This window comes from Chiloscyllium punctatum, chromosome 31, assembly GCF_047496795.1.
Source record: "Chiloscyllium punctatum isolate Juve2018m chromosome 31, sChiPun1.3, whole genome shotgun sequence".
Lineage (NCBI taxonomy): Eukaryota > Metazoa > Chordata > Chondrichthyes > Orectolobiformes > Hemiscylliidae > Chiloscyllium > Chiloscyllium punctatum.
In genome coordinates this window covers 80,395,634-80,460,820 of record NC_092769.1, presented here as the reverse complement: position 1 = coordinate 80,460,820, position 65,187 = coordinate 80,395,634, and positions in this window count along the sequence as shown.

Sequence of the window (65,187 nt, the reverse complement as noted above, 5' to 3'; positions counted from 1 at the left end):
CCTCTGTTTCTCGCCCTCTGTTTCAGCCGCTCTGTTTCTCGCCCTCTGTTTCAGCCCCTCTGATTTAGCCCCTCTGTTTCAGCCCCTCTGTTTCAGCCCCTCTGTTTCTCGCCCTCTGTTTCAGCCCCACTGTTTCGCGCTCTCTGTTTCAGCCCCTCTGTTTCTCGCCCTCTGTTTCTCGCCCTCTGTTTCTGCCCCTCTGTTTCTCACCCGTTGTTTCAGCCCCTCTATTTCTCGCCCTGTGTTTCAGCCCCTCTGATTCAGCCCCTCTGCTTCAGCCCCTCTGAATCAGCCCCTCTGTTTCAGCCCCTCTGAATCAGCCCCTCTGATTCAGCCCCTCTGTTTCAGCCCCTCTGTTTCAGCCCCTCTGTTTCTCGCCCTCTGTTTCTTGCCCACTGTTTCAGCCCATCCGTTTCTTCCCCTCTGTTTCAGCCCCTCTGTTTCTCGCCCTCTGTTTCAGCCCCTCTGTTTCTCGCCCTCTGTTTCAGCCCCTCTGTTTCAGCCCCTCTGATTCAGCCCCTCTGATTCAGCCCCTCTGTTTCTCGCCCTCTGTTTCAGCCCCTCTGTTTCGCGCTCTCTGTTTCAGCCCCTCTGTTTCAGCCCCTCTGTTTCAGCCCCTCTGTTTCAGCCCCTCTGTTTCTCGCCCTCTGTTTCAGCCCCTCTGATTCAGCCCCTCTGTTTCTCGCCCTCTGTTTCAGCCCCTCTGTTTCTCGCCCTCTCTTTCAGCCCCTCTGATTCAGCCCCTCTGTTTCTCGCCCTCTGTTTCAGCCCCTCTGTTTCTCGCCCTCTATTTCAGCCCCTCTGTTTCTCGCCCTCTGTTTCAGCCCCTCTGATTTAGCCCCTCTGTTTCAGCCCCTCTGTTTCAGCCCCTCTGTTTCTCGCCCTCTGTTTCAGCCCCTCTGTTTTTCGCCCTCAGTTTCAGCCCCTCTGTTTCTCGCCCTCTGTTTCAGCCCTTCTGATTCAGCACCTCTGTTTCAGCCCCTCTGATTCAGCCCCTCTGTTTCAGCCCCTCTGTTTCAGTCCCTCTGTTTCTCGCCCTCAGTTTCTCGCCCTCTGTTTCAGCCCCTCTGTTTCTCGCCCTCTGTTTCAGCCCCTCTGTTTCTCGCCCTCTATTTCAGCCCCTCTGTTTCTCGCCCTCTGTTTCAGCCCCTCTGATTTAGCCCCTCTGTTTCAGCCCCTCTGTTTCAGCCCCTCTGTTTCTCGCCCTCTGTTTCAGCCCCTCTGTTTTTCGCCCTCAGTTTCAGCCCCTCTGTTTCTCGCCCTCTGTTTCAGCCCTTCTGATTCAGCACCTCTGTTTCAGCCCCTCTGATTCAGCCCCTCTGTTTCAGCCCCTCTGTTTCAGTCCCTCTGTTTCTCGCCCTCAGTTTCTCGCCCTCTGTTTCAGCCCCTGTGTTTCTCGCCCTCTGTTTCAGCCCCTCTGTTTTTCGCCCTCTGTTTCAGCCCCTCTGTTTCTCGCCCTCTGTTTCAGGCTCTCTGTTTCAGCCCGTCTGTTTCAGCCCCTCTGTTTCTGCCCCTCTGTTTCTCGCCCTCTGTTTCTCGCCCGCTGTTTCAGCCCCTTTGTTTCTCGCCCTCTGCTTCAGCCCCTCTGTTTCAGCCCCTCTGATTCAGCCCCTCTGATTCAGCCACTCAGTTTCTCGCCCTCTGTTTCACCCCCTCTGTTTCAGCCCCTCTGTTTCAGCCCCTCTGTTTCTCGCCCTCGGTTTCAGCCCCTCTGTTTCAGCCCCTCTGTTTCTCGCCCTCTGTTTCTCGCCCTCTGTTTCAGCCCCTGTGTTTCTAGCCCTCTGTTTCAGCCCCTCTGTTTTTCGCCCTCTGTTTCAGCCCCTCCGTTTCTCGCCCTCTGTTTCAGGCTCTCTGTTTCAGCCCCTCTGTTTCAGTCCCTCTGTTTCAGCCCCTCTGTTTCTCGCCATCTGTTTCTCGCCCGCTGTTTCAGCCGCTTTGTTTCTCGCCCTCTGTTTCTCGCCCTCTGTTTCAGCCCTTCAGATTCAGCCCCTCTGTTTCTCGCACTCTGTTTCAGCCTCTATGATTCAGCCCCTCTGTTTCTCGCCCTCTGTTTCAGCCCCTCTGTTTCTCGCCCTCTGTTTCAGCCCCTGTGTTTCTCGCCCTCTGCTTCAGCCCCTCTGTTTCAGCCGCTCTAATTCTCGCCCTCTGTTTCAGCCTCTATGATTCAGCCCCTCTGTTTCTCGCCCTCTGTTTCAGCCCCTCTGTTTCTCGCCCTCTGTTTCAGCCCCTCTGTTTCTCGCCCTCGGTTTCAGCCCCTCTGTTTCAGCCCCTCTGTTTCTCGCCCTCTGATTCAGCCCCTCTGTTTCTCGCCCTCTGTTTCAGCCCCTCTGTTTCAGCCGCTCTGATTCAGCCCCTCTGACCCAGCCCCACTGTTTCTCGACCTCTGTTTCAGTCCCTCTGTTTCAGCCCTTCTGTTTCAGCCCCTCTGTTTCAGTCCCTCTGTTTATCGCCCTCTGTTTCAGCCCCTCTGTTACTCGCCCTCTGTTTCAGCCCCTCTGTTTCTCGCCCTCTGTTTCAGCCCCTATGTTTCAGCCCCTCTGTTTCAGCGCCTCTGTTTCAGCCCCTCTGTTTCTCGCCCTCTATTTCAGCCCCTCTGTTTCTCGCCCTCTGTTTCAGCCCCTCTGATTTAGCCCCTCTGTTTCAGCCCCTCTGTTTCAGCCCCTCTGTTTCAGCCCCTCTGTTTCACGCTCTCTGTTTCAGCCCCTCTGTTTCTCGCCCTCTGTTTCATCCCCTCTGTTTTTCGCCCTCAGTTTCAGCTCCTCTGTTTCTCGCCCTCTGTTTCAGCCCCTCTGATTCAGCACCTCTGTTTCAGCCCCTCTGATTCAGCCCCTCTGTTTCAGCCCCTCTGTTTCAGTCCCTCTGTTTCTCGCCCTCAGTTTCTCACCCTCTGTTTCAACCCCTGTGTTTCTCGCCCTCTGTTTCAGCCCCTCTGTTTTTCGCCCTCTGTTTCAGCCCCTCCGTTTCTCGCCCTCTGTTTCAGGCTCTCTGTTTCAGCCCGTCTGTTTCAGCCCCTCTGTTTCAGCCCCTCGGTTTCTCGCCATCTGTTTCTCGCCCGCTGTTTCAGCCCCTTTGTTTCTCGCCCTCTGTTTCAGCCCCTCTGTTTCAGCCCCTCTGATTCAGCCCCTCTGATACAGCCCCTCTGTTTCTCGCCCTCTGTTTCAGCCCCTCTGTTTCAGCCCCTCTGTTTCAGCCCCTCTGTTTCAGCCCCTCTGTTTATCGCCCTCTGTTTCAGCCCCTCTGTTACTCGCCCTCTGTTTCAGCCCCTCTGTTTCTCGCCCTCTGTTTCAGCCCCTATGTTTCAGCCCCTCTGTTTCAACCCCTCTGTTTCAGCCCCTCTGTTTCTCGCCCTCTATTTCAGCCTCTCTGTTTCTCGCCGTCTGTTTCAGCCCCTCTGATTTAGCCCCTCTGTTTCCGCCCCTCTGTTTCAGCCCCTCTGTTTCAGCCCCTCTGTTTCGCGCTCTCTGTTTCAGCCCCTCTGTTTCTCGCCCTCTGTTTCATCCCCTCTGTTTTTCGCCCTCAGTTTCAGCCCCTCTGTTTCTAGCCCTCTGTTTCAGCCCCTCTGATTCAGCACCTCTGTTTCAGCCCCTCTGATTCAGCCCCTCTGTTTCAGCCCCTCTGTATCAGTCCCTCTGTTTCTCGCCCTCAGTTTCTCACCCTCTGTTTCAGGCCCTGTGTTTCTCGCCCTCTGTTTCAGCCCCTCTGTTTTTCGCCATCTGTTTCAGCCCCTCCGTTTCTCGCCCTCTGTTTCAAGCTCTCTGTTTCAGCCCGTCTGTTTCAGCCCCTCTGTTTCAGCCCCTCTGTTTCTCGCCATCTGTTTCTCGCCCACTGTTTCAGCCCCTTTGTTTCTCGCCCTCTGTTTCAGCCCCTCTGTTTCAGCCCCTCTGATTCAGCCCCTCTGATACAGACCCTCTGTTTCTTGCCCTCTGTTTCAGCGCCTCTGTTTCAGCCCCTCTGTTTCAGCCCCTCTGTTTCAGCCCCTCTGCTTCTCGCCCTCTGTTTCAGCCCCTCTATTTCTCAACCTCTGTTTCAGCCCCTCTGTTTCTCGCCCTCTGTTTCAGCCCCTCTGTTTCAGCACCTCTGTTTCAGCCCCTCTGTTTCAGCCCCTCTGTTTCTCGCCCTCTGTTTCAGCCCCTCTGTTTCTCGACCTCTGTTTCAGCCGCTCTGTTTCTCGCCCTCTGTTTCAGCCCCTCTGTTTCAGCCCCTCTGTTTCAGCCCCTCTGTTTCAGACCCTCTGTTTCTCGCCCTCTGTTTCAGCTCCTCTGTTTCTCGCCGTCTGTTGCAGCCACTCTGTTTCTCGCCCACTGTTTCAGCCCCTCTGTTTCAGCCCCTCTGTTTCAGCCCCTCTGTTTCTCGCCCTCTGTTTCAGCCCCTCTGTTTCTCGCCCTCTGTTTCAGCCCCTCTGTTTCAGCCCCTCTGTTTCCCGATCTCTGTTTCTGCCTCTCTGTTTCTCGCCCTCTGTTTCGGCCCCTCTGTTTCTCGCCCTCTGTTTCAGCCCCGCTGATTCAGCCCCTCTGTGCCAACCCCTCTGAATCAGCCCCTCTGATTCAGCCCTCTGTTTCAGCCCCTCTGTTTAAGACCGTCTGTTTCAGCCGCTCGGTTTCTCGACCACTGTTTCAGCCCCTCTGTTTCTCGCCCTCTGTTTCAGGCTCTCTGTTTCAGCCCGTCTGTTTCAGCCCCTCTGATACAGCCCCTCTGATTCGGTCCCTCTGTTTCAGCCCCTCTGTTTCAGCCCCTCTGTTTCAGCCCCGCTGTTTCAGCCCCTCTGTTTCTCGCCCTCAGTTTCAGCCCCTCTGTTTCGAGCCCTCTGTTTCAGCCCCTCTGTTTCAGCCCCTCTGATTCAGCCCCTCTGTTTCAGCCCCTCTGTTTCTCGCCCTCTGTTTGAGCCCCTCTGTTTGAGCCCCGCTGTTTCAGCCCCTCTGTTTCAGCCCCTCTGTTTCTCGCCCTCTGTTTCAGACCCTCTGTTTCTCGCCCTCTGTTTCAGCCCCTCTGTTTCAGCACCTCTGTTTCTCGCCCTCTGTTTCAGCCCCTCTGTTTCTCGCCCTCTGTTTCAGCTCCTCTGTTTCAGCCCCTCTGTTTAAGCCCCTCTGTTTCTCGCCCTCTGTTTCAGCCGCTCTGTTTCTCGCCCTCTGTTTCAGCCCCTCTGATTTAGCCCCTCTGTTTCAGCCCCTCTGTTTCAGCCCCTCTGTTTCTCGCCCTCTGTTTCAGCCCCACTGTTTCGCGCTCTCTGTTTCAGCCCCTCTGTTTCAGACCCTCTGTTTCTCGCCCTCTGTTTCTGCCCCTCTGTTTCTCACCCGTTGTTTCAGCCCCTCTATTTCTCGCCCTGTGTTTCAGCCCCTCTGATTCAGCCCCTCTGCTTCAGCCCCTCTGAATCAGCCCCTCTGTTTCAGCCCCTCTGAATCAGCCCCTCTGATTCAGCCCCTCTGTTTCAGCCCCTCTGTTTCAGCCCCTCTGTTTCTCGCCCTCTGTTTCTCGCTCACTGTTTCAGCCCCTCCGTTTCTTCCCCTCTGTTTCAGCCCCTCTGTTTCTCGCCCTCTGTTTCAGCCCCTCTGTTTCTCGCCCTCTGTTTCAGCCCCTCTGTTTCAGCCCCTCTGATTCATCCCCTCTGATTCAGCCCCTCTGTTTCTCGCCCTCTGTTTCAGCCCCTCTGTTTCGCGCTCTCTGTTTCAGCCCCTCTGTTTCTCGCCCTCTGTTTCAGCCCCTCTGTTTCAGCCCATCTGTTTCAGCCCCTCTGTTTCAGCCCCTCTGTTTCTCGCCCTCTGTTTCAGCCCCTCTGATTCAGCCCCTCTGTTTCTCGCCCTCTGTTTCAGCCCCTCTGTTTCTCGCCCTCTCTTTCAGCCCCTCTGATTCAGCCCCTCTGTTTCTCGCCCTCTGTTTCAGCCCCTCTGTTTCTCGCCCTCTATTTCAGCCCCTCTGTTTCTCGCCCTCTGTTTCAGCCCCTCTGATTTAGCCCCTCTGTTTCAGCCCCTCTGTTTCAGCCCCTCTGTTTCTCGCCCTCTGTTTCAGCCCCTCTGTTTTTCGCCCTCAGTTTCAGCCCCTCTGTTTCTCGCCCTCTGTTTCAGCCCCTCTGATTCAGCACCTCTGTTTCAGCCCCTCTGATTCAGCCCCTCTGTTTCAGCCCCTCTGTTTCAGTCCCTCTGTTTCTCGCCCTCAGTTTCTCGCCCTCTGTTTCAGCCCCTGTGTTTCTCGCCCTCTGTTTCAGCCCCTCTGTTTTTCGCCCTCTGTTTCAGCCCCTCTGTTTCGCGCTCTCTGTTTCAGGCTCTCTGTTTCAGCCCGTCTGTTTCAGCCCCTCTGTTTCTGCCCCTCTGTTTCTCGCCCTCTGTTTCTCGCCCGCTGTTTCAGCCCCTTTGTTTCTCGCACTCTGCTTCAGCCCCTCTGTTTCAGCCCCTCTGATTCAGCCCCTCTGATTCAGCCACTCAGTTTCTCGCCCTCTGTTTCAGCCCCTCTGTTTCAGCCCCTCTGTTTCAGCCCCTCTGTTTCAGCCCCTCTGTTTCTCGCCCTCGGTTTCAGCCCCTCTGTTTCAGCCCCTCTGTTTCTCGCCCTCTGTTTCTCGCCCTCTGTTTCAGCCCCTCCGTTTCTCGCCCTCTGTTTCAGGCTCTCTGTTTCAGCCCGTCTGTTTCAGTCCCTCTGTTTCAGCCCCTCTTTTTCTCGCCATCTGTTTCTCGCCCGCTGTTTCAGCCGCTTTGTTTCTCGCCCTCTGTTTCTCGCCCTCTGTTTCAGCCCCTCTGTTTCAGGCCCTCAGATTCAGCCCCTCTGTTTCTCGCACTCTGTTTCAGCCTCTATGATTCAGCCCCTCTGTTTCTCGCCCTCTGTTTCAGCCCCTCTGTTTCTCGCCCTCTGTTTCAGCCCCTCTGTTTCTCGCCCTCGGTTTCAGACCCTCTGTTTCAGCCCCTCTGTTTCTCGCCCTCTGTTTCAGCCCCTCGGTTTCTCGCCCTCTGTTTCTGCCCCTCTGTTTCTCGCCCTCTGTTTCAGCCCCTCTGTTTCTGCTGCTCTGATTCAGCCCCTCTGGTTCAGCCCCACTGTTTCTCGCCCTCTGTTTCAGTCCCTCTGTTTCAGCCCTTCTCTTTCAGCCCCTCTGTTTCTGTCCCTCTGTTTATCGCCCTCTGTTTCAGCCCCTCTGTTACTCGCCCTCTGTTTCAGCCCCTCTGTTTCTCACCCTCTGTTTCAGCCCCTCTGTTTCAGCCCCTCTGTTTCAGCCCCTCTGTTTCTCGCCCTCTATTTCAGACCCTCTGTTTCTCGCCCTCTGTTTCAGCCCCTCTGATTTAGCCCCTCTGTTTCAGCCCCTCTGTTTCAGCCCCTCTGTTTCAGCCCCTCTGTTTCGCGCTCTCTGTTTCAGCCCCTATGTTTCTCACCCTCTGTTTCAGCCCCTCTGTTTCAGCCCCTCTGTTTCTCGCCCTCTGTTTCAGCCCCACTGTTTCGCGCTCTCTGTTTCAGCCCCTCTGTTTCAGCCCCTCTGTTTCTCGCCCTCTGTTTCTGCCCCTCTGTTTCTCACCCTTTGTTTCAGCCCCTCTATTTCTCGCCCTGTGTTTCAGCCCCTCTGATTCAGCCCCTCTGTTTCAGCCCCTCTGAATCAGCCCCTCTGTTTCAGCCCCTCTGAATCAGCCCCTCTGATTTAGCCCCTATGTTTCAGCCCCTCTGTTTCAGCCCCTCTGTTTCTCGCCCTCTGTTTCTCGCCCTCTGTTTCAGCCCATCCGTTTCTTCCCCTCTGTTTCAGCCCCTCTGTTTCTCGCCCTCTGTTTCAGCCCCTCTGTTTCTCGCCCTCTGTTTCAGCCCCTCTGTTTCAGCCCCTCTGATTCAGCCCCTCTGATTCAGCCCCTCTGTTTCTCGCCCTCTGTTTCAGCCCCTCCGTTTCGCGCTCTCTGTTTCAGCCCCTCTGTTTCTCGCCCTCTGTTTCAGCCCCTCTGTTTCAGCCCCTCTGTTTCAGCCCCTCTGTTTCTCGCCCTCTGTTTCAGCCCCTCTGATTCAGCCCCTCTGTTTCTCGCCCTCTGTTTCAGCCCCTCTGTTTCTCACCCTCTGTTTCAGCCCCTCTTATTCAGCCCCTCTGTTTCTCCCCCTCTGTTTCAGCCCCTCTGTTTCTCGCCCTCTATTTCAGCCCCTCTGTTTCTCGCCCTCTGTTTCAGCCCCTCTGATTTAGCCCCTCTGTTTCAGCCCCTCTGTTTCAGCCCCTCAGATTCAGCCCCTCTGTTTCTCGCACTCTGTTTCAGCCCCTCTGTTTCAGCCCTTCTGTTTCAGCCCCTCTGTTTCAGGCCCTCTGTATCTCGCCCTCTGTTTCAGCCCCTCTGTTTCTCGCCCTCTGCTTCAGCCCCTCTGTTTCAGCCCCTCTGTTTCAGCCGCTCTAATTCTCGCCCTCTGTTTCAGCCTCTATGATTCAGCCCCTCTGTTTCTCGCCCTCTGTTTCAGCCCCTCTGTTTCTCGCCCTCTGTTTCAGCCCCTCTGTTTCTCGCCCTCGGTTTCAGACCCTCTGTTTCAGCCCCTCTGTTTCTCGCCCTCTGTTTCAGCCGCTCTGATTCAGCCCCTCTGGTTCAGCCCCACTGTTTCTCGCCCTCTGTTTCAGTCCCTCTGTTTCAGCCCTTCTCTTTCAGCCCCTCTGTTTCTGTCCCTCTGTTTTTCGCCCTCTGTTTCAGCCCCTCTGTTACTCGCCCTCTGTTTCAGCCTCTCTGTTTCTCGCCCTCTGTTTCAGCCCCTCTGTTTCAGCCCCTCTGTTTCAGCCCCTCTGTTTCTCGCCCTCTATTTCAGCCCCTCTGTTTCTCGCCCTCTGTTTCAGCCCCTCTGATTTAGCCCCTCTGTTTCAGCCCCTCTGTTTCAGCCCCTGTGTTTCGTGCTCTCTGTTTCAGCCCCTCTGTTTCTCGCCCTCTTTTTCAGCCCCTCTGTTTCAGCACCTCTGTTTCTCGCCCTCTGTTTCAGCCCCACTGTTTCGCGCTCTCTGTTTCAGCCCCTCTGTTTCAGCCCCTCTGATTCTCGCCCTCTGTTTCTGCCCCTCTGTTTCTCACCCTTTGTTTCAGCCCCTCTATTTCTCGCCCTGTGTTTCAGCCCCTCTGATTCAGCCCCTCTGGTTCAGCCCCTCTGAATCAGCCCCTCTGTTTCAGCCCCTCTGAATCAGCCCCTCTGATTCAGCCCCTCTGTTTCAGCCCCTCTGTTTCAGCCCCTCTGTTTCTCGCCCTCTGTTTCTCGCCCTCTGTTTCAGCCCATCCGTTTCTTCCCCTCTGTTTCAGCCCCTCTGTTTCTCGCCCTCTGTTTCAGCCCCTCTGTTTCTCGCCCTCTGTTTCAGCCCCTCTGTTTCAGCCCCTCTGATTCAGCCCCTCTGATTCAGCCCCTCTGTTTCTCGCCCTCTGTTTCAGCCCCTCTGTTTCAGCCCCTCTGTTTCAGCCCCTCTGTTTCTCGCCCTCTGTTTCAGCCCCTCTGTTTCGCGCTCTCTGTTTCAGCCCCTCTGTTTCTCGCCCTCTGTTTCAGCCCGTCTGTTTCAGCCCCTCTGTTTCAGCCCCTCTGTTTCTCGCCATCTGTTTCTCGCCCGCTGTTTCAGCCCCTTTGTTTCTCGCCCTCTGTTTCAGCCCCTCTGTTTCAGACCCTCTGATTCAGCCCCTCTGATACAGCCCCTCTGTTTCTCGCCCTCTGTTTCAGCCCCTCTGTTTCAGCCCCTCTGTTTCAGCCCCTCTGTTTCAGCCCCTCTGTTTCTCGCCCTCTGTTTCAGCCCCTCTGTTTCTCGCCCTCTGTTTCAGCCCCTCTGTTTCACGCCTTCTGTTTCAGCCCCTCTGTTTTTCGCCCTCTGTTTCAGCCCCTCTGTTTCTCGCCCTCTGTTTCAGCCCCTCTGATTCAGCCCCTCTGTTTCTCGCCCTCTGTTTCAGCCCCTCTGTTTCTCGCCCTCTATTTCAGCCCCTCTGTTTCTCGCCCTCTGTTTCAGCCCCTCTGATTTAGCCCCTCTGTTTCAGCCCCTCTGTTTCAGCCCCACTGTTTCTCGCCCTCTGTTTCAGCCCCTCTGTTTTTCGCCCTCAGTTTCAGCCCCTCTGTTTCTCGCCCTCTGTTTCAGCCCCTCTGATTCAGCACCTCTGTTTCAGCCCCTCTGATTCAGCCCCTCTGTTTCAGCCCCTCTGTTTCAGTCCCTCTGTTTCTCGCCCTCAGTTTCTCGCCCTCTGTTTCAGCCCCTGTGTTTCTCGCCCTCTGTTTCAGCCCCTCTGTTTTTCGCCCTCTGTTTCAGCCCCTCTGATTCAGCCCCTCTGTTTCTCGCCCTCTGTTTCAGCCCCTCTGTTTCTCGCCCTCTGTTTCAGCCCCTCTTATTCAGCCCCTCTGTTTCTCCCCCTCTGTTTCAGCCCCTCTGTTTCTCGCCCTCTATTTCAGCCCCTCTGTTTCTCGCCCTCTGTTTCAGCCCCTCTGATTTAGCCCCTCTGTTTCAGCCCCTCTGTTTCAGCCCCTCAGATTCAGCCCCTCTGTTTCTCGCACTCTGTTTCAGCCCCTCTGTTTCAGCCCTTCTGTTTCAGCCCCTCTGTTTCAGGCCCTCTGTATCTCGCCCTCTGTTTCAGCCCCTCTGTTTCTCGCCCTCTGCTTCAGCCCCTCTGTTTCAGCCCCTCTGTTTCAGCCGCTCTAATTCTCGCCCTCTGTTTCAGCCTCTATGATTCAGCCCCTCTGTTTCTCGCCCTCTGTTTCAGCCCCTCTGTTTCTCGCCCTCTGTTTCAGCCCCTCTGTTTCTCGCCCTCGGTTTCAGACCCTCTGTTTCAGCCCCTCTGTTTCTCGCCCTCTGTTTCAGCCGCTCTGATTCAGCCCCTCTGGTTCAGCCCCACTGTTTCTCGCCCTCTGTTTCAGTCCCTCTGTTTCAGCCCTTCTCTTTCAGCCCCTCTGTTTCTGTCCCTCTGTTTTTCGCCCTCTGTTTCAGCCCCTCTGTTACTCGCCCTCTGTTTCAGCCTCTCTGTTTCTCGCCCTCTGTTTCAGCCCCTCTGTTTCAGCCCCTCTGTTTCTCGCCCTCTATTTCAGCCCCTCTGTTTCTCGCCCTCTGTTTCAGCCCCTCTGATTTAGCCCCTCTGTTTCAGCCCCTCTGTTTCAGCCCCTGTGTTTCGTGCTCTCTGTTTCAGCCCCTCTGTTTCTCGCCCTCTTTTTCAGCCCCTCTGTTTCAGCACCTCTGTTTCTCGCCCTCTGTTTCAGCCCCACTGTTTCGCGCTCTCTGTTTCAGCCCCTCTGTTTCAGCCCCTCTGATTCTCGCCCTCTGTTTCTGCCCCTCTGTTTCTCACCCTTTGTTTCAGCCCCTCTATTTCTCGCCCTGTGTTTCAGCCCCTCTGATTCAGCCCCTCTGGTTCAGCCCCTCTGAATCAGCCCCTCTGTTTCAGCCCCTCTGAATCAGCCCCTCTGATTCAGCCCCTCTGTTTCAGCCCCTCTGTTTCAGCCCCTCTGTTTCTCGCCCTCTGTTTCTCGCCCTCTGTTTCAGCCCATCCGTTTCTTCCCCTCTGTTTCAGCCCCTCTGTTTCTCGCCCTCTGTTTCAGCCCCTCTGTTTCTCGCCCTCTGTTTCAGCCCCTCTGTTTCAGCCCCTCTGATTCAGCCCCTCTGATTCAGCCCCTCTGTTTCTCGCCCTCTGTTTCAGCCCCTCTGTTTCAGCCCCTCTGTTTCAGCCCCTCTGTTTCTCGCCCTCTGTTTCAGCCCCTCTGTTTCGCGCTCTCTGTTTCAGCCCCTCTGTTTCTCGCCCTCTGTTTCAGCCCGTCTGTTTCAGCCCCTCTGTTTCAGCCCCTCTGTTTCTCGCCATCTGTTTCTCGCCCGCTGTTTCAGCCCCTTTGTTTCTCGCCCTCTGTTTCAGCCCCTCTGTTTCAGACCCTCTGATTCAGCCCCTCTGATACAGCCCCTCTGTTTCTCGCCCTCTGTTTCAGCCCCTCTGTTTCAGCCCCTCTGTTTCAGCCCCTCTGTTTCAGCCCCTCTGTTTCTCGCCCTCTGTTTCAGCCCCTCTGTTTCTCGCCCTCTGTTTCAGCCCCTCTGTTTCACGCCTTCTGTTTCAGCCCCTCTGTTTTTCGCCCTCTGTTTCAGCCCCTCTGTTTCTCGCCCTCTGTTTCAGCCCCTCTGATTCAGCCCCTCTGTTTCTCGCCCTCTGTTTCAGCCCCTCTGTTTCTCGCCCTCTATTTCAGCCCCTCTGTTTCTCGCCCTCTGTTTCAGCCCCTCTGATTTAGCCCCTCTGTTTCAGCCCCTCTGTTTCAGCCCCACTGTTTCTCGCCCTCTGTTTCAGCCCCTCTGTTTTTCGCCCTCAGTTTCAGCCCCTCTGTTTCTCGCCCTCTGTTTCAGCCCCTCTGATTCAGCACCTCTGTTTCAGCCCCTCTGATTCAGCCCCTCTGTTTCAGCCCCTCTGTTTCAGTCCCTCTGTTTCTCGCCCTCAGTTTCTCGCCCTCTGTTTCAGCCCCTGTGTTTCTCGCCCTCTGTTTCAGCCCCTCTGTTTTTCGCCCTCTGTTTCAGCCCCTCTGTTTCTCGCCCTCTGTTTCTGCCCCACTGTTTCTCGCCCTCTGTTTCTCGCCCGCTGTTTAAGCCCCTTTGTTTCTCGCCTTCTGTTTCAGCCCCTCTGTTTCAGCCCCTCTGATTCAGCCCCTCTGATTCAGCCCCTCAGTTTCTCGCCCTCTGTTTCAGCCCCTCTGTTTCAGCCCCTCTGTTTCAGCCCCTCTGTTTCAGCCCCTCTGTTTCTCGCCCGCTGTTTCAGCCCCTTTGTTTCTCGCCCTCTGTTTCAGCCCCTCTGTTTCAGACCCTCTGATTCAGCCCCTCTGATACAGCCCCTCTGTTTCTCGCCCTCTGTTTCAGCCCCTCTGTTTCTCGCCCTCGGATTCAGCCCCTCTGTTTCAGCCCCTCTGTTTCTCGCCCTCTGTTTCAGCCCCTGTGTTTCTAGCCCTCTGTTTCAGCCCCTCTGTTTTTCGCCCTCTGTTTCAGCCCCTCCGTTTCTCGCCCTCTGTTTCAGGCTCTCTGTTTCAGCCCCTCTGTTTCAGTCCCTCTGTTTCAGCCCCTCTGTTTCTCGCCATCTGTTTCTCGCCCGCTGTTTCAGCCCCTTTGTTTCTCGCCCTCTGTTTCTCGCCCTCTGTTTCAGCCCCTCTGTTTCAGCCCCTCAGATTCAGCCCCTCTGTTTCTCGCACTCTGTTTCAGCCCCTCTGTTTCAGCCCTTCTGTTTCAGCCCCTCTGTTTCAGCCCCTCTGTTTCTCGCCCTCTGTTTCAGCCCCTCTGTTTCTCGCCCTCTGCTTCAGCCCCTCTGTTTCAGCCCCTCTGTTTCAGCCGCTCTAAATCTCGCCCTCTGTTTCAGCCTCTATGATTCAGCCCCTCGGTTTCTCGCCCTCTGTTTTAGCCCCTCTGTTTCTCGCCCTCTGTTTCAGCCCCTCTGTTTCTCGCCCTCGGTTTCAGACCCTCTGTTTCAGCCCCTCTGTTTCTCGCCCTCTGTTTCAGCCCCTCTGTTTCTCGCCCTCTGTTTCAGCCCCTCTGATTCTCGCCCTCGGTTTCAGCCCCTCTGTTTCAGCCGCTCTGATTCAGCCCCTCTGGTTCAGCCCCACTGTTTCTCGCCCTCTGTTTCAGTCCCTCTGTTTCAGCCCTTCTCTTTCAGCACCTCTGTTTCTGTCCCTCTGTTTATCGCCCTCTGTTTCTCACCCTTTGTTTCAGCCCCTCTATTTCTCGCCCTGTGTTTCAGCCCCTCTGATTCAGCCCCTCTGTTTCAGCCCCTCTGAATCAGCCCCTCTGTTTCAGCCCCTCTGAATCAGCCCCTCTGATTTAGCCCCTATGTTTCAGCCCCTCTGTTTCAGCCCCTCTGTTTCTCGCCCTCTGTTTCTCGCCCTCTGTTTCAGCCCATCCGTTTCTTCCCCTCTGTTTCAGCCCCTCTGTTTCTCGCCCTCTGTTTCAGCCCCTCTGTTTCTCGCCCTCTGTTTCAGCCCCTCTGTTTCAGCCCCTCTGATTCAGCCCCTCTGATTCAGCCCCTCTGTTTCTCGCCCTCTGTTTCAGCCCCTCCGTTTCGCGCTCTCTGTTTCAGCCCCTCTGTTTCTCGCCCTCTGTTTCAGCCCCTCTGTTTCAGCCCCTCTGTTTCAGCCCCTCTGTTTCTCGCCCTCTGTTTCAGCCCCTCTGATTCAGCCCCTCTGTTTCTCGCCCTCTGTTTCAGCCCCTCTGTTTCTCACCCTCTGTTTCAGCCCCTCTTATTCAGCCCCTCTGTTTCTCCCCCTCTGTTTCAGCCCCTCTGTTTCTCGCCCTCTATTTCAGCCCCTCTGTTTCTCGCCCTCTGTTTCAGCCCCTCTGATTTAGCCCCTCTGTTTCAGCCCCTCTGTTTCAGCCCCTCAGATTCAGCCCCTCTGTTTCTCGCACTCTGTTTCAGCCCCTCTGTTTCAGCCCTTCTGTTTCAGCCCCTCTGTTTCAGGCCCTCTGTATCTCGCCCTCTGTTTCAGCCCCTCTGTTTCTCGCCCTCTGCTTCAGCCCCTCTGTTTCAGCCCCTCTGTTTCAGCCGCTCTAATTCTCGCCCTCTGTTTCAGCCTCTATGATTCAGCCCCTCTGTTTCTCGCCCTCTGTTTCAGCCCCTCTGTTTCTCGCCCTCTGTTTCAGCCCCTCTGTTTCTCGCCCTCGGTTTCAGACCCTCTGTTTCAGCCCCTCTGTTTCTCGCCCTCTGTTTCAGCCGCTCTGATTCAGCCCCTCTGGTTCAGCCCCACTGTTTCTCGCCCTCTGTTTCAGTCCCTCTGTTTCAGCCCTTCTCTTTCAGCCCCTCTGTTTCTGTCCCTCTGTTTTTCGCCCTCTGTTTCAGCCCCTCTGTTACTCGCCCTCTGTTTCAGCCTCTCTGTTTCTCGCCCTCTGTTTCAGCCCCTCTGTTTCAGCCCCTCTGTTTCAGCCCCTCTGTTTCTCGCCCTCTATTTCAGCCCCTCTGTTTCTCGCCCTCTGTTTCAGCCCCTCTGATTTAGCCCCTCTGTTTCAGCCCCTCTGTTTCAGCCCCTGTGTTTCGTGCTCTCTGTTTCAGCCCCTCTGTTTCTCGCCCTCTTTTTCAGCCCCTCTGTTTCAGCACCTCTGTTTCTCGCCCTCTGTTTCAGCCCCACTGTTTCGCGCTCTCTGTTTCAGCCCCTCTGTTTCAGCCCCTCTGATTCTCGCCCTCTGTTTCTGCCCCTCTGTTTCTCACCCTTTGTTTCAGCCCCTCTATTTCTCGCCCTGTGTTTCAGCCCCTCTGATTCAGCCCCTCTGGTTCAGCCCCTCTGAATCAGCCCCTCTGTTTCAGCCCCTCTGAATCAGCCCCTCTGATTCAGCCCCTCTGTTTCAGCCCCTCTGTTTCAGCCCCTCTGTTTCTCGCCCTCTGTTTCTCGCCCTCTGTTTCAGCCCATCCGTTTCTTCCCCTCTGTTTCAGCCCCTCTGTTTCTCGCCCTCTGTTTCAGCCCCTCTGTTTCTCGCCCTCTGTTTCAGCCCCTCTGTTTCAGCCCCTCTGATTCAGCCCCTCTGATTCAGCCCCTCTGTTTCTCGCCCTCTGTTTCAGCCCCTCTGTTTCAGCCCCTCTGTTTCAGCCCCTCTGTTTCTCGCCCTCTGTTTCAGCCCCTCTGTTTCGCGCTCTCTGTTTCAGCCCCTCTGTTTCTCGCCCTCTGTTTCAGCCCGTCTGTTTCAGCCCCTCTGTTTCAGCCCCTCTGTTTCTCGCCATCTGTTTCTCGCCCGCTGTTTCAGCCCCTTTGTTTCTCGCCCTCTGTTTCAGCCCCTCTGTTTCAGACCCTCTGATTCAGCCCCTCTGATACAGCCCCTCTGTTTCTCGCCCTCTGTTTCAGCCCCTCTGTTTCAGCCCCTCTGTTTCAGCCCCTCTGTTTCAGCCCCTCTGTTTCTCGCCCTCTGTTTCAGCCCCTCTGTTTCTCGCCCTCTGTTTCAGCCCCTCTGTTTCACGCCTTCTGTTTCAGCCCCTCTGTTTTTCGCCCTCTGTTTCAGCCCCTCTGTTTCTCGCCCTCTGTTTCAGCCCCTCTGATTCAGCCCCTCTGTTTCTCGCCCTCTGTTTCAGCCCCTCTGTTTCTCGCCCTCTATTTCAGCCCCTCTGTTTCTCGCCCTCTGTTTCAGCCCCTCTGATTTAGCCCCTCTGTTTCAGCCCCTCTGTTTCAGCCCCACTGTTTCTCGCCCTCTGTTTCAGCCCCTCTGTTTTTCGCCCTCAGTTTCAGCCCCTCTGTTTCTCGCCCTCTGTTTCAGCCCCTCTGATTCAGCACCTCTGTTTCAGCCCCTCTGATTCAGCCCCTCTGTTTCAGCCCCTCTGTTTCAGTCCCTCTGTTTCTCGCCCTCAGTTTCTCGCCCTCTGTTTCAGCCCCTGTGTTTCTCGCCCTCTGTTTCAGCCCCTCTGTTTTTCGCCCTCTGTTTCAGCCCCTCTGATTCAGCCCCTCTGTTTCTCGCCCTCTGTTTCAGCCCCTCTGTTTCTCGCCCTCTGTTTCAGCCCCTCTTATTCAGCCCCTCTGTTTCTCCCCCTCTGTTTCAGCCCCTCTGTTTCTCGCCCTCTATTTCAGCCCCTCTGTTTCTCGCCCTCTGTTTCAGCCCCTCTGATTTAGCCCCTCTGTTTCAGCCCCTCTGTTTCAGCCCCTCAGATTCAGCCCCTCTGTTTCTCGCACTCTGTTTCAGCCCCTCTGTTTCAGCCCTTCTGTTTCAGCCCCTCTGTTTCAGGCCCTCTGTATCTCGCCCTCTGTTTCAGCCCCTCTGTTTCTCGCCCTCTGCTTCAGCCCCTCTGTTTCAGCCCCTCTGTTTCAGCCGCTCTAATTCTCGCCCTCTGTTTCAGCCTCTATGATTCAGCCCCTCTGTTTCTCGCCCTCTGTTTCAGCCCCTCTGTTTCTCGCCCTCTGTTTCAGCCCCTCTGTTTCTCGCCCTCGGTTTCAGACCCTCTGTTTCAGCCCCTCTGTTTCTCGCCCTCTGTTTCAGCCGCTCTGATTCAGCCCCTCTGGTTCAGCCCCACTGTTTCTCGCCCTCTGTTTCAGTCCCTCTGTTTCAGCCCTTCTCTTTCAGCCCCTCTGTTTCTGTCCCTCTGTTTTTCGCCCTCTGTTTCAGCCCCTCTGTTACTCGCCCTCTGTTTCAGCCTCTCTGTTTCTCGCCCTCTGTTTCAGCCCCTCTGTTTCAGCCCCTCTGTTTCAGCCCCTCTGTTTCTCGCCCTCTATTTCAGCCCCTCTGTTTCTCGCCCTCTGTTTCAGCCCCTCTGATTTAGCCCCTCTGTTTCAGCCCCTCTGTTTCAGCCCCTGTGTTTCGTGCTCTCTGTTTCAGCCCCTCTGTTTCTCGCCCTCTTTTTCAGCCCCTCTGTTTCAGCACCTCTGTTTCTCGCCCTCTGTTTCAGCCCCACTGTTTCGCGCTCTCTGTTTCAGCCCCTCTGTTTCAGCCCCTCTGATTCTCGCCCTCTGTTTCTGCCCCTCTGTTTCTCACCCTTTGTTTCAGCCCCTCTATTTCTCGCCCTGTGTTTCAGCCCCTCTGATTCAGCCCCTCTGGTTCAGCCCCTCTGAATCAGCCCCTCTGTTTCAGCCCCTCTGAATCAGCCCCTCTGATTCAGCCCCTCTGTTTCAGCCCCTCTGTTTCAGCCCCTCTGTTTCTCGCCCTCTGTTTCTCGCCCTCTGTTTCAGCCCATCCGTTTCTTCCCCTCTGTTTCAGCCCCTCTGTTTCTCGCCCTCTGTTTCAGCCCCTCTGTTTCTCGCCCTCTGTTTCAGCCCCTCTGTTTCAGCCCCTCTGATTCAGCCCCTCTGATTCAGCCCCTCTGTTTCTCGCCCTCTGTTTCAGCCCCTCTGTTTCAGCCCCTCTGTTTCAGCCCCTCTGTTTCTCGCCCTCTGTTTCAGCCCCTCTGTTTCGCGCTCTCTGTTTCAGCCCCTCTGTTTCTCGCCCTCTGTTTCAGCCCGTCTGTTTCAGCCCCTCTGTTTCAGCCCCTCTGTTTCTCGCCATCTGTTTCTCGCCCGCTGTTTCAGCCCCTTTGTTTCTCGCCCTCTGTTTCAGCCCCTCTGTTTCAGACCCTCTGATTCAGCCCCTCTGATACAGCCCCTCTGTTTCTCGCCCTCTGTTTCAGCCCCTCTGTTTCAGCCCCTCTGTTTCAGCCCCTCTGTTTCAGCCCCTCTGTTTCTCGCCCTCTGTTTCAGCCCCTCTGTTTCTCGCCCTCTGTTTCAGCCCCTCTGTTTCACGCCTTCTGTTTCAGCCCCTCTGTTTTTCGCCCTCTGTTTCAGCCCCTCTGTTTCTCGCCCTCTGTTTCAGCCCCTCTGATTCAGCCCCTCTGTTTCTCGCCCTCTGTTTCAGCCCCTCTGTTTCTCGCCCTCTATTTCAGCCCCTCTGTTTCTCGCCCTCTGTTTCAGCCCCTCTGATTTAGCCCCTCTGTTTCAGCCCCTCTGTTTCAGCCCCACTGTTTCTCGCCCTCTGTTTCAGCCCCTCTGTTTTTCACCCTCAGTTTCAGCCCCTCTGTTTCTCGCCCTCTGTTTCAACCCCTCTGATTCAGCACCTCTGTTTCAGCCCCTCTGATTCAGCCCCTCTGTTTCAGCCCCTCTGTTTCAGTCCCTCTGTTTCTCGCCCTCAGTTTCTCGCCCTCTGTTTCAGCCCCTGTGTTTCTCGCCCTCTGTTTCAGCCCCTCTGTTTTTCGCCCTCTGTTTCAGCCCCTCTGTTTCTCGCCCTCTGTTTCTGCCCCACTGTTTCTCGCCCTCTGTTTCTCGCCCGCTGTTTAAGCCCCTTTGTTTCTCGCCTTCTGTTTCAGCCCCTCTGTTTCAGCCCCTCTGATTCAGCCCCTCTGATTCAGCCCCTCAGTTTCTCGCCCTCTGTTTCAGCCCCTCTGTTTCAGCCCCTCTGTTTCAGCCCCTCTGTTTCAGCCCCTCTGTTTCTCGCCCGCTGTTTCAGCCCCTTTGTTTCTCGCCCTCTGTTTCAGCCCCTCTGTTTCAGACCCTCTGATTCAGCCCCTCTGATACAGCCCCTCTGTTTCTCGCCCTCTGTTTCAGCCCCTCTGTTTCTCGCCCTCGGATTCAGCCCCTCTGTTTCAGCCCCTCTGTTTCTCGCCCTCTGTTTCAGCCCCTGTGTTTCTAGCCCTCTGTTTCAGCCCCTCTGTTTTTCGCCCTCTGTTTCAGCCCCTCCGTTTCTCGCCCTCTGTTTCAGGCTCTCTGTTTCAGCCCCTCTGTTTCAGTCCCTCTGTTTCAGCCCCTCTGTTTCTCGCCATCTGTTTCTCGCCCGCTGTTTCAGCCCCTTTGTTTCTCGCCCTCTGTTTCTCGCCCTCTGTTTCAGCCCCTCTGTTTCAGCCCCTCAGATTCAGCCCCTCTGTTTCTCGCACTCTGTTTCAGCCCCTCTGTTTCAGCCCTTCTGTTTCAGCCCCTCTGTTTCAGCCCCTCTGTTTCTCGCCCTCTGTTTCAGCCCCTCTGTTTCTCGCCCTCTGCTTCAGCCCCTCTGTTTCAGCCCCTCTGTTTCAGCCGCTCTAAATCTCGCCCTCTGTTTCAGCCTCTATGATTCAGCCCCTCGGTTTCTCGCCCTCTGTTTTAGCCCCTCTGTTTCTCGCCCTCTGTTTCAGCCCCTCTGTTTCTCGCCCTCGGTTTCAGACCCTCTGTTTCAGCCCCTCTGTTTCTCGCCCTCTGTTTCAGCCCCTCTGTTTCTCGCCCTCTGTTTCAGCCCCTCTGATTCTCGCCCTCGGTTTCAGCCCCTCTGTTTCAGCCGCTCTGATTCAGCCCCTCTGGTTCAGCCCCACTGTTTCTCGCCCTCTGTTTCAGTCCCTCTGTTTCAGCCCTTCTCTTTCAGCACCTCTGTTTCTGTCCCTCTGTTTATCGCCCTCTGTTTCAGCCCCTCTGTTACTCGCCCTCTGTTTCAGCCCCTCTGTTTCTCGCCCTCTGTTTCAGCCCCTCTGTTTCAGCCCCTCTGTTTCAGCCCCTCTGTTTCTCGCCCTCTATTTCAGCCCCTCTGTTTCTCGCCCTCTGTTTCAGCCCCTCTGATTTAGCACCTCTGATTCAGCCCCTCTGTTTCAGCCCCTCTGTTTCAGCCCCTCTGTTTCGCGCTCTCTGTTTCAGCCCCTCTGTTTCTCGCCCTCTGTTTCAGCCCCTCTGTTTTTCGCCCTCAGTTTCAGCCCCTCTGTTTCAGCCCCTCTGTTTCAGACCCTCCTATTCAGCCCCTCTGATACAGCCCCTCTGTTTCTCGCCCTCTGTTTCAGCCCCTCTGTTTCAGCCCCTCTGTTTCAGCCCCTCTGTTTCTCGCCCTCTGTTTCAGCCCCTCTGTTTCTCGCCCTCTGTTTCAGCCCCTATGTTTCACGCCCTCTGTTTCAGCCCCTCTGTTTTTCGCCCTCTGTTTCAGCCCCTCTGTTTCTCGCCCTCTGTTTCAGCCCCTCTGATTCAGCCCCTCTGTTTCTCGCCCTCTGTTTCAGCCCCTCTGTTTCTCGCCCTCTATTTCAGCCCCTCTGTTTCTCACCCTCTGTTTCAGCCCCTCTGATTTAGCCCCTCTGTTTCAGCCCCTCTGTTTCAGCCCCACTGTTTCTCGCCCTCTGTTTCAGCCCCTCTGTTTTTCGCCCTCAGTTTCAGCCCCTCTGTTTCTCGCCCTCTGTTTCAGCCCCTCTGATTCAGCACCTCTGTTTCAGCCCCTCTGATTCAGCCCCTCTGTTTCAGCCCCTCTGTTTCAGTCCCTCTGTTTCTCGCCCTCAGTTTCTCGCCCTCTGTTTCAGCCCCTGTGTTTCTCGCCCTCTGTTTCAGCCCCTCTGTTTTTCGCCCTCTGTTTCAGCCCCTCTGTTTCTCGCCCTCTGTTTCTGCCCCACTGTTTCTCGACCTCTGTTTCTCGCCCGCTGTTTCAGCCCCTTTGTTTCTCGCCCTCTGTTTCAGCCCCTCTGTTTCAGCCCCTCTGATTCAGCCCCTCTGATTCAGCCCCTCAGTTTCTCGCCCTCTGTTTCAGCCCCTCTGTTTCAGCCCCTCTGTTTCAGCCCCTCTGTTTCAGCCCCTCTGTTTCTCGCCCTCGGTTTCAGCCCCTCTGTTTCAGTCCCTCTGTTTCTCGCCCTCAGTTTCTCACCCTCTGTTTCAGCCCCTGTGTTTCTCGCCCTCTGTTTCAGCCCCTCTGTTTTTCGCCCTCTGTTTCCGCCCCACCGTTTCTCGCCCTCTGTTTCAGGCTCTCTGTTTCAGCCCGTCTGTTTCAGCCCCTCTGTTTCAGCCCCTCTGTTTCTCGCCATCTGTTTCTCGCCCGCTGTTTCAGCCCCTTTGTTTATCGCCCTCTGTTTCAGCCCCTCTGTTTCAGACCCTCCTATTCAGCCCCTCTGATACAGCCCCTCTGTTTCTCGCCCTCTGTTTCAGCCCCTCTGTTTCAGCCCCTCTGTTTCAGCCCCTCTGTTTCTCGCCCTCTGTTTCAGCCCCTCTGTTTCTCGCCCTCTGTTTCAGCCCCTATGTTTCACGCCCTCTGTTTCAGCCCCTCTGTTTTTCGCCCTCTGTTTCAGCCCCTCTGTTTCTCGCCCTCTGTTTCAGCCCCTCTGATTCAGCCCCTCTGTTTCTCGCCCTCTGTTTCAGCCCCTCTGTTTCTCGCCCTCTATTTCAGCCCCTCTGTTTCTCACCCTCTGTTTCAGCCCCTCTGATTTAGCCCCTCTGTTTCAGCCCCTCTGTTTCAGCCCCACTGTTTCTCGCCCTCTGTTTCAGCCCCTCTGTTTTTCGCCCTCAGTTTCAGCCCCTCTGTTTCTCGCCCTCTGTTTCAGCCCCTCTGATTCAGCACCTCTGTTTCAGCCCCTCTGATTCAGCCCCTCTGTTTCAGCCCCTCTGTTTCAGTCCCTCTGTTTCTCGCCCTCAGTTTCTCGCCCTCTGTTTCAGCCCCTGTGTTTCTCGCCCTCTGTTTCAGCCCCTCTGTTTTTCGCCCTCTGTTTCAGCCCCTCTGTTTCTCGCCCTCTGTTTCTGCCCCACTGTTTCTCGACCTCTGTTTCTCGCCCGCTGTTTCAGCCCCTTTGTTTCTCGCCCTCTGTTTCAGCCCCTCTGTTTCAGCCCCTCTGATTCAGCCCCTCTGATTCAGCCCCTCAGTTTCTCGCCCTCTGTTTCAGCCCCTCTGTTTCAGCCCCTCTGTTTCAGCCCCTCTGTTTCAGCCCCTCTGTTTCTCGCCCTCGGTTTCAGCCCCTCTGTTTCAGCCCCTCTGTTTCTCGCCCTCTGTTTCTCGCCCTCTGTTTCAGCCCCTGTGTTTCTAGCCCTCTGTTTCAGCCCCTCTGTTTTTCGCCCCCTGTTTCAGCCCCTCCGTTTCTCGCCCTCTGTTTCAGGCTCTCTGTTTCAGCCCCTCTGTTTCAGTCCCTCTGTTTCAGCCCCTCTGTTTCTCGCCATCTGTTTCTCGCCCTCTGTTTCAGCCCCTCTGTTTCAGCCCCTCAGATTCAGCCCCTCTGTTTCTCGCACTCTGTTTCAGCCCCTCTGTTTCAGCCCTTCTGTTTCAGCCCCTCTGTTTCAGCCCCTCTGTTTCTCGCCCTCTGTTTCAGCCCCTCTGTTTCTCGCCCTCTGCTTCAGCCCCTCTGTTTCAGCCCCTCTGTTTCAGCCGCTCTAAATCTCGCCCTCTGTTTCAGCCTCTATGATTCAGCCCCTCGGTTTCTCGCCCTCTGTTTCAGCCCCTCTGTTTCTCGCCCTCTGTTTCAGCCCCTCTGTTTCTCGCCCTCGGTTTCAGACCCTCTGTTTCAGCCCCTCTGTTTCTCGCCCTCTGTTTCAGCCCCTCTGTTTCTCGCCCTCTGTTTCAGCCCCTCTGATTCTCGCCCTCGGTTTCAGCCCCTCTGTTTCAGCCGCTCTGATTCAGCCCCTCTGGTTCAGCCCCACAGTTTCTCGCCCTCTGTTTCAGTCCCTCTGTTTCAGCCCTTCTCTTTAAGCACCTCTGTTTCTGTCCCTCTGTTTATCGCCCTCTGTTTCAGCCCCTCTGTTACTCGCCCTCTGTTTCAGCCCCTCTGTTTCTCGCCCTCTGTTTCAGCCCCTCTGTTTCAGCCCCTCTGTTTCAGCCCCTTTGTTTCTCGCCCTCTATTTCAGCCCCTCTGTTTCTCGCCCTCTGTTTCAGCCCCTCTGATTTAGCCCCTCTGATTCAGCCCCTCTGTTTCAGCCCCTCTGTTTCAACCCCTCTGTTTCGCGCTCTCTGTTTCAGCCCCTCTGTTTCTCGCCCTCTGTTTCAGCCCCTCTGTTTTTCGCCCACAGTTTCAGCCCCTCTGTTTCTCGCCCTCTGTTTCAGCCCCTCTGATTCAGCACCTCTGTTTCAGCCCCTCTGATTCAGCCCCTCTGTTTCAGCCCCTCTGTTTCAGTCCCTCTGTTTCTCGCCCTCAGTTTCTCACCCTCTGTTTCAGCCCCTGTGTTTCTCGCCCTCTGTTTCAGCCCCTCTGTTTTTCGCCCTCTGTTTCAGCCCCTCCGTTTCTCGCCCTCTGTTTCAGGCTCTCTGTTTCAGCCCATCTGTTTCAGCCCCTCTGTTTCAGCCCCTCTGTTTCTCGCCATCTGTTTCTCGCCCGCTGTTTCAGCCCCTTTGTTTCTCGCCCTCTGTTTCAGCCCCTCTGTTTCAGCCCCTCTGATTCAGCCCCTCTGATACAGCCCCTCTGTTTCTCGCCCTCTGTTTCAGCCCCTCTGTTTCAACCCCTCTGTTTCAGCCCCTCTGTTTCAGCCCCTCTGTTTCTCGCCCTCTGTTTCAGCCCCTCTGTTTCTCGCCCTCTGTTTCAGCCCCTCTGTTTCACGCCCTCTGTTTCAGCCCCTCTGTTTCAGCCCCTCTGTTTCAGCCCCTCTGTTTCAGCCCCTCTGTTTCTCGCCCTCTGTTTCAGCCCCTCTGTTTCTTGCCCTCTGTTTCAGCCGCTCTTTTTCAGCCCCTCTGTTTCAGCCCCTCTGTTTCTCGCCCTCTGTTTCTCCCCCTCTGTTTCTCGCCCTCTTTTTCGGCCCCTCTGTTTTTCGCCCTCTGATTCAGCCCCTCTGTTTCTCGCCCTCTGTTACAGGCTCTCTGTTTCAGCCCCTCTGTTTCAGCCCCTCTGTTTCTCGCCCTCTGTTTCTCGCCCGCAGTTTCAGCCCCTCTGTTTCTCGCCCTCTGTTTCAGCCCCTCTATTTCTCGCCCTCTGTTTTAGCCCCTCTGATTCAGCCCCTCTGTTTCAGCCCCTCTGATACAGCCCCTCTGATTCGGCCCCTCTGTTTCAGCCCCTCTGTTTTAGCCCCTCTGATTCAGCCCCTCTGTTTCAGCCCCTCTGATACAGCCCCTCTGATTCGGCCCCTCTGTTTCAGCCACTCTGTTTCAGCCCCTCTGTTTCAGCCCCTCTGTTTCAGCCCCTCTGTTTTACGCCCTCTGTTTCAGCCCCTCTGTTTCTCGGCCTCTGTTTCAGCCCCTCTGTTTCAGCCCCTCTGTTTCAGCCCCTCTGTTTCAGCCCCTCTGTTTCTCGCCCTCTGTTTCAGCCCCTCTGTTTCTAGCCTTCTGTTTCAGCCCCTCTGTTTCAGCCCCTCTGATTCAGCCCCTCTGTTTCAGCCCCTCTGTTTCTCGCCCTCGGTTTCAGCCCCTCTGATTCAGCCTCTCTGTTTCAGCCCCTCTGTTTCAGCCCATCTCTTTCTCGCCCTCTGTTTCAGCCCCTCTACTTCTCGCCCTCTGTTTCAGCCCCTATGATTCAGCCCCTCTGTTTCTCGCCCTCTGTTTCAGCTCCTCTGTTTCTCGCCCTCTGTTTCAGCCTCTCTGTTTCTCGCCCTCGGTCTCAGCCCCTCTGATTCAGCCCCTCTGTTTCTCGGCCTCTGTTTCAGCCCCTCTGTTTCAGCCCCTCTGTTTCAGCCCCTCTGTTTCTAGCCCTCTGTTTCTCGCCTTCTGTTTCAGCCCCTCTCTTTCTCGCCCTCTGTTTCAGCCCCTCTGTTTCAGCCCCTCTGTTTCTCGCCCGTCTGTTTCAGCCCCTCTGTTTCAGCCCCTCTGTTTCTCGCCATCTGTTTCTCGCCCGCTGTTTCAGCCCCTTTGTTTATCGCCCTCTGTTTCAGCCCCTCTGTTTCAGACCCTCCTATTCAGCCCCTCTGATACAGCCCCTCTGTTTCTCGCCCTCTGTTTCAGCCCCTCTGTTTCAGCCCCTCTGTTTCAGCCCCTCTGTTTCTCGCCCTCTGTTTCACCTCCTCTGTTTCTCGCCCTCTGTTTCAGCCCCTATGTTTCACGCCCTCTGTTTCAGCCCCTCTGTTTTTCGCCCTCTGTTTCAGCCCCTCTGTTTCTCGCCCTCTGTTTCAGCCCCTCTGATTCAGCCCCTCTGTTTCTCGCCCTCTGTTTCAGCCCCTCTGTTTCTCGCCCTCTATTTCAGCCCCTCTGTTTCTCACCCTCTGTTTCAGCCCCTCTGATTTAGCCCCTCTGTTTCAGCCCCTCTGTTTCAGCCCCACTGTTTCTCGCCCTCTGTTTCAGCCCCTCTGTTTTTCGCCCTCAGTTTCAGCCCCTCTGTTTCTCGCCCTCTGTTTCAGCCCCTCTGATTCAGCACCTCTGTTTCAGCCCCTCTGATTCAGCCCCTCTGTTTCAGCCCCTCTGTTTCAGTCCCTCTGTTTCTCGCCCTCAGTTTCTCGCCCTCTGTTTCAGCCCCTGTGTTTCTCGCCCTCTGTTTCAGCCCCTCTGTTTTTCGCCCTCTGTTTCAGCCCCTCTGTTTCTCGCCCTCTGTTTCTGCCCCACTGTTTCTCGACCTCTGTTTCTCGCCCGCTGTTTCAGCCCCTTTGTTTCTCGCCTTCTGTTTCAGCCCCTCTGTTTCAGCCCCTCTGATTCAGCCCCTCTGATTCAGCCCCTCAGTTTCTCGCCCTCTGTTTCAGCCCCTCTGTTTCAGCCCCTCTGTTTCAGCCCCTCTGTTTCAGCCCCTCTGTTTCTCGCCCTCGGTTTCAGCCCCTCTGTTTCAGCCCCTCTGTTTCTCGCCCTCTGTTTCTCGCCCTCTGTTTCAGCCCCTGTGTTTCTAGCCCTCTGTTTCAGCCCCTCTGTTTTTCGCCCTCTGTTTCAGCCCCTCCGTTTCTCGCCCTCTGTTTCAGGCTCTCTGTTTCAGCCCCTCTGTTTCAGTCCCTCTGTTTCAGCCCCTCTGTTTCTCGCCATCTGTTTCTCGCCCGCTGTTTCAGCCCCTTTGTTTCTCGCCCTCTGTTTCTCGCCCTCTGTTTCAGCCCCTCTGTTTCAGCCCCTCAGATTCAGCCCCTCTGTTTCTCGCACTCTGTTTCAGCCCCTCTGTTTCAGCCCTTCTGTTTCAGCCCCTCTGTTTCAGCCCCTCTGTTTCTCGCCCTCTGTTTCTGCCCCTCTGTTTCTCGCCCTCTGCTTCAGCCCCTCTGTTTCAGCCCCTCTGTTTCAGCCGCTCTAAATCTCGCCCTCTGTTTCAGCCTCTATGATTCAGCCCCTCGGTTTCTCGCCCTCTGTTTCAGCCCCTCTGTTTCTCGCCCTCTGTTTCAGCCCCTCTGTTTCTCGCCCTCGGTTTCAGACCCTCTGTTTCAGCCCCTCTGTTTCTCGCCCTTTGTTTCAGCCCCTCTGTTTCTCGCCCTCTGTTTCAGCCCCTCTGATTCTCGCCCTCGGTTTCAGCCCCTCTGTTTCAGCCGCTCTGATTCAGCCCCTCTGGTTCAGCCCCACAGTTTCTCGCCCTCTGTTTCAGTCCCTCTGTTTCAGCCCTTCTCTTTCAGCACCTCTGTTTCTGTCCCTCTGTTTATCGCCCTCTGTTTCAGCCCCTCTGTTACTCGCCCTCTGTTTCAGCCCCTCTGTTTCTCGCCCTCTGTTTCAGCCCCTCTGTTTCAGCCCCTCTGTTTCAGCCCCTCTGTTTCTCGCCCTCTATTTCAGCCCCTCTGTTTCTCGCCCTCTGTTTCAGCCCCTCTGATTTAGCCCCTCTGATTCAGCCCCTCTGTTTCAGCCCCTCTGTTTCAGCCCCTCTGTTTCGCGCTCTCTGTTTCAGCCCCTCTGTTTCTCGCCCTCTGTTTCAGCCCCTCTGTGTTTCGCCCACAGTTTCAGCCCCTCTGTTTCTCGCCCTCTGTTTCAGCCCCTCTGATTCAGCACCTCTGTTTCAGCCCCTCTGATTCAGCCCCTCTGTTTCAGCCCCTCTGTTTCAGTCCCTCTGTTTCTCGCCCTCAGTTTCTCACCCTCTGTTTCAGCCCCTGTGTTTCTCGCCCTCTGTTTCAGCCCCTCTGTTTTTCGCCCTCTGTTTCAGCCCCACCGTTTCTCGCCCTCTGTTTCAGGCTCTCTGTTTCAGCCCGTCTGTTTCAGCCCCTCTGTTTCAGCCCCTCTGTTTCTCGCCATCTGTTTCTCGCCCGCTGTTTCAGCCCCTTTGTTTCTCGCCCTCTGTTTCAGCCCCTCTGTTTCAGCCCCTCTGATTCAGCCCCTCTGATACAGCCCCTCTGTTTCTCGCCCTCTGTTTCAGCCCCTCTGTTTCAGCCCCTCTGTTTCAGCCCCTCTGTTTCAGCCCCTCTGTTTCTCGCCCTCTGTTTCAGCCCCTCTGTTTCTCGCCCTCTGTTTCAGCCCCTCTGTTTCACGCCCTCTGTTTCAGCCCCTCTGTTTCAGCCCCTCTGTTTCAGCCCCTCTGTTTCAGCCCCTCTGTTTCTCGCCCTCTGTTTCAGCCCCTCTGTTTCTTGCCCTCTGTTTCAGCCGCTCTTTTTCAGCCCCTCTGTTTCAGCCCCTCTGTTTCTCGCCCTCTGTTTCTCCCCCTCTGTTTCTCGCCCTCTTTTTCGGCCCCTCTGTTTTTCGCCCTCTGTTTCAGCCCCTCTGTTTCTCGCCCTCTGTTACAGGCTCTCTGTTTCAGCCCCTCTGTTTCAGCCCCTCTGTTTCTCGCCCTCTGTTTCTCGCCCGCAGTTTCAGCCCCTCTGTTTCTCGCCCTCTGTTTCAGCCCCTCTATTTCTCGCCCTCTGTTTTAGCCCCTCTGATTCAGCCCCTCTGTTTCAGCCCCTCTGATACAGCCCCTCTGATTCGGCCCCTCTGTTTCAGCCCCTCTGTTTTAGCCCCTCTGATTCAGCCCCTCTGTTTCAGCCCCTCTGATACAGCCCCTCTGATTCGGCCCCTCTGTTTCAGCCACTCTGTTTCAGCCCCTCTGTTTCAGCCCCTCTGTTTCAGCCCCTCTGTTTTACGCCCTCTGTTTCAGCCCCTCTGTTTCTCGGCCTCTGTTTCAGCCCCTCTGTTTCAGCCCCTCTGTTTCAGCCCCTCTGTTTCAGCCCCTCTGTTTCTCGCCCTCTGTTTCAGCCCCTCTGTTTCTAGCCTTCTGTTTCAGCCCCTCTGTTTCAGCCCCTCTGATTCAGCCCCTCTGTTTCAGCCCCTCTGTTTCTCGCCCTCGGTTTCAGCCCCTCTGATTCAGCCCCTCTGTTTCTCGCCCTCTATTTCAGCCCCTCTGTTTCTCGCCCTCTGTTTCAGCCCCTCTGATTTAGCCCCTCTGATTCAGCCCCTCTGTTTCAGCCCCTCTGTTTCAGCCCCTCTGTTTCGCGCTCTCTGTTTCAGCCCCTCTGTTTCTCGCCCTCTGTTTCAGCCCCTCTGTTTTTCGCCCACAGTTTCAGCCCCTCTGTTTCTCGCCCTCTGTTTCAGCCCCTCTGATTCAGCACCTCTGTTTCAGCCCCTCTGATTCAGCCCCTCTGTTTCAGCCCCTCTGTTTCAGTCCCTCTGTTTCTCGCCCTCAGTTTCTCACCCTCTGTTTCAGCCCCTGTGTTTCTCGCCCTCTGTTTCAGCCCCTCTGTTTTTCGCCCTCTGTTTCAGCCCCACCGTTTCTCGCCCTCTGTTTCAGGCTCTCTGTTTCAGCCCGTCTGTTTCAGCCCCTCTGTTTCAGCCCCTCTGTTTCTCGCCATCTGTTTCTCGCCCGCTGTTTCAGCCCCTTTGTTTCTCGCCCTCTGTTTCAGCCCCTCTGTTTCAGCCCCTCTGATTCAGCCCCTCTGATACAGCCCCTCTGTTTCTCGCCCTCTGTTTCAGCCCCTCTGTTTCAGCCCCTCTGTTTCAGCCCCTCTGTTTCTCGCCCTCTGTTTCAGCCCCTCTGTTTCTCGCCCTCTGTTTCAGCCCCTCTGTTTCACGCCCTCTGTTTCAGCCCCTCTGTTTCAGCCCCTCTGTTTCAGCCCCTCTGTTTCAGCCCCTCTGTTTCTCGCCCTCTGTTTCAGCCCCTCTGTTTCTTGCCCTCTGTTTCAGCCGCTCTTTTTCAGCCCCTCTGTTTCAGCCCCTCTGTTTCTCGCCCTCTGTTTCTCCCCCTCTGTTTCTCGCCCTCTTTTTCGGCCCCTCTGTTTCTCGCCCTCTGTTTCAGCCCCTCTGTTTCTTGCCCTCTGTTTCAGCCGCTCTTTTTCAGCCCCTCTGTTTCAGCCCCTCTGTTTCTCGCCCTCTGTTTCTCCCCCTCTGTTTCTCGCCCTCTTTTTCGGCCCCTCTGTTTTTCGCCCTCTGTTTCAGCCCCTCTGTTTCTCGCCCTCTGTTACAGGCTCTCTGTTTCAGCCCCTCTGTTTCAGCCCCTCTGTTTCTCGCCCTCTGTTTCTCGCCCGCAGTTTCAGCCCCTCTGTTTCTCGCCCTCTGTTTCAGCCCCTCTGTTTCTCGCCCTCTGTTTCTCGCCCGCAGTTTCAGCCCCTCTGTTTCTCGCCCTCTGATTCAGCCCCTCTGTTTCAGCCCCTCTGATACAGCCCCTCTGATTCGGCCCCTCTGTTTCAGCCCCTCTGTTTTAGCCCCTCTGATTCAGCCCCTCTGTTTCAGCCCCTCTGATACAGCCCCTCTGATTCGGCCCCTCTGTTTCAGCCACTCTGTTTCAGCCCCTCTGTTTCAGCCCCTCTGTTTCAGCCCCTCTGTTTTACGCCCTCTGTTTCAGCCCCTCTGTTTCTCGGCCTCTGTTTCAGCCCCTCTGTTTCAGCCCCTCTGTTTCAGCCCCTCTGTTTCTCGCCCTCTGTTTCAGCCCCTCTGTTTCTAGCCTTCTGTTTCAGCCCCTCTGTTTCAGCCCCTCTGATTCAGCCCCTCTGTTTCAGCCCCTCTGTTTCTCGCCCTCGGATTCAGCCCCTCTGATTCAGCCTCTCTGTTTCAGCCCCTCTGTTTCAGCCCATCTCTTTCTCGCCCTCTGTTTCAGCCCCTCTACTTCTCGCCCTCTGTTTCAGCCCCTATGATTCAGCCCCTCTGTTTCTCGCCCTCTGTTTCAGCTCCTCTGTTTCTCGCCCTCTGTCTCAGCCTCTCTGTTTCTCGCCCTCGGTCTCAGCCCCTCTGATTCAGCCCCTCTGTTTCTCGGCCTCTGTTTCAGCCCCTCTGTTTCAGCCCCTCTGTTTCAGCCCCTCTGTTTCTCGCCCTCTGTTTCAGCCCCTCTGTTTCTAGCCCTCTGTTTCTCGCCTTCTGTTTCAGCCCCTCTGTTTCTCGCCCTCTATTTCAGCACCTCTGTTTCAGCCCCTCTGTTTCTCGCCCTCTGTTTCAGCCTCTCTGATTCAGCACCTCTGTTTCTCGCCCTCTGTTTCAGCCCCTCTGTTTCTCGCCCTCTGTTTCAGCCCCTCTGTTTCAGCCCCTCTGTTTCAGCCCCTCTGTTTCAGCCCCTCTGTTTCTCGCCCTCTGTTTCAGCCCCTCTGTTTCAGCTCCTCTGTTTCTCGCCCTCTGTTTCAGCCCCTCTGTTTCTCGCCCTCTGTTTCTCCCCCTCTGTTTCTCACACTCTTTTTCGGCCCCTCTGTTTTTCGCCCTCTGTTTCAGCCCCTCTGTTTCTCGCCCTCTGTTTCAGGCTCTCTGTTTCAGCCCGTCTGTTTCAGCCCCTCTGTTTCAGCCCCTCTGTTTCTCGCCCTCTGTTTCTCGCCCGCAGTTTCAGCCCCTCTGTTTCTCGCCCTCTGTTTCAGCCCCTCTATTTCTCGCCCTCTGTTTCAGCCCCTCTGTTTCAGCCCCTCTGTTTCTCGCCTTCTGTTTCAGGCCCTCTGTTTCTCGCCCTCTGTTTCAGCCCCTCTATTTCTCGCCCTCTGTTTTAGCCCCTCTGATTCAGCCCCTCTGTTTCAGCCCCTCTGAATCAGCACCTCTGATTCATCCCCTCTGTTTCAGCCCCTCTGTTTTTCGCCCTCTGTTTCAGCCCCTCTGTTTCTCGCCCTCTGTTTCAGCCCCTCTGTTTCAGCCCCTCTGTTTCTCGCCCTCTGTTTCAGCCTCTCTGATTCAGCACCTCTGTTTCTCGCCCTCTGTTTCAGCCCCTCTGTTTCTCGCCCTCTGTTTCAGCCCCTCTGTTTCTTGCCGTCTGTTTCAGCCCCTCTGTTTCTCGCCCTCGGTTTCAGCCCCTCTGTTTCAGCCCCTCTGTTTCAGCACCTCTGTTTCTCGCCCTCTGTTTCAGCCCCTCTGTTTCTCGCCCTCTGTTTCAGCCCCTCTGTTTCTCGCCCTCGGTTTCAGCCCCGCTGTTTCAGCCCCTCTGTTTCAGCCCCTCTGTTTCTCGCACTCTGTTTCAGCCCCTCTGTTTCTCGCCCTCTGTTTCAGCCCCTGTGTTTCTCGCCCTCTGTTTCAGCCCCTCTGTTTCAGCCCCACTGATTCAGCCCCTCTGATTCAGCCCCTCTGTTTCTCGCCCACTGTTTCAGCCCCTCTGTTTCGCGCTCTCTGTTTCAGCCCCTCTGTTTCTCGCCCTCTGTTTCAGCCCCTCTGTTTCAGCCCCTCTGTTTCAGCCCCTCTGTTTCAGCCCCTCTGTTTCTCGCCCTCTGTTTCAGCCCCTCTGTTTCAGCCCCTCTGTTTCTCGCCCTCTGTTTCAGCCCTTCTGTTTCAGCCCCTCTGATTCAGCACCTCTGTTTCAGCCCCTCTGATTCAGCCCCTCTGTTTCAGCCCCTCTGTTTCAGTCCCTCTGTTTCTCGCCCTCAGTTTCTCGCCCTCTGTTTCAGCCCCTCCGTTTCTCGCCCTCTGTTTCAGGCTCTCTGTTTCAGCCCATCTGTTTCAGCCCCTCTGTTTCAGCCCCTCTGTTTCTCGCCATCTGTTTCTCGCCCGCTGTTTCAGCCCCTTTGTTTCTCGCCCTCTGTTTCAGCCCCTCTGTTTCAGCCCCTCTGATTCAGCCCCTCTGATACAGCCCCTCTGTTTCTCGCCCTCTGTTTCAGCCCCTCTGTTTCAGCCCCTCTGTTTCAGCCCCTCTGTTTCAGCCCCTCTGTTTCTCGCCCTCTGTTTCAGCCCCTCTGTTTCTCGCCCTCTGTTTCAGCCCCTCTGTTTCACGCCCTCTGTTTCAGCCCCTCTGTTTCAGCCCCTCTGTTTCAGCCCCTCTGTTTCAGCCCCTCTGTTTCTCGCCCTCTGTTTCAGCCCCTCTGTTTCTCGCCCTCTGTTTCAGCCGCTCTGTTTCAGCCCCTCTGTTTCAGCCCCTCTGTTTCTCGCCCTCTGTTTCTCCCCCTCTGTTTCTCGCCCTCTTTTTCGGCCCCTCTGTTTTTCGCACTCTGTTTCAGCCCCTCTGTTTCTCGCCCTCTGTTTCAGGCTCTCTGTTTCAGCCCGTCTGTTTCAGCCCCTCTGTTTCAGCCCCTCTGTTTCTCGCCCTCTGTTTCTCGCCCGCAGTTTCAGCCCCTCTGTTTCTCGCCCTCTGAATCAGCCCCTCTGTTTCAGCCCCTCTGATACATCCCCTCTGATTCGGCCCCTCTGTTTCAGCCCCTCTGTTTCAGCCCCTCTGTTTCTGCCCCTCTGTTTCTCGCCCTCTGTTTCAGCACCTCGGTTTCTCGGCCTCTGTTTCAGCCCCTCTGTTTCAGCCCCTCTGTTTCAGCCACTCTCTTTCAGCCCCTCTGTTTCTCGCACTCTGTTTCAGCCCCTCTGTTTCTAGCCCTCTGTTTCAGCCCCTCTGTTTCAGCCCCTCTGATTCAGCCCCTCTGTTTCAGCCCCTCTGTTTCTCGCCCTCGGTTTCAGCCCCTCTGATTCAGCCCCTCTGTTTCAGCCCCTCTCTTTCTCGCCCTCTGTTTCAGCCCCTCTACTTCTCGCCCTCTGTTTCAGCCTCTATGATTCAGCCCCTCTGTTTCTCGCCCTCTGTTTCAGCTCCTCTGTTTCTCGCCCTCTGTTTCAGCCCCTCTGTTTCTCGCCCTCGGTCTCAGCCCCTCTGATTCAGCCCCTCTGTTTCAGCCCCTCTGTTTCTCGCCTTCTGTTTCAGCGCCTCTGTTTCTCGCCCTCTGTTTCAGCCCCTCTATTTCTCGCCCTCTGTTTCAGCACCTCTGTTTCAGTCCCTCTGTTTCTCGCCTTCTGTTTCAGGCCCTCTGTTTCTCACCCTCTGTTTCAGCCCCTCTATTTCTCGCCCTCTGTTTTAGCCCCTCTGATTCAGCCCCTCTGTTTCAGCCCCTCTGAATCAGCACCTCTGATTCAGCCCCTCTGTTTCAGCCCCTCTGTTTCTCGCCCTCTGTTTCAGCCTCTCTGATTCAGCACCTCTGTTTCTCGCCCTCTGTTTCAGCCCCTCTGTTTCTCGCCCTCTGTTTCAGCCCCTCTGTTTCTTGCCGTCTGTTTCAGCCCCTCTGTTTCTCGCCCTCGGTTTCAGCCCCTCTGTTTCAGCCCCTCTGTTTCAGCCCCTCTGTTTCTCGCCCTCTGTTTCAGCCCCTCTGCTTCTCGCCCTCTGTTTCAGCCCCTCTGTTTCTCGCCCTCGGTTTCAGCCCCTCTGTTTCAGCCCCTCTGTTTCAGCCCCTCTGTTTCTCGCCCTCTGTTTCAGCCCCTCTGTTTCTCGCCCTCTGTTTCAGCCCCTCTGTTTCTCGCCCTCTGTTTCAGCCCCTCTGTTTCAGCCCCACTGATTCAGCCCCTCTGATTCAGCCCCTCTGTTTCTCGCCCACTGTTTCAGCCCCTCTGTTTCGCGCTCTCTGTTTCAGCCCCTCTGTTTCTCGCCCTCTGTTTCAGCCCCTCTGTTTCAGCCCCTCTGTTTCAGCCCCTCTGTTTCAGCCCCTCTGTTTCTCGCCCTCTGTTTCAGCCCCTCTGTTTCAGCCCCTATGTTTCTCGCCCTCTGTTTCAGCCCTTCTGTTTCAGCCCCTCTGATTCAGCACCTCTGTTTCAGCCCCTCTGATTCAGCCCCTCTGTTTCAGCCCCTCTGTTTCAGTCCCTCTGTTTCTCGCCCTCAGTTTCTCGCCCTCTGTTTCAGCCCCTCCGTTTCTCGCCCTCTGTTTCAGGCTCTCTGTTTCAGCCCATCTGTTTCAGCCCCTCTGTTTCAGCCCCTCTGTTTCTCGCCATCTGTTTCTCGCCCGCTGTTTCAGCCCCTTTGTTTCTCGCCCTCTGTTTCAGCCCCTCTGTTTCAGCCCCTCTGATTCAGCCCCTCTGATACAGCCCCTCTGTTTCTCGCCCTCTGTTTCAGCCCCTCTGTTTCAGCCCCTCTGTTTCAGCCCCTCTGTTTCAGCCCCTCTGTTTCTCGCCCTCTGTTTCAGCCCCTCTGTTTCTCGCCCTCTGTTTCAGCCCCTCTGTTTCACGCCCTCTGTTTCAGCCCCTCTGTTTCAGCCCCTCTGTTTCAGCCCCTCTGTTTCAGCCCCTCTGTTTCTCGCCCTCTGTTTCAGCCCCTCTGTTTCTCGCCCTCTGTTTCAGCCGCTCTGTTTCAGCCCCTCTGTTTCAGCCCCTCTGTTTCTCGCCCTCTGTTTCTCCCCCTCTGTTTCTCGCCCTCTTTTTCGGCCCCTCTGTTTTTCGCCCTCTGTTTCAGCCCCTCTGTTTCTCGCCCTCTGTTTCAGGCTCTCTGTTTCAGCCCGTCTGTTTCAGCCCCTCTGTTTCAGCCCCTCTGTTTCTCGCCCTCTGTTTCTCGCCCGCAGTTTCAGCCCCTCTGTTTCTCGCCCTCTGAATCAGCCCCTCTGTTTCAGCCCCTCTGATACATCCCCTCTGATTCGGCCCCTCTGTTTCAGCCCCTCTGTTTCAGCCCCTCTGTTTCAGCCCCTCTGTTTCTCGCCCTCTGTTTCAGCACCTCGGTTTCTCGGCCTCTGTTTCAGCCCCTCTGTTTCAGCCCCTCTGTTTCAGCCACTCTCTTTCAGCCCCTCTGTTTCTCGCACTCTGTTTCAGCCCCTCTGTTTCTAGCCCTCTGTTTCAGCCCCTCTGTTTCAGCCCCTCTGATTCAGCCCCTCTGTTTCAGCCCCTCTGTTTCTCGCCCTCGGTTTCAGCCCCTCTGATTCAGCCCCTCTGTTTCAGCCCCTCTCTTTCTCGCCCTCTGTTTCAGCCCCTCTACTTCTCGCCCTCTGTTTCAGCCTCTATGATTCAGCCCCTCTGTTTCTCGCCCTCTGTTTCAGCTCCTCTGTTTCTCGCCCTCTGTTTCAGCCCCTCTGTTTCTCGCCCTCGGTCTCAGCCCCTCTGATTCAGCCCCTCTGTTTCAGCCCCTCTGTTTCTCGCCTTCTGTTTCAGCGCCTCTGTTTCTCGCCCTCTGTTTCAGCCCCTCTATTTCTCGCCCTCTGTTTCAGCACCTCTGTTTCAGCCCCTCTGTTTCTCGCCTTCTGTTTCAGGCCCTCTGTTTCTCGCCCTCTGTTTCAGCCCCTCTATTTCTCGCCCTCTGTTTTAGCCCCTCTGATTCAGCCCCTCTGTTTCAGCCCCTCTGAATCAGCACCTCTGATTCAGCCCCTCTGTTTCAGCCCCTCTGTTTTTCGCCCTCTGTTTCAGCCCCTCTGTTTCTCGCCCTCTGTTTCAGCCCCTCTGTTTCAGCCCCTCTGTTTCTCGCCCTCTGTTTCAGCCCCTCCTTTTCTCGCCCTCTGTTTCAGCCTCTCTGATTCAGCACCTCTGTTTCTCGCCCACTGTTTCAGCCCCTCTGTTTCTCGCCCTCTGTTTCAGCCCCTCTGTTTCTTGCCGTCTGTTTAAGCCCCTCTGTTTCTCGCCCTCGGTTTCAGCCCCTCTGTTTCAGCCCCTCTGTTTCAGCCCCTCTGTTTCTCGCCCTCTGTTTCAGCCCCTCTGTTTCTCGCCCTCTGTTTCAGCCCCTCTGTTTATCGCCTTCTGTTTCAGCCCCTCTGTTTCAGCCCCTCTGATTCAGCCCCTCTGATTCAGCCCCTCTGTTTCTCGCCCACTGTTTCAGCCCCTCTGTTTCGCGCTCTCTGTTTCAGCCCCTCTGTTTCTCGCCCTCTGTTTCAGCCCCTCGGTTTCAGCCCCTCTGTTTCAGCCCCTCTGTTTCAGCCCCTCTGTTTCTCGCCCTCTGTTTCAGCCCCTCTGTTTCAGCTCCTCTGTTTCTCGCCCTCTGTTTCAGCCCCTCTGTTTCAGCCGCTCTGATTCAGCCCCTCTGCTTCTCGCCCTTTTTCAACCCCTCTGTTTCAGCCCCTCTGTTTCAGCCCCTCTGATTCCGCCCCTCTGTTTCTCGCCCTCTGTTTCAGCCCCTCTGTTTCTCGCCCTCTTGTTTCAGCCCCTCTGTTTCAGCCCCTCTGTTTCAGCCCCTCTGTTTCTCGCCCTCTGTTTGTCGCCCTCTGTTTCAGCCCCTCCATTTCTTCCCCTCTGTTTCAGCCCCTCTGTTTCTCGCCCTCTGTTTCAGCCCCACTGTTTCTCGCCCTCTGTTTCAGCGCCACTGTTTCAGCCTCTCTGATTCAACCCCTCTGATTCAGCCCCTCTGTTTCTCGCCCTCTGTTTCAGCCCCTCTGTTTCGCGCTCTCTGTTTCAGCCCGTCTGTTTCTCGCCCTCTGTTTGAGCCCCTCTGATTCCGCCCCTCTGTTTCTCGCCCTCTGTTTCAGCCCCTCTGTTTCTCGCCCTCTGTTTCAGCCCGTCTGTTTCTCGCCCTCTGTTTCAGCCCCTCTGTTTCTCGCCCTCTGTTTCAGCCCCTCTGATTCAGCCCCTCTGTTTCTCGCCCTCTGTTTCAGCCCCTCTGTTTCAGCCCCTCTGTTTCAGCCCCTCTGTTTCTCGTCCTCTGTTTCAGCCCCTCCATTTCTTCCCCTCTGTTTCAGCCCCTCTGTTTCTCGCCCTCTGTTTCAGCCCCACTGTTTCTCGCCCTCTGTTTCAGCCCCACTGTTTCAGCCCCTCTGATTCAACCCCTCTGATTCAGCCCCTCTGTTTCTCGCCCTCTGTTTCAGCCCGTCTGTTTCGCGCTCTCTGTTTCAGCCGGTCTGTTTCTCGCCCTCTGTTTGAGCCCCTCTGTTTGAGCCCCTCTGTTTCTCGCCCTCTGTTTCAGCCCCTCTGATTCTCGCCCTCTGTTTCAGCCCGTCTGTTTCTCGCCCTCTGTTTCAGCCCATCTGTTTCAGCCCCTCTGTTTCAGCCCCTCTGTTTCTCGCCCTCTGTTTCAGCCCCTCTGATTCAGCCCCTCTGATTCTCGCCCTCTGTTTCAGCCCCTCTGTTTCAGCCCCTCTGTTTCAGCCCCTCTGTTTCAGCCCCTCTGTTTCTCGCCCTCTGTTTCAGCCCCTCTGTTTCTCGCCGTCTGTTGCAGCCACTCTGTTTCTCGCCCACTGTTTCCGCCCCTCTGTTTCAGCCCCTCTGTTTCTGCCCCTCTGTTTCTCGCCCTCTGTTTCGGCCCCTCTGTTTCAGCCCCGCTGATTCAGCCCCTCTGTTTGACCCCCTCTGAATCAGCCCCTCTGATTCAGCCCTCTGTTTCAGCCCCTCTGTTTCAGACCATCTGTTTCAGCCCCTCGGTTTCTCGCCCTCTGTTTCAGCCCCTCTGTTTCTCGCCCTCTGTTTCAGCCCCTCTGTTTCTCGCCCTCTGTTTCAGCCCCTCTGATTCAGCCCCTCTGTTTCAGCCCCTCTGATTCAGCCCCTCTGATTCAGCCCCTCTGATTCAGCCCCTCTGTTTCTCGCCCTCTGTTTCAGTCCCTCTGTTTCTGCCCCTCTGTTTCAGCCGCTCTGTTTCTCATCCTTTGTTTCAGCCCCTCTGATTCAGCCCCCCTGATTCAGCCCCTCTGATTCAGCCCCTCTGTTTCTCGCCCTCTGTTTCAGCCCCTCTGTTTCAGCCCCTCTGTTTTAGCCCCTCTGTGTCAGCCCCCCTGTTTCTCGCCCTCTGTTTCAGCCCCTCTGTATCAGACCCTCTGTTTCCCGCCCTCTGTTTCAGCCCCTCTGTTTCTCGCCCTCTGTTTCAGCCCCTCTGATTCAGCCCCTCTGTTTCAGCCCCTCTGATTCAGCCCCTCTGTTTCAGCCCCTCTGATTCAGCCCCTCTGTTTCACGCCCCGTGTTTCAGCCCCTCTGTTTCTCGCCCTCTGTTTCAGCCCCTCTGTTTCGGCCCCTCTGTTTCAGCCCCTCTGTTTCTCACCCACTGTTTCAGCCCCTCTGTTTCAGCCCCTCTGATTCAGCCCCTCTGTTTCCCGCCCCTCTGTTTCAGCCCCTCTGTTTCACGCCCCGTGTTTCAGCCCCTCTGTTTCTTGCCCTCTGTTTCAGCCCCTCTGTTTCTCGCCCTCTGTTTCAGCCCCTCTGTTTCAGCCCCTCTGTTTCAGTCCCTCTGTTTCTCGCCCTCTGTTTCAGCCCCTCTGCTTCTCGCCCTATATTTCAGCCCCTCTGTTTCAGCCCCTCGGTTTCTCACCCTCTGTTTCAGCCCCTCTGTTTCTCGCCCTCTGTTTCAGCCGCTCTGTTTCTCGCCCTCTGTTTCAGCCCCTCTGTTTCTCGCCCTCTGTTTCAGCCCCTCTGTTTCTCGCCCTCTGTTTCAGCCCCTCTGATACAGCCCCTCTGTTTCAGCCCCTCTGTTTCAGCCCCTCTGTTTCTCGCCCTCTGTTTCAGCCCCTCTGTTTCTCGCCCTCTGTTCCAGCCCCTCTGTTTCAGCCCCTCTGTTTCTCGCCCTCTGTTTCAGCCCCTCTGTTTCTCGCCCTCTGTTTCAGCCCCTCTGATACAGCCCCTCTGTTTCAGCCCCTCTGATTCAGCCCCTCTATTTCAGCCCCTCTGTTTCTCGCCCTCTGTTTCTCGCCCGCAGTTTCAGCCCCTCTGTTTCTCGCCCTCTGTTTCAGCCCATTTGTTTCAGCCCATCTGATACAGCCCCTCTGATTCGGCCCCTCTGTTTCAGCCCCTCTGTTTCAGCCCCTCTGTTTCAGCCCCTCTGTTTCAGCCCCTCTGTTTCAGCCCCTCTGTTTCTCGCCCTCTGTTTCAGCCCCTCTGTTTCTCGCCCTATTTTTCAGCCCCTCCTATTCAGCCCCTCTGTTTCTCGCCCTCTGTTTCAGCCCCTCTGTTTCTCGCCCTCTGTTTCAGCCCCTCTGATACAGCCCCTCTGTTTCAGCCCCTCTGATTCAGCCCCTCAATTTCAGCCCCTCTGTTTCTCGCCCGCAGTTTCAGCCCCTCTGTTTCTCGCCCTCTGTTTCAGCCCATTTGTTTCAGCCCATCTGATACAGCCCCTCTGATTCGGCCCCTCTGTTTCAGCCCCTCTGTTTCAGCCCATCTGTTTCAGCCCCTCTGTTTCAGCCCCTCTGTTTCTCGCCCTCTGTTTCTCGCCCGCAGTTTCAGCCCCTCTGTTTCTCGCCCTCTGTTTCAGCCCATTTGTTTCAGCCCATCTGATACAGCCCCTCTGATTCGGCCCCTCTGTTTCAGCCCCTCTGTTTCAGCCCCTCTGTTTCAGCCCGTCTGTTTCTCGCCCTCTGTTTCAGCCCCTCTGTTGCTCGGCCTCTGTTTCAGCCCCTCTGTTTCAGCCCCTCTGTTTCAGCCCCTCTGTTTCAGCCCCTCTGTTTCTCGCCCTCTGTTTCAGCCCCTCTGTTTCTAGCCCTATGTTTCAGCCCCTCTGTTTCAGCCCCTCTGATTCAGCCCCTCTGTTTCAGCCCCTCTGTTTCTCGCCCTCGGTTTCAGCCCCTCTGTTTCAGCCCCTCTGTTTCAGCCCCTCTGTTTCTCGCACTCTGTTTCAGCCCCTCTGTTTCTCGCCCTCTGTTTCAGCCCCTCTGTTTCAGCACCTCTGTTTCTTGCCCTCTGTTTCAGCCCCTCTGTTTCTCGCCCTCTGTTTCAGCCTCTCTGATTCAGCCCCTCTGTTTCAGCCCTTCTGATTCAGCCCCTCTGTTTCAGCCCCTCTGATTCAGCCCCTCTGTTTCTCGCCCTCTGTTTCAGCCCCTCTGTTTCGGCCCCTCTGTTTCAGCCCCTCTGTTTCTCACCCTCTGTTTCAGCCCCTCTGATTCAGCCCCTCTGATTCAGCCCCTCTGTTTCCCGCCCCTCTGTTTCAGCCCCTCTGTTTCACGCCCCGTGTTTCAGCCCCTCTGTTTCTTGCCCTCTGTTTCAGCCCCTCTGTTTCTCGCCCTCTGTTTCAGCCCCTCTGTTTCAGCCCCTCTGTTTCAGTCCCTCTGTTTCTCGCCCTCTGTTTCAGCCCCTCTGTTTCTCGCCCTCTGTTTCAGCCCCTCTGTTTAAGCCCCTCTGTTTCTCGCCCTCTGTTTCAGCCCCTCTGTTTCTCGCCCTCTGTTTCAGCCCCTCTGATACAGCCCCTCTGTTTCAGCCCCTCTGTTTCTGCCCTCTGTTTCTCGACCTCTGTTTCAGCCCCTCTGTTTCTCGCCCTCTGTTTCAGCCCCTCTGTTTCAGCCCCTCTGTTTCTCGCCCTCTGTTTCAGCCCCTCTGTTTCTCGCCCTCTGTTTCAGCCCCTCTGATACAGCCCCTCTGTTTCAGCCCCTCTGATTCAGCCCCTCTGTTTCAGCCCCTCTGTTTCTCGCCCTCTGTTTCAGGCTCTCTGTTTCAGCCCGTCTGTTTCAGCCCCTCTGTTTCAGCCCCTCTGTTTCTCGCCCTCTGTTTCTCGCCCGCAGTTTCAGCCCCTCTGTTTCTCGCCCTCTGTTTCAGCCCCTCTGTTTCAGCCCCTCTGATACAGCCCCTCTGATTCGGCCCCTCTGTTTCAGCCCCTCTGTTTCAGCCCCTCTGTTACAGCCCCTCTGTTTCTCGCCCTCTGTTTCAGCCCCTCTGTTTCTCGGCCTCTGTTTCAGCCCCTCTGTTTCAGCCCCTCTGTTTCAGCCCCTCTGTTTCTCGCCCTCTGTTTCAGCCCCTCTGTTTCTAGCCCTCTGTTTCAGCCCCTCTGTTTCAGCCCCTCTGATTCAGCCCCTCTGTTTCAGCCCCTCTGTTTCTCGCACTCTGTTTCAGCCCCTCTGTTTCTCGCCCTCTGTTTCAGCCCATCTGTTTCAGCACCTCTGTTTCTTGCCCTCTGTTTCAGCCCCTCTGTTTCTCGCCCTCTGTTTCAGCTCCTCTGTTTCAGCCCTTCTGTTTAAGCCCCTCTGTTTCTCGCCCTCTGTTTCAGCCGCTCTGTTTCAGCCCCTCTGATTTAGCCCCTCTGTTTAAGCCCCTCTGTTTCAGCCCCTCTGTTTCTCGCCCTCTGTTTCAGCCCCACTGTTTCGCGCTCTCTGTTTCAGCCCCTCTGTTTCAGCCCCTGTGTTTCTCGCCCTCTATTTCTGCCCCTCTGTTTCTCACCCTTTGTTTCAGCCCCTCTATTTCTCGCTCTGTGTTTCAGCCTCTCTGATTCAGCCCCTCTGTTTCAGCCCCTCTGAATCAGCCCCTCTGTTTCAGCCCCTCTGAATCAGCCCCTCTGATTCAGCCCCTCTGTTTCAGCCCCTCTGTTTCAGCCCCTCTCTTTCTCGCCCTCTGTTTCAGCCCCTCTAATTCTCGCCCTCTGTTTCAGCCCCTATGATTCAGCCCCTCTGTTTCTCGCCCTCTGTTTCAGCCCCTCTGTTTCTCGCCCTCGGTCTCAGCCCCTCTGATTCAGCCCCTCTGTTTCAGCCCCTCTGTTTCTCGCCTTCTGTTTCAGCCCCTCTGTTTCTCGCCCACTGTTTCAGCCCCTCTGTATCAGCCCCTCTGTTTCCCGCCCTCTGTTTCAGCCCCTCTGTTTCTCGCCCTCTGTTTCAACCCCTCTGATTCAGCCCCTCTGTTTCAGCCCCTCTGATTCAGCCCCTCTGTTTCAGCCCCTCTGATTCAGCCCCTCTGTTTCAGCCTCTCTGTATCTCACCCTCTGTTTCAGCCCCTCTGTTTCAGCCCCTCTGTTTCTCGCCCTCTGTTTCAGAACCTCTGTTTCTCGACCTCAGTTTCAGCCCCTCTGATTCAGCCTCTCTGTTTCTCGCCCTCTGTTTCAGCCCCTCTGTTTCACGCTCTCTGTTTCAGCCCCTCTGTTTCAGCCCCTCTGTTTCTCGCCCTCTGTTTCAGCCCCTCTGTTTCTCACCCTCTGCTTCAGCCCCTCTGTTTCAGCCCCTCTGTTTCAGCCGCTCTAATTCTCGCTATCTGTTTCAGCCTCTATGATTCAGCCCCTCTGTTTCTCGCCCTCTGTTTCAGCCCCTCTGTTTCTCGCCCTCGGTTTCAGACCCTCTGTTTCAGCCCCTCTGTTTCTCGCCCTCTGTTTCAGCCACTCTGTTTCAGCCGCTCTGATTCAGCCCCTCTGGTTCAGCCCCACTGTTTCTCGCCCTCTGTTTCAGTCCCTCTGTTTCAGCCATTCTCTTTCAGCCCCTCTGTTTCTGTCCCTCTGTTTATCGCCCTCTGTTTCAGCCCCTCTGTTACTCGCCCTCTGTTTCAGCCCCTCTCTTTCTCGCCCTCTGATTCAGCCCCTCTGTTTCAGCCCCTCTGTTTCAGCCCCTCTGTTTCTCGCCCTCTATTTCAGCCCCTCTGTTTCTTGCCCTCTGTTTCAGCCCCTCTGATTTAGCCCCTCTGTTTCAGCCCCTCTGTTTCAGCCCCTCTGTTTCAGCCCCTCTGTTTCGCGCTCTCTGTTTCAGCCCCTCTGTTTCTCGCCCTCTGTTTCAGCCCCTCTGTTTTTCGCCCTCTGTTTCAGCCCCTCTGATTCAGCACCTCTGTCTCAGCCCCTCTGATTCAGCCCCTCTGTTTCAGCCCCTCTATTTCAGTCCCTCTGTTTCTCGCCCTCAGTTTCTCACACTCTGTTTCAGCCCCTGTGTTTCTCGTCCTCTGTTTCAGCCCCTCTGTTTTTCGCCCTCTGTTTCAGCCCCTCCGTTTCTCGCCCTCTGTTTCAGGCTCTCTGTTTCAGCCCGTCTGTTTCAGCCCCTCTGTTTCAGCCCCTCTGTTTCTCGCCATCTGTTTCTCGCCCGCTGTTTCAGCCCCTTTGTTTCTCGCCCTCTGTTTCAGCCCCTCTGATTCAGCCCCTCTGTTTCAGCCCCTCTGATTCAGCCCCTCTGTTTCAGCCCCTCTGATTCAGCCCCTCTGTTTCTCGCCCTCTGTTTCAGCCCCTCTGTTTCGGCCCCTCTGTTTCAGCCCCTCTGTTTCTCACCCTCTGTTTCAGCCCCTCTGATTCAGCCCCTCTGATTCAGCCCCTCTGTTTCCCGCCCCTCTGTTTCAGCCCCTCTGTTTCACGCCCCGTGTTTCAGCCCCTCTGTTTCTTGCCCTCTGTTTCAGCCCCTCTGTATCAGCCCCTCTGTGTTAGCCCCCCTGTTTCTCGCCCTCTGTTTCAGCCCCTCTGTATCAGCCCCTCTGTTTCCCGCCCTCTGTTTCAGCCCCTCTGATTCAGCCCCTCTCTTTCAGCCCCTCTGATTCAGCCCCTCTGTTTCAGCCCCTCTGATTCAGCCCCTCTGTTTCTCGCCCTCTGTTTCAGCCCCTCTGTTTCGGCCCCTCTGTTTCAGCCCGTCTGTTTCTCACCCTCTGTTTCAGCCCCTCTGATTCAGCCCCTCTGATTCAGCCCCTCTGTTTCCCGCCCCTCTGTTTCTGCCCCTCTGTTTCACGCCCCGTGTTTCAGCCCCTCTGTTTCTCGCCCTCTGTTTCAGCCCCTCTGTTTCAGCCCCTCTGTTTCAGTCCCTCTGTTTCTCGCCCTCTGTTTCAGCCCCTCTGTTTCTCGCCCTCTATTTCAGCCCCTCTGTTTCAGCCCCTCGGTTTCTCGCCCTCTGTTTCAGCCCCTCTGTTTCTCGCCCTCTGTTTCAGCCCCTCTGTTTCTCGCCCTCTGTTTCAGCCTCTCTGTTTCAGCCCCTCTGTTTCTCGCCCTCTGTTTCAGCCCCTCTGTTTCTCGCCCTCTGTTTCAGCCCCTCTGATACAGCCCCTCTGTTTCAGCCCCTCTGTTTCAGCCCCTCTGTTTCTCGCCCTCTGTTTCAGCCCCTCTGTTTCTCGCCCTCTGTTTCAGCACCTCTGTTTCAGCCCCTCTGTTTCTCGCCCTCTGTTTCAGCCCCTCTGTTTCTCGCCCTCTGTTTCAGCCCCTCTGATACAGCCCCTCTGTTTCAGCCCCTCTGATTCAGCCCCTCTGTTTCAGCCCCTCTGTTTCTCGCCCTCTGTTTCAGGCTCTCTGTTTCAGCCCGTCTGTTTCAGCCCCTCTGTTTCAGCCCCTCTGTTTCTCGCCCTCTGTTTCTCGCCCGCAGTTTCAGCCCCTCTGTTTCTCGCCCTCTGTTTCAGCCCCTCTGTTTCAGCCCCTCTGATACAGCCCCTCTGATTCGGCCCCTCTGTTTCAGCCCCTCTGTTTCAGCCCCTCTGTTACAGCCCCTCTGTTTCTCGCCCTCTGTTTCAGCCCCTCTGTTTCTCGGCCTCTGTTTCAGCCCCTCTGTTTCAGCCCCTCTGTTTCAGCCCCTCTGTTTCTCGCCCTCTGTTTCAGCCCCTCTGTTTCTAGCCCTCTGTTTCAGCCCCTCTGTTTCAGCCCCTCTGATTCAGCCCCTCTGTTTCAGCCCCTCTGTTTCTCGCCCTCGGTTTCAGCCCCTCTGTTTCAGCCCCTCTGTTTCAGCCCCTCTGTTTCAGCCCCTCTGTTTCTCGCACTCTGTTTCAGCCCCTCTGTTTCTCGCCCTCTGTTTCAGCCCCTCTGTTTTAGCATCTCTGTTACTTGCCCTCTGTTTCAGCCCCTCTGTTTCTCGCCCTCTGTTTCAGCTCCTCTGTTTCAGCCCCTCTGTTTAAGCCCCTCTGTTTCTCGCCCTCTGTTTCAGCCGCTCTGTTTCTCACCCTCTGTTTCAGCCCCTCTGATTTAGCCCCTCTGTTTAAGCCCCTCTGTTTCAGCCCCTCTGTTTCTCGCCCTCTGTTTCAGCCCCACTGTTTCGCGCTCTCTGTTTCAGCCCCTCTGTTTCAGCCCCTGTGTTTCTCGCCCTCTGTTTCTGCCCCTCTGTTTCTCACCCTTTGTTTCAGCCCCTCTATTTCTCGCTCTGTGTTTCAGCCTCTCTGATTCAGCCCCTCTGTTTCAGCCCCTCTGAATCAGCCCCTCTGTTTCAGCCCCTCTGAATCAGCCCCTCTGATTCAGCCCCTCTGTTTCAGCCCCTCTGTTTCAGCCCCTCTCTTTCTCGCCCTCTGTTTCAGCCCCTCTAATTCTCGCCCTCTGTTTCAGCCCCCATGATTCAGCCCCTCTGTTTCTCGCCCTCTGTTTCAGCCCCTCTGTTTCTCGCCCTCGGTCTCAGCCCCTCTGATTCAGCCCCTCTGTTTCAGCCCCTCTGTTTCTCGCCTTCTGTTTCAGCCCCTCTGTTTCTCGGCCACTGTTTCAGCCCCTCTGTATCAGCCCCTCTGTTTCCCGCCCTCTGTTTCAGCCCCTCTGTTTCTCGCCCTCTGTTTCAACCCCTCTGATTCAGCCCCTCTGTTTCAGCCCCTCTGATTCAGCCCCTCTGTTTCAGCCCCTCTGATTCAGCCCCTCTGTTTCGGCCTCTCTGTATCTCACCCTCTGTTTCAGCCCCTCTGTTTCAGCCCCTCTGTTTCTCGCCCTCTGTTTCAGAACCTCTGTTTCTCGACCTCAGTTTCAGCCCCTCTGATTCAGCCCCTCTGTTTCTCGCCCTCTGTTTCAGCCCCTCTGTTTCACGCTCTCTGTTTCAGCCCCTCTGTTTCAGCCCCTCTGTTTCTCGCCCTCTGTTTCAGCCCCTCTGTTTCTCACCCTCTGCTTCAGCCCCTTTGTTTCAGCCCCTCTGTTTCAGCCGCTCTAATTCTCGCTATCTGTTTCAGCCTCTATGATTCAGCCCCTCTGTTTCTCGCCCTCTGTTTCAGCCCCTCTGTTTTTCGCCCTCTGTTTCAGCCCCTCTGATTCAGCACCTCTGTCTCAGCCCCTCTGATTCAGCCCCTCTGTTTCAGCCCCTCTATTTCAGTCCCTCTGTTTCTCGCCCTCAGTTTCTCACACTCTGTTTCAGCCCCTGTGTTTCTCGTCCTCTGTTTCAGCCCCTCTGTTTTTCGCCCTCTGTTTCAGCCCCTCCGTTTCTCGCCCTCTGTTTCAGGCTCTCTGTTTCAGCCCGTCTGTTTCAGCCCCTCTGTTTCAGCCCCTCTGTTTCTCGCCATCTGTTTCTCGCCCGCTGTTTCAGCCCCTTTGTTTCTCGCCCTCTGTTTCAGCCCCTCTGATTCAGCCCCTCTGTTTCAGCCCCTCTGATTCAGCCCCTCTGTTTCAGCCCCTCTGATTCAGCCCCTCTGTTTCTCGCCCTCTGTTTCAGCCCCTCTGTTTCGGCCCCTCTGTTTCAGCCCCTCTATTTCTCACCCTCTGTTTCAGCCCCTCTGATTCAGCCCCTCTGATTCAGCCCCTCTGTTCCCGCCCCTCTGTTTCAGCCCCTCTGTTTCACGCCCCGTGTTTCAGCCCCTCTGTTTCTTGCCCTCTGTTTCAGCCCCTCTGTATCAGCCCCTCTGTGTTAGCCCCCCTGTTTCTCGCCCTCTGTTTCAGCCCCTCTGTATCAGCCCCTCTGTTTCCCGCCCTCTGTTTCAGCCCCTCTGATTCAGCCCCTCTCTTTCAGCCCCTCTGATTCAGCCCCTCTGTTTCAGCCCCTCTGATTCAGCCCCTCTGTTTCTCGCCCTCTGTTTCAGCCCCTCTGTTTCGGCCCCTCTGTTTCAGCCCGTCTGTTTCTCACCCTCTGTTTCAGCCCCTCTGATTCAGCCCCTCTGATTCAGCCCCTCTGTTTCCCGCCCCTCTGTTTCTGCCCCTCTGTTTCACGCCCCGTGTTTCAGCCCCTCTGTTTCTCGCCCTCTGTTTCAGCCCCTCTGTTTCAGCCCCTCTGTTTCAGTCCCTCTGTTTCTCGCCCTCTGTTTCAGCCCCTCTGTTTCTCGCCCTCTATTTCAGCCCCTCTGTTTCAGCCCCTCGGTTTCTCGCCCTCTGTTTCAGCCCCTCTGTTTCTCGCCCTCTGTTTCAGCCCCTCTGTTTCTCGCCCTCTGTTTCAGCCTCTCTGTTTCAGCCCCTCTGTTTCTCGCCCTCTGTTTCAGCCCCTCTGATACAGCCCCTCTGTTTCAGCCCCTCTGTTTCAGCCCCTCTGTTTCTCGCCCTCTGTTTCAGCCCCTCTGTTTCTCGCCCTCTGTTTCAGCACCTCTGTTTCAGCCCCTCTGTTTCTCGCCCTCTGTTTCAGCCCCTCTGTTTCTCGCCCTCTGTTTCAGCCCCTCTGATACAGCCCCTCTGTTTCAGCCCCTCTGATTCAGCCCCTCTGTTTCAGCCCCTCTGTTTCTCGCCCTCTGTTTCAGGCTCTCTGTTTCAGCCCGTCTGTTTCAGCCCGTCTGTTTCAGCCCCTCTGTTTCTCGCCCTCTGTTTCTCGCCCGCAGTTTCAGCCCCTCTGTTTCTCGCCCTCTGTTTCAGCCCCTCTGTTTCAGCCCCTCTGATACAGCCCCTCTGATTCGGCCCCTCTGTTTCAGCCCCTCTGTTTCAGCCCCTCTGTTACAGCCCCTCTGTTTCTCGCCCTCTGTTTCAGCCCCTCTGTTTCTCGGCCTCTGTTTCAGCCCCTCTGTTTCAGCCCCTCTGTTTCAGCCCCTCTGTTTCTCGTCCTCTGTTTCAGCCCCTCTGTTTCTAGCCCTCTGTTTCAGCCCCTCTGTTTCAGCCCCTCTGATTCAGCCCCTCTGTTTCAGCCCCTCTGTTTCTCGCCCTCGGTTTCAGCCCCTCTGTTTCAGCCCCTCTGTTTCAGCCCCTCTGTTTCAGCCCCTCTGTTTCTCGCACTCTGTTTCAGCCCCTCTGTTTCTCGCCCTCTGTTTCAGCCCCTCTGTTTTAGCATCTCTGTTACTTGCCCTCTGTTTCAGCCCCTCTGTTTCTCGCCCTCTGTTTCAGCTCCTCTGTTTCAGCCCCTCTGTTTAAGCCCCTCTGTTTCTCGCCCTCTGTTTCAGCCGCTCTGTTTCTCACCCTCTGTTTCAGCCCCTCTGATTTAGCCCCTCTGTTTAAGCCCCTCTGTTTCAGCCCCTCTGTTTCTCGCCCTCTGTTTCAGCCCCACTGTTTCGCGCTCTCTGTTTCAGCCCCTCTGTTTCAGCCCCTGTGTTTCTCGCCCTCTGTTTCTGCCCCTCTGTTTCTCACCCTTTGTTTCAGCCCCTCTATTTCTCGCTCTGTGTTTCAGCCTCTCTGATTCAGCCCCTCTGTTTCAGCCCCTCTGAATCAGCCCCTCTGTTTCAGCCCCTCTGAATCAGCCCCTCTGATTCAGCCCCTCTGTTTCAGCCCCTCTGTTTCAGCCCCTCTCTTTCTCGCCCTCTGTTTCAGCCCCTCTAATTCTCGCCCTCTGTTTCAGCCCCTATGATTCAGCCCCTCTGTTTCTCGCCCTCTGTTTCAGCCCCTCTGTTTCTCGCCCTCGGTCTCAGCCCCTCTGATTCAGCCCCTCTGTTTCAGCCCCTCTGTTTCTCGCCTTCTGTTTCAGCCCCTCTGTTTCTCGGCCACTGTTTCAGCCCCTCTGTATCAGCCCCTCTGTTTCCCGCCCTCTGTTTCAGCCCCTCTGTTTCTCGCCCTCTGTTTCAACCCCTCTGATTCAGCCCCTCTGTTTCAGCCCCTCTGATTCAGCCCCTCTGTTTCAGCCCCTCTGATTCAGCCCCTCTGTTTCGGCCTCTCTGTATCTCACCCTCTGTTTCAGCCCCTCTGTTTCAGCCCCTCTGTTTCTCGCCCTCTGTTTCAGAACCTCTGTTTCTCGACCTCAGTTTCAGCCCCTCTGATTCAGCCCCTCTGTTTCTCGCCCTCTGTTTCAGCCCCTCTGTTTCACGCTCTCTGTTTCAGCCCCTCTGTTTCAGCCCCTCTGTTTCTCGCCCTCTGTTTCAGCCCCTCTGTTTCTCACCCTCTGCTTCAGCCCCTTTGTTTCAGCCCCTCTGTTTCAGCCGCTCTAATTCTCGCTATCTGTTTCAGCCTCTATGATTCAGCCCCTCTGTTTCTCGCCCTCTGTTTCAGCCCCTCTGTTTCTCGCCCTCTGTTTCAGCCCCTCTGTTTCTCGCCCTCGGTTTCAGACCCTCTGTTTCAGCCCCTCTGTTTCTCGCCCTCTGTTTCAGCCCCTCTGTTTCAGCCGCTCTGATTCAGCCCCTCTGTTTCATCCCCTCTCTTTCTCGCCCTCTGTTTCAGCCCCTCTGTTTCAGCCCCTCTGTTTCAGCCCCTCTGTTTCTCGCCCTCTATTTCAGCCCCTCTGTTTCTTGCCCTCTGTTTCAGCCCCTCTGATTTAGCCCCTCTGTTTCAGCCCCTCTGTTTCAGCCCCTCTGTTTCAGCCCCTCTGTTTCGCGCTCTCTGTTTCAGCCCCTCTGTTTTTCGCCCACAGTTTCAGCCCCTCTGTTTCTCGCCCTCTGTTTCAGCCCCTCTGATTCAGCACCTCTGTTTCAGCCCCTCTGATTCAGCCCCTCTGTTTCAGCCCCTCTGTTTCAGTCCCTCTGTTTCTCGCCCTCAGTTTCTCACCCTCTGTTTCAGCCCCTGTGTTTCTCGCCCTCTGTTTCAGCCCCTCTGTTTTTCGCCCTCTGTTTCAGCCCCACCGTTTCTCGCCCTCTGTTTCAGGCTCTCTGTTTCAGCCCGTCTGTTTCAGCCCCTCTGTTTCAGCCCCTCTGTTTCTCGCCATCTGTTTCTCGCCCGCTGTTTCAGCCCCTTTGTTTCTCGCCCTCTGTTTCAGCCCCTCTGTTTCAGCCCCTCTGATTCAGCCCCTCTGATACAGCCCCTCTGTTTCTCGCCCTCTGTTTCAGCCCCTCTGTTTCAGCCCCTCTGTTTCAGCCCCTCTGTTTCAGCCCCTCTGTTTCTCGCCCTCTGTTTCAGCCCCTCTGTTTCTCGCCCTCTGTTTCAGCCCCTCTGTTTCACGCCCTCTGTTTCAGCCCCTCTGTTTCAGCCCCTCTGTTTCAGCCCCTCTGTTTCAGCCCCTCTGTTTCTCGCCCTCTGTTTCAGCCCCTCTGTTTCTTGCCCTCTGTTTCAGCCGCTCTTTTTCAGCCCCTCTGTTTCAGCCCCTCTGTTTCTCGCCCTCTGTTTCTCCCCCTCTGTTTCTCGCCCTCTTTTTCGGCCCCTCTGTTTTTCGCCCTCTGTTTCAGCCCCTCTGTTTCTCGCCCTCTGTTACAGGCTCTCTGTTTCAGCCCCTCTGTTTCAGCCCCTCTGTTTCTCGCCCTCTGTTTCTCGCCCGCAGTTTCAGCCCCTCTGTTTCTCGCCCTCTGTTTCAGCCCCTCTATTTCTCGCCCTCTGTTTTAGCCCCTCTGATTCAGCCCCTCTGTTTCAGCCCCTCTGATACAGCCCCTATGATTCGGCCCCTCTGTTTCAGCCCCTCTGTTTTAGCCCCTCTGATTCAGCCCCTCTGTTTCAGCCCCTCTGATACAGCCCCTCTGATTCGGCTCCTCTGTTTCAGCCACTCTGTTTCAGCCCCTCTGTTTCAGCCCCTCTGTTTCAGCCCCTCTGTTTTACGCCCTCTGTTTCAGCCCCTCTGTTTCTCGGCCTCTGTTTCAGCCCCTCTGTTTCAGCCCCTCTGTTTCAGCCCCTCTGTTTCAGCCCCTCTGTTTCTCGCCCTCTGTTTCAGCCCCTCTGTTTCTAGCCTTCTGTTTCAGCCCCTCTGTTTCAGCCCCTCTGATTCAGCCCCTCTGTTTCAGCCCCTCTGTTTCTCGCCCTCGGTTTCAGCCCCTCTGATTCAGCCTCTCTGTTTCAGCCCCTCTGTTTCAGCCCATCTCTTTCTCGCCCTCTGTTTCAGCCCCTCTACTTCTCGCCCTCTGTTTCAGCCCCTATGATTCAGCCCCTCTGTTTCTCGCCCTCTGTTTCAGCTCCTCTGTTTCTCGCCCTCTGTTTCAGCCTCTCTGTTTCTCGCCCTCGGTCTCAGCCCCTCTGATTCAGCCCCTCTGTTTCTCGGCCTCTGTTTCAGCCCCTCTGTTTCAGCCCCTCTGTTTCAGCCCCTCTGTTTCTCGCCCTCTGTTTCAGCCCCTCTGTTTCTAGCCCTCTGTTTCTCGCCTTCTGTTTCAGCCCCTCTGTTTCTCGCCCTCTGTTTCAGCCCCTCTGTTTCAGCCCCTCTGTTTCTGGCCCTCTGTTTCAGCCTCTCTGATTCAGCACCTCTGTTTCTCGCCCTCTGTTTCAGCCCCTCTGTTTCTCGCCCTCTGTTTCAGCCCCTCTGTTTCAGCCCCTCTGTTTCAGCCCCTCTGTTTCAGCCCCTCTGTTTCTCGCCCTCTGTTTCAGCCCCTCTGTTTCAGCTCCTCTGTTTCTCGCCCTCTGTTTCAGCCCCTCTGTTTCTCGCCCTCTGTTTCTCCCCCTCTGTTTCTCACCCTCTTTTTCAGCCCCTCTGTTTTTCGCCCTCTGTTTCAGCCCCTCTGTTTCTCGCCCTCTGTTTCAGGCTCTCTGTTTCAGCCCGTCTGTTTCAGCCCCTCTGTTTCAGCCCCTCTGTTTCTCGCCCTCTGTTTCTCGCCCGCAGTTTCAGCCCCTCTGTTTCTCGCCCTCTGTTTCAGCCCCTCTATTTCTCGCCCTCTGTTTCAGCCCCTCTGTTTCAGCCCCTCTGTTTCTCGCCTTCTGTTTCAGGCCCTCTGTTTCTCGCCCTCTGTTTCAGCCCCTCTATTTCTCGCCCTCTGTTTTAGCCCCTCTGATTCAGCCCCTCTGTTTCAGCCCCTCTGAATCAGCACCTCTGATTCATCCCCTCTGTTTCAGCCCCTCTGTTTTTCGCCCTCTGTTTCAGCCCCTCTGTTTCTCGCCCTCTGTTTCAGCCCCTCTGTTTCAGCCCCTCTGTTTCTCGCCCTCTGTTTCAGCCTCTCTGATTCAGCACCTCTGTTTCTCGCCCTCTGTTTCAGCCCCTCTGTTTCTCGCCCTCTGTTTCAGCCCCTCTGTTTCTTGCCGTCTGTTTCAGCCCCTCTGTTTCTCGCCCTCGGTTTCAGCCCCTCTGTTTCAGCCCCTCTGTTTCAGCACCTCTGTTTCTCGCCCTCTGTTTCAGCCCCTCTGTTTCTCGCCCTCTGTTTCAGCCCCTCTGTTTCTCGCCCTCGGTTTCAGCCCCGCTGTTTCAGCCCCTCTGTTTCAGCCCCTCTGTTTCTCGCCCTCTGTTTCAGCCCCTCTGTTTCTCGCCCTCTGTTTCAGCCCCTCTGTTTCTCGCCCTCTGTTTCAGCCCCTCTGTTTCAGCCCCACTGATTCAGCCCCTCTGATTCAGCCCCTCTGTTTCTCGCCCACTGTTTCAGCCCCTCTGTTTCGCGCTCTCTGTTTCAGCCCCTCTGTTTCTCGCCCTCTGTTTCAGCCCCTCTGTTTCAGCCCCTCTGTTTCAGCCCCTCTGTTTCAGCCCCTCTGTTTCTCGCCCTCTGTTTCAGCCCCTCTGTTTCAGCCCCTCTGTTTCTCGCCCTCTGTTTCAGCCCTTCTGTTTCAGCCCCTCTGATTCAGCACCTCTGTTTCAGCCCCTCTGATTCAGCCCCTCTGTTTCAGCCCCTCTGTTTCAGTCCCTCTGTTTCTCGCCCTCAGTTTCTCGCCCTCTGTTTCAGCCCCTCCGTTTCTCGCCCTCTGTTTCAGGCTCTCTGTTTCAGCCCATCTGTTTCAGCCCCTCTGTTTCAGCCCCTCTGTTTCTCGCCATCTGTTTCTCGCCCGCTGTTTCAGCCCCTTTGTTTCTCGCCCTCTGTTTCAGCCCCTCTGTTTCAGCCCCTCTGATTCAGCCCCTCTGATACAGCCCCTCTGTTTCTCGCCCTCTGTTTCAGCCCCTCTGTTTCAGCCCCTCTGTTTCAGCCCCTCTGTTTCTCGCCCTCTGTTTCAGCCCCTCTGTTTCTCGCCCTCTGTTTCAGCCCCTCTGTTTCACGCCCTCTGTTTCAGCCCCTCTGTTTCAGCCCCTCTGTTTCAGCCCCTCTGTTTCAGCCCCTCTGTTTCTCGCCCTCTGTTTCAGCCCCTCTGTTTCTCGCCCTCTGTTTCAGCCGCTCTGTTTCAGCCCCTCTGTTTCAGCCCCTCTGTTTCTCGCCCTCTGTTTCTCCCCCTCTGTTTCTCGCCCTCTTTTTCGGCCCCTCTGTTTTTCGCACTCTGTTTCAGCCCCTCTGTTTCTCGCCCTCTGTTTCAGGCTCTCTGTTTCAGCCCGTCTGTTTCAGCCCCTCTGTTTCAGCCCCTCTGTTTCTCGCCCTCTGTTTCTCGCCCGCAGTTTCAGCCCCTCTGTTTCTCGCCCTCTGAATCAGCCCCTCTGTTTCAGCCCCTCTGATACATCCCCTCTGATTCGGCCCCTCTGTTTCAGCCCCTCTGTTTCAGCCCCTCTGTTTCAGCCCCTCTGTTTCTCGCCCTCTGTTTCAGCACCTCGGTTTCTCGGCCTCTGTTTCAGCCCCTCTGTTTCAGCCCCTCTGTTTCAGCCACTCTCTTTCAGCCCCTCTGTTTCTCGCACTCTGTTTCAGCCCCTCTGTTTCTAGCCCTCTGTTTCAGCCCCTCTGTTTCAGCCCCTCTGATTCAGCCCCTCTGTTTCAGCCCCTCTGTTTCTCGCCCTCGGTTTCAGCCCCTCTGATTCAGCCCCTCTGTTTCAGCCCCTCTCTTTCTCGCCCTCTGTTTCAGCCCCTCTACTTCTCGCCCTCTGTTTCAGCCTCTATGATTCAGCCCCTCTGTTTCTCGCCCTCTGTTTCAGCTCCTCTGTTTCTCGCCCTCTGTTTCAGCCCCTCTGTTTCTCGCCCTCGGTCTCAGCCCCTCTGATTCAGCCCCTCTGTTTCAGCCCCTCTGTTTCTCGCCTTCTGTTTCAGCGCCTCTGTTTCTCGCCCTCTGTTTCAGCCCCTCTATTTCTCGCCCTCTGTTTCAGCACCTCTGTTTCAGTCCCTCTGTTTCTCGCCTTCTGTTTCAGGCCCTCTGTTTCTCACCCTCTGTTTCAGCCCCTCTATTTCTCGCCCTCTGTTTTAGCCCCTCTGATTCAGCCCCTCTGTTTCAGCCCCTCTGAATCAGCACCTCTGATTCAGCCCCTCTGTTTCAGCCCCTCTGTTTCTCGCCCTCTGTTTCAGCCTCTCTGATTCAGCACCTCTGTTTCTCGCCCTCTGTTTCAGCCCCTCTGTTTCTCGCCCTCTGTTTCAGCCCCTCTGTTTCTTGCCGTCTGTTTCAGCCCCTCTGTTTCTCGCCCTCGGTTTCAGCCCCTCTGTTTCAGCCCCTCTGTTTCAGCCCCTCTGTTTCTCGCCCTCTGTTTCAGCCCCTCTGTTTCTCGCCCTCTGTTTCAGCCCCTCTGTTTCTCGCCCTCGGTTTCAGCCCCTCTGTTTCAGCCCCTCTGTTTCAGCCTCTCTGTTTCTCGCCCTCTGTTTCAGCCCCTCTGTTTCTCGCCCTCTGTTTCAGCCCCTCTGTTTCTCGCCCTCTGTTTCAGCCCCTCTGTTTCAGCCCCACTGATTCAGCCCCTCTGATTCAGCCCCTCTGTTTCTCGCCCACTGTTTCAGCCCCTCTGTTTCGCGCTCTCTGTTTCAGCCCCTCTGTTTCTCGCCCTCTGTTTCAGCCCCTCTGTTTCAGCCCCTCTGTTTCAGCCCCTCTGTTTCAGCCCCTCTGTTTCTCGCCCTCTGTTTCAGCCCCTCTGTTTCAGCCCCTATGTTTCTCGCCCTCTGTTTCAGCCCTTCTGTTTCAGCCCCTCTGATTCAGCACCTCTGTTTCAGCCCCTCTGATTCAGCCCCTCTGTTTCAGCCCCTCTGTTTCAGTCCCTCTGTTTCTCGCCCTCAGTTTCTCGCCCTCTGTTTCAGCCCCTCCGTTTCTCGCCCTCTGTTTCAGGCTCTCTGTTTCAGCCCATCTGTTTCAGCCCCTCTGTTTCAGCCCCTCTGTTTCTCGCCATCTGTTTCTCGCCCGCTATTTCAGCCCCTTTGTTTCTCGCCCTCTGTTTCAGCCCCTCTGTTTCAGCCCCTCTGATTCAGCCCCTCTGATACAGCCCCTCTGTTTCTCGCCCTCTGTTTCAGCCCCTCTGTTTCAGCCCCTCTGTTTCAGCCCCTCTGTTTCTCGCCCTCTGTTTCAGCCCCTCTGTTTCTCGCCCTCTGTTTCAGCCCCTCTGTTTCACGCCCTCTGTTTCAGCCCCTCTGTTTCAGCCCCTCTGTTTCAGCCCCTCTGTTTCAGCCCCTCTGTTTCTCGCCCTCTGTTTCAGCCCCTCTGTTTCTCGCCCTCTGTTTCAGCCGCTCTGTTTCAGCCCCTCTGTTTCAGCCCCTCTGTTTCTCGCCCTCTGTTTCTCCCCCTCTGTTTCTCGCCCTCTTTTTCGGCCCCTCTGTTTTTCGCCCTCTGTTTCAGCCCCTCTGTTTCTCGCCCTCTGTTTCAGGCTCTCTGTTTCAGCCCGTCTGTTTCAGCCCCTCTGTTTCAGCCCCTCTGTTTCTCGCCCTCTGTTTCTCGCCCGCAGTTTCAGCCCCTCTGTTTCTCGCCCTCTGAATCAGCCCCTCTGTTTCAGCCCCTCTGATACATCCCCTCTGATTCGGCCCCTCTCTTTCAGCCCCTCTGTTTCAGCCCCTCTGTTTCAGCCCCTCTGTTTCTCGCCCTCTGTTTCAGCACCTCGGTTTCTCGGCCTCTGTTTCAGCCCCTCTGTTTCAGCCCCTCTGTTTCAGCCACTCTCTTTCAGCCCCTCTGTTTCTCGCACTCTGTTTCAGCCCCTCTGTTTCTAGCCCTCTGTTTCAGCCCCTCTGTTTCAGCCCCTCTGATTCAGCCCCTCTGTTTCAGCCCCTCTGTTTCTCGCCCTCGGTTTCAGCCCCTCTGATTCAGCCCCTCTGTTTCAGCCCCTCTCTTTCTCGCCCTCTGTTTCAGCCCCTCTACTTCTCGCCCTCTGTTTCAGCCTCTATGATTCAGCCCCTCTGTTTCTCGCCCTCTGTTTCAGCTCCTCTGTTTCTCGCCCTCTGTTTCAGCCCCTCTGTTTCTCGCCCTCGGTCTCAGCCCCTCTGATTCAGCCCCTCTGTTTCAGCCCCTCTGTTTCTCGCCTTCTGTTTCAGCGCCTCTGTTTCTCGCCCTCTGTTTCAGCCCCTCTATTTCTCGCCCTCTGTTTCAGCACCTCTGTTTCAGCCCCTCTGTTTCTCGCCTTCTGTTTCAGGCCCTCTGTTTCTCGCCCTCTGTTTCAGCCCCACTATTTCTCGCCCTCTGTTTTACCCCCTCTGATTCAGCCCCTCTGTTTCAGCCCCTCTGAATCAGCACCTCTGATTCAGCCCCTCTGTTTCAGCCCCTCTGTTTTTCGCCCTCTGTTTCAGCCCCTCTGTTTCTCGCCCTCTGTTTCAGCCCCTCTGTTTCAGCCCCTCTGTTTCTCGCCCTCTGTTTCAGCCCCTCCTTTTCTCGCCCTCTGTTTCAGCCTCTCTGATTCAGCCCCTCTGTTTCTCGCCCACTGTTTCAGCCCCTCTGTTTCTCGCCCTCTGTTTCAGCCCCTCTGTTTCTTGCCGTCTGTTTAAGCCCCTCTGTTTCTCGCCCTCGGTTTCAGCCCCTCTGTTTCAGCCCCTCTGTTTCAGCCCCTCTGTTTCTCGCCCTCTGTTTCAGCCCCTCTGTTTCTCGCCCTCTGTTTCAGCCCCTCTGTTTATCGCCCTCTGTTTCAGCCCCTCTGTTTCAGCCCCTCTGATTCAGCCCCTCTGATTCAGCCCCTCTGTTTCTCGCCCACTGTTTCAGCCCCTCTGTTTCGCGCTCTCTGTTTCAGCCCCTCTGTTTCTCGCCCTCTGTTTCAGCCCCTCTGTTTCAGCCCCTCTGTTTCAGCCCCTCTGTTTCAGCCCCTCTGTTTCTCGCCCTCTGTTTCAGCCCCTCTGTTTCAGCTCCTCTGTTTCTCGCCCTCTGTTTCAGCCCCTCTGTTTCAGCCGCTCTGATTCAGCCCCTCTGCTTCTCGCCCTTTTTCAACCCCTCTGTTTCAGCCCCTCTGTTTCAGCCCCTCTGATTCCGCCCCTCTGTTTCTCGCCCTCTGTTTCAGCCCCTCTGTTTCTCGCCCTCTGTTTCAGCCCCTCTGTTTCAGCCCCTCTGTTTCAGCCCCTCTGTTTCTCGCCCTCTGTTTGTCGCCCTCTGTTTCAGCCCCTCCATTTCTTCCCCTCTGTTTCAGCCCCTCTGTTTCTCGCCCTCTGTTTCAGCCCCACTGTTTCTCGCCCTCTGTTTCAGCCCCACTGTTTCAGCCTCTCTGATTCAACCCCTCTGATTCAGCCCCTCTGTTTCTCGCCCTCTGTTTCAGCCCCTCTGTTTCGCGCTCTCTGTTTCAGCCCGTCTGTTTCTCGCCCTCTGTTTGAGCCCCTCTGATTCCGCCCCTCTGTTTCTCGCCCTCTGTTTCAGCCCCTCTGTTTCTCGCCCTCTGTTTCAGCCCGTCTGTTTCTCGCCCTCTGTTTCAGCCCCTCTGTTTCTCGCCCACTGTTTCAGCCCCTCTGATTCAGCCCCTCTGTTTCTCGCCCTCTGTTTCAGCCCCTCTGTTTCAGCCCCTCTGTTTCAGCCCCTCTGTTTCTCGTCCTCTGTTTCAGCCCCTCCATTTCTTCCCCTCTGTTTCAGCCCCTCTGTTTCTCGCCCTCTGTTTCAGCCCCACTGTTTCTCGCCCTCTGTTTCAGCCCCACTGTTTCAGCCCCTCTGATTCAACCCCTCTGATTCAGCCCCTCTGTTTCTCGCCCTCTGTTTCAGCCCCTCTGTTTCGCGCTCTCTGTTTCAGCCGGTCTGTTTCTCGCCCTCTGTTTGAGCCCCTCTGATTCCGCCCCTCTGTTTCTCGCCCTCTGTTTCAGCCCCTCTGATTCTCGCCCTCTGTTTCAGCCCGTCTGTTTCTCGCCCTCTGTTTCAGCCCCTCTGTTTCAGCCCCTCTGTTTCAGCCCCTCTGTTTCTCGCCCTCTGTTTCAGCCCCTCTGATTCAGCCCCTCTGATTCTCGCCCTCTGTTTCAGCCCCTCTGTTTCAGCCCCTCTGTTTCAGCCCCTCTGTTTCTCGCCCTCTGTTTCAGCCCCTCTGTTTCTCGCCGTCTGTTGCAGCCACTCTGTTTCTCGCCCACTGTTTCAGCCCCTCTGTTTCAGCCCCTCTGTTTCAGCCCCTCTGTTTCTCGCCCTCTGTTTCAGCCCCTCTGTTTCAGCCCCTCTGTTTCCCGCCCTCTGTTTCTGCCCCTCTGTTTCTCGCCCTCTGTTTCGGCCCCTCTGTTTCAGCCCCGCTGATTCAGCCCCTCTGTTTGACCCCCTCTGAATCAGCCCCTCTGATTCAGCCCTCTGTTTCAGCCCCTCTGTTTCAGACCATCTGTTTCAGCCCCTCGGTTTCTCGCCCTCTGTTTCAGCCCCTCTGTTTCTCGCCCTCTGTTTCAGCCCCTCTGTTTCTCGCCCTCTGTTTCAGCCCCTCTGATTCAGCCCCTCTGTTTCAGCCCCTCTGATTCAGCCCCTCTGATTCAGCCCCTCTGATTCAGCCCCTCTGTTTCTCGCCCTCTGTTTCAGTCCCTCTGTTTCTGCCCCTCTGTTTCAGCCGCTCTGTTTCTCATCCTTTGTTTCAGCCCCTCTGATTCAGCCCCCCTGATTCAGCCCCTCTGATTCAGCCCCTCTGTTTCTCGCCCTCTGTTTCAGCCCCTCTGTTTCAGCCCCTCTGTTTTAGCCCCTCTGTGTCAGCCCCCCTGTTTCTCGCCCTCTGTTTCAGCCCCTCTGTATCAGACCCTCTGTTTCCCGCCCTCTGTTTCAGCCCCTCTGTTTCTCGCCCTCTGTTTCAGCCCCTCTGATTCAGCCCCTCTGTTTCAGCCCCTCTGATTCAGCCCCTCTGTTTCAGCCCCTCTGATTCAGCCCCTCTGTTTCACGCCCCGTGTTTCAGCCCCTCTGTTTCTCGCCCTCTGTTTCAGCCCCTCTGTTTCGGCCCCTCTGTTTCAGCCCCTCTGTTTCTCACCCACTGTTTCAGCCCCTCTGTTTCAGCCCCTCTGATTCAGCCCCTCTGTTTCCCGCCCCTCTGTTTCAGCCCCTCTGTTTCACGCCCCGTGTTTCAGCCCCTCTGTTTCTTGCCCTCTGTTTCAGCCCCTCTTTTTCTCGCCCTCTGTTTCAGCCCCTCTGTTTCAGCCCCTCTGTTTCAGTCCCTCTGTTTCTCGCCCTCTGTTTCAGCCCCCCGGGTTCTCGCCCTATATTTCAGCCCCTCTGTTTCAGCCCCTCGGTTTCTCACCCTCTGTTTCAGCCCCTCTGTTTCTCGCCCTCTGTTTCAGCCGCTCTGTTTCTCGCCCTCTGTTTCAGCCCCTCTGTTTCTCGCCCTCTGTTTCAGCCCCTCTGTTTCTCGCCCTCTGTTTCAGCCCCTCTGATACAGCCCCTCTGTTTCAGCCCCTCTGTTTCAGCCCCTCTGTTTCTCGCCCTCTGTTTCAGCCCCTCTGTTTCTCGCCCTCTGTTTCAGCCCCTCTGTTTCAGCCCCTCTGTTTCTCGCCCTCTGTTTCAGCCCCTCTGTTTCTCGCCCTCTGTTTCAGCCCCTCTGATACAGCCCCTCTGTTTCAGCCCCTCTGATTCAGCCCCTCTATTTCAGCCCCTCTGTTTCTCGCCCTCTGTTTCAGGCTCTCTGTTTCAGCCCATCTGTTTCAGCCCCTCTGTTTCAGCCCCTCTGTTTCTCGCCCTCTGTTTCTCGCCCGCAGTTTCAGCCCCTCTGTTTCTCGCCCTCTGTTTCAGCCCATTTGTTTCAGCCCATCTGATACAGCCCCTCTGATTCGGCCCCTCTGTTTCAGCCCCTCTGTTTCAGCCCCTCTGTTTCAGCCCCTCTGTTTCTCGCCCTCTGTTTCAGCCCCTCTGTTGCTCGGCCTCTGTTTCAGCCCCTCTGTTTCAGCCCCTCTGTTTCAGCCCCTCTGTTTCAGCCCCTCTGTTTCTCGCCCTCTGTTTCAGCCCCTCTGTTTCTAGCCCTATGTTTCAGCCCCTCTGTTTCAGCCCCTCTGATTCAGCCCCTCTGTTTCAGCCCCTCTGTTTCTCGCCCTCGGTTTCAGCCCCTCTGTTTCAGCCCCTCTGTTTCAGCCCCTCTGTTTCTCGCACTCTGTTTCAGCCCCTCTGTTTCTCGCCCTCTGTTTCAGCCCCTCTGTTTCAGCACCTCTGTTTCTTGCCCTCTGTTTCAGCCCCTCTGTTTCTCGCCCTCTGTTTCAGCTCCTCTGTTTCAGCCCCTCTGTTTAAGCCCCTCTGTTTCTCGCCCTCTGTTTCAGCCTCTCTGTTTCTCACCCTCTGTTTCAGCCCCTCTGATTTAGCCCCTCTGTTTCAGCCCCTCTGTTTCAGCCCCTCTGTTTCTCGCCCTCTGTTTCAGCCCCACTGTTTCGCACTCTCTGTTTCAGCCCCTCTGTTTCAGCCCCTCTGTTTCTCGCCCTCTGTTTCTGCCCCTCTGTTTCTCACCCTTTGTTTCAGCCCCTCTATTTCTCGCTCTGTGTTTCAGCCTCTCTGATTCAGCCCCTCTGTTTCAGCCCCTCTGAATCAGCCCCTCTGATTTAGCCCCTCTGTTTCAGCCCCTCTGTTTCAGCCCCTCTCTTTCTCGCCCTCTGTTTCAGCCCCTCTAATTCTCGCCCTCTGTTTCAGCCCCTATGATTCAGCCCCTCTGTTTCTCGCCCTCTGTTTCAGCCCCTCTGTTTCTCGCCCTCGGTCTCAGCCCCTCTGATTCAGCCCCTCTGTTTCAGCCCCTCTGTTTCTCGCCTTCTGTTTCAGCCCCTCTGTTTCTCCCCCTCTGTTTCAGCCCCTCTGTATCAGCCCCTCTGTTTCCCGCCCACTGTTTCAGCCCCTCTGTTTCTCGCCCTCTGTTTCAGCCCCTCTGTTTCTCGGCCTCTGTTTCAGCCCCTCTGTTTCAGCCCCTCTGTTTCAGCCCCTCTGTTTCTCGCCCTCTGTTTCAGCCCCTCTGTTTCTAGCCCTCTGTTTCAGCCCCTCTGTTTCAGCCCCTCTGATTCAGCCCCTCTGTTTCAGCCGCTCGGTTTCTCGCCCTCGGTTTCAGCCCCTCTGATTCAGCCCCTCTGTTTCAGCCCCTCTGTTTCAGCCGCTCTCTTTCTCGCACTCTGTTTCAGCCCCTCTACTTCTCGCCCTCTGTTTCAGCCCCTATGATTCAGCCCCTCTGTTTCTCGCCCTCTGTTTCAGCTCCTCTGTTTCTCGCCCTCTGTTTCAGCCCCTCTGTTTCTCGCCCTCGGTCTCAGCCCCTCTGATTCAGCCCCTCTGTTTCAGCCCCTCTGTTTCTCGCCTTCTGTTTCAGCCCCTCTGTTTCTTGCCCTCTGTTTCAGCCCCTCTATTTCTCGCCCTCTGTTTCAGCCCCTCTGTTTCAGCCCCTCTGTTTCTCGCCTTCTGTTTCAGGCCCTCTGTTTCTCGCCCTCTGTTTCAGCTCCTCTATTTCTCGCCCTCTGTTTTAGCCCCTCTGATTCAGCCCCTCTGTTTCAGCCCCTCTGAATCAGCACCTCTGATTCAGCCACTCTGTTTCAGCCCCTCTGTTTTTCGCCCTCTGTTTCAGCCCCTCTGTTTCAGCCCCTCTGTTACTCGCCCTCTGTTTCAGCCCCTCTGTTTCTCGCCCTCTGTTTCAGCCCCTCTGTTTCTCGCCCTCTGTTTCAGCCTCTCTGATTCAGCACCTCTGTTTCTCGCCCTCTGTTTCAGCCCCTCTGTTTCTCGCCCTCTGTTTCAGCCCCTCTGTTTCTTGCCGTCTGTTTCAGCCCCTCTGTTTCTCGCACTCGGTTTCAGCCCCTCTGTTTCAGCCCCTCTGTTTCAGCCCCTCTGTTTCTCGCCCTCTGTTTCAGCCCCTCTGTTTCTCGCCCTCTGTTTCAGCCCCTCTGTTTCTCGCCCTCTGTTTCAACCCCTCTGTTTCAGCCCCTCTGATTCAGCCCCTCTGATTCAGCCCCTCTGTTTCTCGCCCACTGGTTCAGCCCCTCTGTTTCGCGCTCTCTGTTTCAGCCCCTCTGTTTCTCGCCCTCTGTTTCAGCCCCTCTGTTTCAGCCCCTCTGTTTCAGCCCCTCTGTTTCAGCCCCTCTGTTTCTCGCCCTCTGTTTCAGCCCCTCTGTTTCAGCCCCTCTGTTTCTCGCCCTCTGTTTCAGCCCCTCTGTTTCAGCCCCTCTGATTCAGGCCCTCTGCTTCTCGCCCTGTTTCAGCCCCTCTGTTTCAGCCCCTCTGTTTCAGCCCCTCTGATTCCGCCCCTCTGTTTCTCGCCCTCTGTTTCAGCCCCTCTGTTTCTCGCCCTCTGTTTCAGTCCCTCTGTTTCAGCCCCTCTGTTTCAGCCCCTCTGTTTCAGCCCCGCTATTTCTCGCCCTCTGTTTCAGCCCCTCCATTTCTTCCCCTCTGTTTCAGCCCCTCTGTTTCTCGCCCTCTGTTTCAGCCCCTCTGTTTCTCGCCCTCTGTTTCAGCCCCACTGTTTCAGCCCCTCTGATTCAACCCCTCTGATTCAGCGCCTCTGTTTCTCGCCCTATGTTTCAGCCCCTCTGTTTCGCGCTCTCTGTTTCAGCCCCTCTGTTTCTCGCCCTCTGTTTGAGCCCCTCTGTTTCAGCTCCTCTGTTTCAGCCCCTCTGTTTCTCGCCCTCTGTTTCAATCCCTCTGATTCAGCACCTCTGTTTCTCGCCCTCTGTTTCAGCCCCTCTGTTTCTCGCACTCTGTTTCAGCCCCTCTGATTCCTCCCCTCTGTTTCTCGCCCTCTGTTTCAGCCCCTCTGTTTCTCGCCCTCTGTTTCAGCCCGTCTGTTTCTCGCCCTCTGTTTCAGCCCCTCTGTTTCAGCCCCTCTGTTTCAGCCCCTCTGTTTCCCGCCCTCTGTTTCAGCCCCTCTGATTCAGCCCCTCTGTTTCTCGCCCTCTGTTTCAGCCCCTCTGTTTCAGCCCCTCTGTTTCAGCCCCTCTGTTTCTCGCCCTCTGTTTCAGCCCCTCTGTTTCTCGCCGTCTGTTGCAGCCACTCTGTTTCTCGCCCACTGTTTCAGACCCTCTGTTTCAGCCCCTCTGTTTCTCGCCCTCTGTTTCAGCCCCTCCATTTCTCGCCCTCTGTTTCAGCCCCTCTGTTTCAGCCCCTCTGTTTCCCGCCCTCTGTTTCTGCCCCTCTGTTTCTCGCCCTCTGTTTCGGCCCCTCTGTTTCTCGCCCTCTGTTTCAGCCCCGCTGATTCAGCCCCTCTGTTTCACCCCCTCTGAATCAGCCCCTCTGATTCAGCCCTCTGTTTCAGCCCCTCTGTTTCAGACCCTCTGTTTCAGCCCCTCGGTTTCTCGCCCTCTGTTACAGCCCCTCTGTTTCTCGCCCTCTGTTTCAGCCCCTCTGTTTCTCGCCCTCTGTTTCAGCCCCTCTGATTCAGCCCCTCTGTTTCAGCCCCTCTGATTCAGCCCCTCTGATTCAGCCACTCTGATTCAGCCCCTCTGTTTCTCGCCCTCTGTTTCAGTCCCTCTGTTTCAGCCCCTCTGTTTCAGCCCCTCTGTTGCTCATCCTTTGTTTCAGCCCCTCTGATTCAGCCCCCCTGATTCAGCCCCTCTGATTCAGCCCCTCTGTTTCTCGCCCTCTGTTTCAGCACCTCTGTTTCAGCCCCTCTGTTTTAGCCCCTCTGTGTCAGCCCCCCTGTTTCTCGCCCTCTGTTTCAGCCCCTCTGTATCTGCCCCTCTGTTTCCCGCCCTCTGTTTCAGCCTCTCTGATTCAGCCCCTCTGTTTCAGCCCCTCTGATTCAGCCCCTCTGTTTCAGCCCCTCTGATTCAGCCCCTCTGTTTCTCGCCCTCTGTTTCAGCCCCTCTGTTTCGGCCCCTCTGTTTCAGCCCCTCTGTTTCTCACCCTCTGTTTCAGCCCCTCTGATTCAGCCCCTCTGATTCAGCCCCTCTGTTTCCCGCCCCTCTGTTTCAGCCCCTCTGTTTCACGCCCCGTGTTTCAGCCCCTCTGTTTCTTGCCCTCTGTTTCAGCCCCTCTGTTTCTCGCCCTCTGTTTCAGCCCCTCTGTTTCAGCCCCTCTGTTTCAGTCCCTCTGTTTCTCGCCCTCTGTTTCAGCCCCTCTGTTTCTCGCCCTCTGTTTCAGCCCCTCTGTTTCTCGCCCTCTGTTTCAGCCCCTCTGTTTAAGCCCCTCTGTTTCTCGCCCTCTGTTTCAGCCCCTCTGTTTCTCGCCCTCTGTTTCAGCCCCTCTGATACAGCCCCTCTGTTTCAGCCCCTCTGTTTCTGCCCTCTGTTTCTCGACCTCTGTTTCAGCCCCTCTGTTTCTCGCCCTCTGTTTCAGCCCCTCTGTTTCAGCCCCTCTGTTTCTCGCCCTCTGTTTCAGCCCCTCTGTTTCTCGCCCTCTGTTTCAGCCCCTCTGATACAGCCCCTCTGTTTCAGCCCCTCTGATTCAGCCCCTCTGTTTCAGCCCCTCTGTTTCTCGCCCTCTGTTTCAGGCTCTCTGTTTCAGCCCGTCTGTTTCAGCCCCTCTGTTTCAGCCCCTCTGTTTCTCGCCCTCTGTTTCTCGCCCGCAGTTTCAGCCCCTCTGTTTCTCGCCCTCTGTTTCAGCCCCTCTGTTTCAGCCCCTCTGATACAGCCCCTCTGATTCGGCCCCTCTGTTTCAGCCCCTCTGTTTCAGCCCCTCTGTTACAGCCCCTCTGTTTCTCGCCCTCTGTTTCAGCCCCTCTGTTTCTCGGCCTCTGTTTCAGCCCCTCTGTTTCAGCCCCTCTGTTTCAGCCCCTCTGTTTCTCGCCCTCTGTTTCAGCCCCTCTGTTTCTAGCCCTCTGTTTCAGCCCCTCTGTTTCAGCCCCTCTGATTCAGCCCCTCTGTTTCAGCCCCTCTGTTTCTCGCCCTCGGTTTCAGCCCCTCTGTTTCAGCCCCTCTGTTTCAGCCCCTCTGTTTCAGCCCCTCTGTTTCTCGCACTCTGTTTCAGCCCCTCTGTTTCTCGCCCTCTGTTTCAGCCCCTCTGTTTCAGCACCTCTGTTTCTTGCCCTCTGTTTCAGCCCCTCTGTTTCTCGCCCTCTGTTTCAGCTCCTCTGTTTCAGCCCTTCTGTTTAAGCCCCTCTGTTTCTCGCCCTCTGTTTCAGCCGCTCTGTTTCAGCCCCTCTGATTTAGCCCCTCTGTTTAAGCCCCTCTGTTTCAGCCCCTCTGTTTCTCGCCCTCTGTTTCAGCCCCACTGTTTCGCGCTCTCTGTTTCAGCTCCTCTGTTTCAGCCCCTGTGTTTCTCGCCCTCTATTTCTGCCCCTCTGTTTCTCACCCTTTGTTTCAGCCCCTCTATTTCTCGCTCTGTGTTTCAGCCTCTCTGATTCAGCCCCTCTGTTTCAGCCCCTCTGAATCAGCCCCTCTGTTTCAGCCCCTCTGAATCAGCCCCTCTGTTTCAGCCCCTCTCTTTCTCGCCCTCTGTTTCAGCCCCTCTAATTCTCGCCCTCTGTTTCAGCCCCTATGATTCATCCCCTCTGTTTCTCACCCTCTGTTTCAGCCCCTCTGTTTCTCGCCCTCGGTCTCAGCCCCTCTGATTCAGCCCCTCTGTTTCAGCCCCTCTGTTTCTCGCCTTCTGTTTCAGCCCCTCTGTTTCTCGCCCACTGTTTCAGCCCCTCTGTATCAGCCCCTCTGTTTCCCGCCCTCTGTTTCAGCCCCTCTGTTTCTCGCCCTCTGTTTCAACCCCTCTGATTCAGCCCCTCTGTTTCAGCCCCTCTGATTCAGCCCCTCTGTTTCAGCCTCTCTGATTCAGCCCCTCTGTTTCAGCCTCTCTGTATCTCACCCTCTGTTTCAGCCCCTCTGTTTCAGCCCCTCTGTTTCTCGCCCTCTGTTTCAGAACCTCTGTTTCTCGACCTCAGTTTCAGCCCCTCTGATTCAGCCTCTCTGTTTCTCGCCCTCTGTTTCAGCCCCTCTGTTTCACGCTCTCTGTTTCAGCCCCTCTGTTTCAGCCCCTCTGTTTCTCGCCCTCTGTTTCAGCCCCTCTGTTTCTCACCCTCTGCTTCAGCCCCTCTGTTTCAGCCCCTCTGTTTCAGCCGCTCTAATTCTCGCTATCTGTTTCAGCCTCTATG